The sequence below is a fragment of the Mixophyes fleayi genome, chromosome 1, assembly GCF_038048845.1.
Source record: "Mixophyes fleayi isolate aMixFle1 chromosome 1, aMixFle1.hap1, whole genome shotgun sequence".
Lineage (NCBI taxonomy): Eukaryota > Metazoa > Chordata > Amphibia > Anura > Limnodynastidae > Mixophyes > Mixophyes fleayi.
Window position 1 is genome coordinate 50,716,434 of NC_134402.1, and position 72,089 is coordinate 50,788,522.

The window sequence follows — 72,089 nt, forward strand, 5'->3', positions numbered from 1 at the left end:
TATAGTTTAATGTCCTAGTCTCTACGTGCAATTTTTACTTCACCTGACCTGTTTGACTTTAATTATTTTTGTGGTTTTTCTGTCATTGTTCTATGTAAGTGTATGTTACGCTTCTGGGTTAACTAAAGAAGTCCTGATGGGGGCATTGTACCTGATGGATTCCTTCCCCCAGGATAGTTTTGCAAGCCGCTATTTAGTAATGTTGACAGAGTGACATAGCAAGGAAAAATATGTTGTTTGGCTGCTGCCTGTGTAAGGAAAATGGGATAAGCAGCAGATACAATAACTAGGAGTTAACTGTAGCACTAAAACCAAGGGTTGCATGAGGTACAATTTTCAGAGCTCACTCCTCGTTGACAACCTTTCATCATCAATTTATATAGCGCCACTAATTCCACAGTGATGTACAGAGAACTCACTCACATCAGTTCCTGCCCCATTGGAGCTTACAGTCTAAATTCCCTAGTATACATACACACACAGACTAGGGTCAATTTAATAGCAGCAAATTTATCTACTATTATTTTTTGGGATTGTGGGAGGAAACCCACGCAAACATGGGGAGATTATACCAACTCCACACAGATAAGGCCATGGTCGGGAATTGAACTCATGACTCGAGTGCTGTGAGGCAGAACTGCTAACCACTAAGCCACCATGCTGCAACCTTTGAATGTTACCTGAGGGCTCTACCTGTTTAGCATCTGCAGGGTCCTGCAGCTTCTAAAGCAGGTTGTAAGGTAAGGGGGTCCGAGGGCAGCAATTCACACCAGTGTGTAAATGTGAAAAAAAGTCAGTACAATCCTGACAAAGGAACAGACCTGGGTGATAATACATGATGTTAGCAATCTATTACTTTGCTTATTTTACTCTGGCCATATACGGATTCAGATCCGAACACAACTTACACACAAGTTGCAAATTTGAGCGCAGTCTCCAACAAATCTCAAGATGCGTTTCCATTTGAATCTGGGTGTAAGTGCACCCTGCTTACAGAGTACTTGCTGTATGTTAACAGGCAGAACAGAGGGCAGTATACGCACAAGCATATATGCAATATAAGGGCACATCAGAACGCACACAAAAAATTGGTATTATAAAATAAATGAACAGCTCTAAACAGTATAATCATTAATAAAGCTATGGTTAGCATTTCTCATGAGATTGATTCCCGACTGTGGCCTCATCTGTGTAGAGTTTGTATGTTCTCCCAGTATTTGCGTGGGTTTCCTCCGGGTGCTCCAGTTTCCTCACTCCAAAAAACATACTGGTAAGTTAATCGGATGCTAACAAAATTGACCTTAGTCTGTGTGTGTGTGTGTGTGTGTGTGTGTGTGTGTGTGTGTGTGTGTGTGTGTGTGTGTGTGCGTGCGTGCGCGCATGTGTGTGTTTTAAGCTAGAATGGGGCAAAAACTGATGTGAATGACAAATTTTCTCTGTACAGTGCTGCAGAATTAGTGGTGCTATATAAATAGATGATGATGATGATGGTTGGTTTAAAATTAAAATATTTTTATATCTTTTTCTACAGTAAATACGAAAAGCAATATGCTGTACATACAATATGTGTTTAATAGTTATATGTATACTTTTCCAAACTAAGACTATGCAGTGCCAGTCATCACTCTCAGTCACAGCTTACACCCGCCCTGTAGCTGCTGCACATGATATAGCTGATACAAGCGTAGTTAAGAGCATCCCAGGACTTGAGTCAGCCGCATTTTACTCCCCCCTTACTGTACTTTGCCTACGTCCTTCTGTTCCTTCCTTTCCCTGTTCCCCCCTTCAAGTCGTAGGCAGTGGTAAGTATCATTTGCGCTCGGACATGAATTGCATGCAATTGCGTTCATTGGCGTAAGGTCCAAATCTGAGCATCTGCAGAGATATTTCACGATACGACACGCAAATTTGCGAACATGAATCAGACCTATAATGTTTAACATATACAACTATAGGATCCCTGTTTCCTCTCTAAATGTATACTCCAAACATATTACTAACTGATGGGGCATTATTATATGTTTGAGAACTGCCAAGCTTTACCAGTAGTAGATTTTACACTGTAAGCTGCAACACAGTGTCTACATACTTGCACGGAGCACTGTAATAGTGTAAAGGACAAATGACTAGATGCTCAGGCTTTGACTTTCGAGTTTTGATCTGGTTTATTTATGTTGAAGATAAGAAAATTGCAATTGTTGGCTTGCTGCCCAGGCACAACATGCGGTAGACCAATGTCAATCTATGTGTTATTTCTGGACATAGCTTCTCAATAGGAAATTCAAGCTTGATTTTTTTTTTTGTGCTTTTAAGAATTTTGTGCTATTTGCAATTTACAACAGATCACAAATGGCTCAGTGCTAGTTTGCCTTTGATAATTATTGTGCAATTAAAGTAGTGTATAATTTTGCACCTAGCAATCTTGCATTTCAGTCTCTATTTTATTCTTATCTGTTAATACACTCAAGCTGTAATAAAGGAGACGCGTATGTCATGTTTGTTAATGGACAAGTTTTTGTAACTATTTTTATCTATTTTGTTCCCCATCTTTCCTTCATAGCTTAGGTTTAACCCATGCTGTCCCAGTCTAGAGTGACACAGCTGTCACGGCACCTGGTGCTGATAGGTGATCTGTTCTGGTCTGTGTGTTGTGCTCAGAAATAATAGTTCAGGGCACCAGCAGATTTGAGACATTTTAAATGGTTTACTTGAACAGTAATAAACTCTACTAGACCTTTCTACAACAACAATTCATATATAGGGAGATGCCAGTTGGTGCTGCCAGCAGTGTGATCATATGGGATTCGTAAGTGTTATCAGTCAATGACTACACACAGATCATAATCATAGACTGACCTGAGATTCAGACAGTCCTGACATCGGACCAGTATTGATCTGATGGTTTCGGTTTTGCTGAGGTTTTGTGGCCAACTTATGCAGTCTTTTGTGGCTTGTTTTGTCTTAAATGACTATCAATACACTCTTAGGGGTAGACTTGATAAACCTTCTGAAAAGGAAAAGCTGAGGTGTTGCCTATAGTAACCAATTAGATTCTAGCAATTTGTTTAGTACATTCCGAAAATCATAGCTAGAATCTGATTGGTTGCCATTGGCGACACCTCCACTTTTCCTTTTTAAAAGGTTTAGTAAGTTGATCCATTATAGTCACAAATTGGAAAGGTTAGCCAACGCTGAGCATGCCCGTGAAAAATAATGACTTAATCCTTAACTTCCAGATTGACCAAAATACTAGTTCTCAGAAGGGGCAGGCTGAGCAGGGGGGCAGGGTGGCATCTGCCCCCTGGGCTAATGCCATAGTGGGCTAGCTTGGGCTGGATCACTGGGCCAACTGCATTTTTTTCCCCATTTAAATAGGCTGCTGAGTCAGGTCATGCTCCCCGGACTTAAATTTTCCAGCCCTCCCCTGGCTCTCAGTGTTGAGCAGTGCAGGCATGTGGGCGAGCTATCAGAAGGGAACGGCACAAACGGTTTAAAGAAACATCCATTGTAATCTTTTTTTTGTTTGTTTAACGTTATATCCTGTAATTGACATGTTGATGTTAAAACATTGTTATTATTTTTACCTGCTCTTTTATTGTTGAAAACAATGTTTCAAATGATCAGTTTCACTGGGACATTAAAGGTAAATGGTTTTGCAGACAGTTGCAACATATTGCAGTAAAAAAAACAAAAAAAAATGGCAGCTTGCCAAGTTATGGTGAAGTGAACAGAGAAGGGAGGGGAATGTGAAAGCTCAGACTATTATCTCTGCAAACTGAATGAACACCTGTTGAAATGTCTGGCGCACAACTAGATAGGTGCTCATGTAAATAGATACAGAAAAGTTGAAAACAATAATTTGCAAATCATCTGAATATCAACTGTGGGATGAGCTGAAAAAACATAAGGGGCTAGATTTACTAAGCTGCGGGTTTGAAAAAGTGGGGATGTTGCCTATAGCAACCAATCAGATTCTAGCTGTCATTTTGCAGAAGGTACTAAATAAATGAAAGCTAGAGTCTGATTGGTTGCTATAGGCAACATCCCCAGTTTTTCAAACCCGCAGCTTAGTAACTCTAGCCCAAGGAGTTTCTTTTTGGAGTGAATAAGTAAAAACAAACTATGACAGACTGGATAAGACATTTAACCCAACATTGTAAATTTATGCCAAGAATCAAGATATCAACATCAGCTTTAATGGAAGCTTTTATTGCAAATGTATAATTAGAACATATAAATTAGAAAAATAGCATTTTGAGATTACCTTTTTTCAAACTTTCTGCTTAAAAAATGTGGGTCTTACACCTGACACATCTCTGTTTTGCAAAATTCAAATGAGCCAATTTTAATAGAGGAATTTTATTAAAGGTGGCGAGGTTGTCGCCATACTGAACCTTGGTATAAGCAGTGTACTGTGAGCATTTTTTAATACAAAATCTAGACAATGTATACACAAAAAGCACCACACTGTTAACCACTGAAAGACTATTTGACAGGTAATCAAAAATATAATAGATTTTCCACAATAACCCCGCTAGACTGATTCTGTCCTTCAGAAACCTGTCACCTGACTCATTATGAAGACTTCCTGGAAGAACAAGCTATACAGCCCCTTTAATCTCCCCTTTCATCTATCTGTAATACCTCACACCCACAAATGTGTGATCTCAGTCAAGATAATTTATCTTTTCACTTTCTATTCACAGCTAGCTCACCCATCCTGAACCGTTATTACTCATCTCTTCTCCTACAGTAAGTCATTGGCTTTTCAATTCCATATTTCTATATTTTACTCAACAGAGCAATTGTTTGGCAAGCACAAAATCTTAATGTGGTCATTCACCAATGTGCACTGTAAACCAGAGATCCACTACGTTTGAACCCGATATAAACTACGTAATCCTGGTCCACTACTCTTGACAAAGTGCAAAGTGACGACACAATGAGCAAATTAGCTAATTATTCAGCTGATCAATGGGCAGATAAGGCTATCCCACATGTGTAAATAATATTCATAAGAATGCAGCATTCCAATTCACTATTATTCGGTGACAATATGCCTGATGCCTCTGAGATGTCATTGAAAAAATAGGTAGGAAATTTGCCATGTAAATGGCAGCTCACTATAGACTTTTCTCCTGAATAGGAGTGACTTATTTGCATACTGACATAAGGGGCTAGATTTACTAACCGGTGGGTTTGAAAAAGTGGAGGTGTTGCCTATAGCAACCAATCAGATTCTAGCTGTCATTTATTTAGTGCATTCTACAAAATGAAAGCTAGAATCTGATTGGTTGCTATAGGCAACACCTCCACTTCTTCAAAGCCGCAGTTTAGTAAATCTAGCCCAAGGTGTTGACTCTCTATTACATTTCTCATTAGTTTAGTGAGCTATTGCAATAGCGCAGGTCTGGTCAACCTCTGACTCTCCAGATGTAGTGAAACTACAAGTCCCAGCATGATTTGCCAGTAAATAGCTAGCCGATAGCTGGCAGGGCATGCTGGGACTTGTAGTTTCACAACACCTGAGACTGAGAGCCATTGTGTCTCTGCTGATCAGAAAACCACTTTCTGCCCAGTGGAGCTCTAATGTCAGATCTGCTGTCTATAGATGGATATTGATGATCAGTGTAAACCTCATTCAGTCTCTAAAAAGAGTGGCTTATATGCATATTATAGCTGAAATACTTCCCAAAGTTTTCTCTTTGTTTAAGTGAGGCTGGTCAAACTTAGACATTTTGATGTAATTTAGTACATTAAAATATGACAGAAAATGTATTGTTTGGGGTAATAATTACTTTTCTTCTTTTTTGTCTCTGGTGAGCATCAGTCTTCTACAAATGGGTTTCCAATTTCCCAGTGCACTTGGGTGGACAGATGTAACAATCTGACTCTTAAATTTACTAGCATGCCCGATAATGATTGAATTTCATTCTGCCATTCAGCCATAGGAAATGAATGTGCATAAGTGGACACCCTTTTAATGTTTTACCTGCACCCCTCGGGGAAAACACAGGATTTATAGAGGGGAATTTCCAGGAAAAAAAGCAAGAAAGAATGAAGCATAAAGTAAGCTGTACTATCAAAACCCACATTAATATTAATCTTCTTTAAATAAATCCATCTTGACTATCTTAACATATTAATATAATGTAATACCCTGTAAAGTGATACAACAAAATGAATACAATCCCTCCTCACATCTAATTAAGTTAAAAATAATAGTGCAATTAGGGTTATAGTTTGGATCTGCAGGTATTTCTTTCTGATCATATCCTGAGGAGGGGTCTTTCTCTTGTATATGATCTTGTCCTTTGTATAACCTTTTCTACCTTCTGTCACTGCCTTTACGCTATATTATGCTTTTTCCTCGACCATCAATACTCCATGTGATCCTTTTGCCCTAGCTTATAATTCATATTCATCCATCAATATTACTGCTGATCACCCTGGCTCTATTTCTACTCTCCTCTTCACCTATCAATAGTTCTACTTCTTCTGCCTCTATTTGTCATTATATTCCCACACCACCTATTTCCTTTACCTCTATTATCTCTTTTGCTTCCGCCCAAGTAATGGTCGCTATTAAAATTTTTCTAAAATGGGCAATCCATGTAGGCCAAAGCAGCAAAAGCCTGAGGTGCACACCTTGGATTTGTACCTGTGCTCATCGGTGCCCAGTACCCTACAAGGTGCTCTCCTAACCTCCACTCGAAGTAGGTGTCCCTACAACCTAATAGTTTGCCTAATTGTGCCGAGAGGTGGAAAAAAACGGAAGCAGTGCAATGTGCAAAAGTGTGAACATATCATCAATGTCTAACCTCCTACTACTTTGGAACTAACTCTTTAATTAAATAAACTTTTATATCTTTCACCTAAAATACTGTTCTGCTTAGCCTCACTTATGTTATACATGAGAGTGGGGTGATATGGGATTGCCTTTATTACGAGCAGAAAGTGTGTTGGACTTTTTATTACATGGGAGAGCCAGGGGTTCAGTGGTGATGGGAACAACTAGATCTTAGGACAGGGCCCTTAAGGTCCCACCACACCCACTCAATCTTAAAGGACAAGAATAATATAGAAAATTAAAGTGACACAAAAATTTGTAAAGAAAAACAAATTAGATTTACACATTGGCTCTAAAATATTGGTGTAGAACTCTCATCTTAAGAGCATTGTCCTATTCAATAATGGTCCACATGTATAGAAAAAATGGTGACCTTTTTCAAGAAAAAAACCCAGCACAGATAGTAGCAACTCAGTACTCAGATACAGGCTACATAGGGGTTCCTGGTGGGATTATGGATTGTTAGTGCTCAACTTAATGTCTAGGATGTCTTCAGTTCTGTGTACCGGACTGCATAGTACAGGAAATGCAATTGATACTACCACCTTAAGCTGGGTACACACTACTGAAATTTTCACCAACTTTTTATGCCGATCGATTTTACATGCGATCGATGGTCCGATTGCCCAGTCCATGGACTGCATACACACTAGCCTTGTTTAGGACGATAAAGGGAAGAGCGGACGTCCCTTTAGCGACTTTTTACAGTCATGTTGTCGTGAGCAATGACTGTAATTTCGTACTCACTGTTGTGGATCGGTCGGAAACTTATACACACTACACAGTGGAAACGAGATTAGAACGAAAATATTTAACGGTACGACCAAACAAATGAGGCGACAATGGTCCACTTGGGCAGACTTTCGACCATCGTGTCACAACACACACTGACCCGACTTTTGAACGAGCGGTCGTATGTCGGTTGATTGAGCCGATTATTGGACGAAAACTGTGTAGTGTGTACCTAGCTTAACAGACAAAAGAGATCTAACATTATCTGTGGTTGATAACACTGGTGTCTTAAGCTGGGTTTTCAGACAATTATTTGGCCAATCACCCGATAAACGACCGTTCTGCCAGATATCGCATTAGTGTGTATACTTACAAGATGAGCGATTATCTTTAAAAAAACACATCATATCATTTCATTTGATTTTTAAACCGGAATAAAAATGTCATCCAACGATGGAACAATGTCGTTCCAATTCTGCAGTGTGTGTGCATTCACGACCGGCAGTGTCTATAGATCTCTATGGAGTGTGTAAAGTCACAATCTTTTCAACAGATGGTTATGACAGATGAAGGGCACAAGTCTGAAGGTAAATCATGTAAAACGCGTATAGTTTGTACACAGGAATCGGCATGCTGATCAGGGCTTTTTTTTTTTTTTTCTGTCGTTGGTAAAATCGTTATAGGTGTCGTATCGGGAGAAATTTTCTGTAGCGTTTACCCAGTTTTTCAGAAACAAACAAAAAGCTTTCATGAGCCCAAATTTACTTTTGACTTTTGTCAAACAAATACCGACACGCCCATGCAAATATATAAAAGCTAAATACATATTGCCATTGAAACACTAAATATTAGTAATTAAAAATGTTTTTTTCAAAATACTGTATATGCCATTACAGATTACAAACTGCATATCAAGTGGACGAATGAAAGTTTCATTGCATTTTTCCTTCTAGGCATGATCAATGTTTTAGTGACTATGCTTTTTGTAACGTACCTGACATGTAGGTTTGAAAATGTGACACTGATAATATATCCTGTTTAAACCTTATTTGCATGCATTTTTCAACATAAACCATTCTAGAAAATGTCATCTGCAAAACCGCAGAGATCGTTCTCTAGATTTTGACTCCTGACCTAATGTAAATTAGCTGTTGGTGGGGGACATACTGTGGGATGAAGGACGTGTAACAAATCCTGCACATACTTAGTATGTAACAGAAGAAGAAGTCTTACATCTTGGAAAATTACCAAATATTCACCAAAGGTATCGATCCAACATTGGAAAATTAAAAAAAAACAGTGTATCTTCTAGACTTTTATATCTCACACTTTATTTATGGGAGCCCCGAAGATGGCTTTAAGAACCACAATCCTCACCTAAAATAGGTATTTAAATACAAGAGCTACGTATGGTTTATAATGTTTCCTCTAAGCTGAGTAATATGGAAAAGATAGGGTTAAAACTTAATCTAATGAAAACTCTGCACTAAATATATCAATGCAACTTAGTATATGGAGCACTTAAATGCTTGCACAAACTTGTTTTCCGGAAATGATTACTATCAGTAAGCATCTATAATATAATCTATCTCTTTGCTTATTGCAGTTATCTTTTGCAAGCTTGGATTTAGCTATGAGAATGCAATGTGGTTAATCTCTAGATAAGATGTAAACCTCAAAACTTTATTACGCATATCTTTCATTGTCTTTACTTCTTGTTCTACAGTGACTCATAGCTTTAATGTTCTTTTTTAATGTATCCAGAATTTACATATGGTTTACATGTCTCATTTTATGGTTCCTATCAACCAGGCCACTGCAAGATGTTTGCAATAGGTTACAACGAATTTACTGCAGGCCCTCAGCTTGCAAGGAAAGAATAATGTCACTTGGCAGAACGAAAGCAACAGAATGAATTATTTGTCTAGACAATGGCTCTCCTACACAATGACTTATCACACTTTTATTTGTTCCCACTTCTTAACTCCCCTGCAACACCTTGGTTTTATTATCAAAGCAAAAAGACAAAAAAAATGTGTTGTAGTATGTTGTTTTTAATAGACACTATATGTTCCACTTGAAACAAAAGTAGTTGGGTAGTCATGTAAAATATCTAAATACCATTCTAAGAAAAACATTGGAAGTCATTTACAAAGGGCGAGTGGGGCAAATAATATGAAAATTAATATTGGGGATACATGAATTTATTATTAACTAAACCAAGGAGACACACACAGTTCTGGAATATTTATTACAAGGGGGCACAGTTCTGGAATATTTATTATAAGGGGGCACAGTTCTGGAATATTTATTATAAGGGGGCACAGTTCTGGAATATTTATTATAAGGAGGCACAGTTTTGGAATATTTATTATAAGAGGGCACAGTTCTGGAACATTTATTATAAGAATGTGTAACGCCCCCATTATTACCACAGTAACACTCGTCTACCAGTGACGGCAGACAAAGTCACCAGAAAGGGCAGTGCAGTAGTGAGGTGTGGAACGGGCTTAATTGCGAAAGGGGGCTTGAACAGCGGCGTTGTTCAAAATTGCCTAATGCCGCTGATAGGGCAATGATGTGGGAGCCGCCCCTATAAAAGATTCAGGCTTTCCGTGCTTAGGGAGTAGGTCGACATATTGCAAGCTAGGAACCAGGAGGAAGGAGTATGATCCTGGGTCCCCAATGAGGGGAGTGCACTGTGGTTGCTGCTAGTACACAAGTAATGGACCCCAATAGGGTGGGACAAGAGCCCCTTAAGTAAATATCCACATTAGGAGTTCCCCAATAGCAGACAGCAACTGGCACCAGAGGGAAGAGTCAGTATAAGAGGAAGAAGAGCCCTTTCTATGAAGCACTCCAATCAAGATAGCCCCCATACAAAGTGCCCCCATACAGTGAGGGGAGGGCCGCTGCACTGCATAGAGTCTATATGGGAGAGTTGATGTTGGAGATTGTGAGGCTGAATGTGATAGAGGAAGAGTCCCCATTTGGAGAGCCCCCTGAGAAGTGTTCCTATAGTGAGGTGGAACAGCTGTATAGAGGCAGCGTGGCTAAACTAAGGTGCTGAGAGAGACAAGCCCTTTGACAATTAGGAAGATGCAAACAGAAGCTGAGAAACCTGTGTGGTGTGTGTGCGACTACTGCTCCCAGCAGTAGCACCAGCGGCTGGTATGTAACCTGAGAGTAGTTAAGAATAATTGATATCTAAGAGACTGTGCAGGAGAGTGAGGAGTTTATATAGCAATTTATATCTGCTAGAAGTTTGTCTTGAAGGAGTTGGCGAGTTGTATATCCATGTTCTATTGCAACTGTTAAGCTTATTGTGCTGGAGGAAGAGTAGAATTGATGTTCTATTGCAACTGTTAAGCTTATTGTGCTGGAGGAAGAGTAGAATTGATAAAGTTTTTCTGGTTTGAACTGAAATGGCCCGCCACACATTTGTATGATGACTTAGTGCTGCACTACAATTTTGTACACCACTGTCCACTCCACGCAGCTTGTGTTAAACACCCAAGTATTCGGTGGCAGAGGGACCTCTAGTCTCCACTTGCCTTAACCCAGCCAATATTTTTAACTGTGCTAAGGGGGCCAATTATTGTAGTGACTGCACTTGTGGAATTACAAGTGTCACAAAAATGGCTACTATATTTTTTCATTTTTATGCTGGTACCCACCAGTCATTGGAACCAAGAGGGGCCCAGGGCTACTTGGCATTGGATCGAGCATCTCTAGGTGTGGGGGTATGTATATTATCATTATTATTTATTTATTTACAAGGAGCCACAGATTCCGTAGCGCCGGATACAGAAGCAAGTAACAGATAGATGAGGTAATACATGTCAGCAGCACAGATGAGTGTGAGTAATGCTCTGGGGACTCACACAGAGTGCAGCAAAAGACGTGACGTACGAGGGACAGGAGACAGACGTGGGAAAATAGGTAGAGAGGCAGTGATAGATAGTAGGACCAACTGGGAGAAAAAATTTAGATGGCAGACGAGGAAAAAGAGGTGATGGATATAATGGTTAGAAGGTGGTAGGATAGGCGAGCTTGAAAAGGTGAGTTTTGAGTGAGCTTGTAAAGGACTGGAGTTTGGGGTCGAGTCAGACGGGGTAGGGAGTTCCTAAGATTAGGGGCAGCATGGCAGAAGTCTTGGCGGCAAGCATGGGAGGAGGTAATGAGGGGTGAATTGAGGCGGAAGTCAGAGGCGGAGCAGAGTGGCCTGGTAGGTATGTACCTCGAAACAAGGTCAGACATGTAAGGGGGAGAAGTGTTGGTAAGGGCTTTGTAAGTGAGGGTAAGGAGCTTGAACTGAATTCTGAACCGGATAAGGAGCCAATGAAGGGAATTACGCAGAGGAGAAGTGTAAGAGGTGCGGTGGGAGAGAAAGATGAGCCTAGCAGCAGCATTCTGTATGTATTGGAGGTCAGAAGTGCGAGAGCGAGGAAAACCAATAGTTGAGACGAGAAATGAGTGAATGGACCAGGATTTTGGTTGCTTTCTGAGAGAGGAGGAGACGGATTTTCATAATGTTACGGAGGCAGAAGTGGCAGGATTTGGTGAGGGACTGGATATCAGGGGTAAAGCTGAGGGCTGAATCAAGGGTGACTCCAAGGCAGCGGGCTTGGGTGACAGGAGAAAGAGTGATGTTGTCAATCAAGAGGGAGATATTGGGAGGGATAGCAACATTTGCAGGAGGAAAGATGATGAGCTCGGATTTGGAGATGTTGAGTTTCAGGAAGTGCTTTGACATCCAGGTAGTTACAGCCAAGAGACAGCTAGATACATGGGTTAGGACAACAGGAGAGAGGTCAGGGGAGGAAAGATAGACTTGCGTGTCATCAGCATAGAGGTGGTATTTAAGGCCAAATGGTTGAATGAGTTTACCCTGAGAGGTGGTGTAGAGAGAGAAGAGCAGAGGGCCAAGGACAGAGCCATGTGGGACTCCAATAGAAACGGGAAGAGGGAGGGTGAAAGAGCCAGAAACAGGCACACTAAAAGAGCGGCCAGAGAGGTAGGAGGCAAACCAGGCGAGCGTTGTTTCACGAAGACCTATGGAGTGAAGTGTGGTGAGAAGAAGAGAATGATCAATGGTGTCAAAAGCAGCAGAGAGGTTGTGGAGTACGAGAAGGGAGAAGTGACCATTGGACTTAGCTGAGAGCATGTGATTTGTTACTTTAGTGAGAGCAGTTTCAGTTGAGTGAAGGGGACGGAAGCCAGACTGGAGAGGGTCAAAAAGAGAGTGGGAAGAGAGAAAGTGGGTCAGAGGATTGAAGACAAGTCATTTGAGAATTTTAGAAGCAAAGGGAAGCAGAGATACGGGGAGATAATTGGAGAGAGAGGATGGGTCAAGGGAAGGTTTCTTGAGAATAGGAGAGATAAGAGCATGCTTGAAGGCCGAGGGGAAGATACCAGTGGAGGGGGAAGTTAAAAAGATGAGCAAGTTGACAACAGGCATTGGAAGACAGGGAGCGGAGAACCTTGGAGGGGACAGGATCGAGAGGACAGGTTGTAGAAGAAGAGGTGGAGATAAGAGATAGGATCTCAGGCACATTAGCAGGTGAGTAGGAGCCAATGATGGCAGAATGAGTAATAGAGAGGACAAGTGCGGGGAGACAAGTCTGGTGAGAACAGATATCATTGTGTATAGAGTCAATTTTGTCTTTGAAGTAGGTGTCAAAGTCAAGAGCGGTGGTGGACGAGGTGGCGGAGGATACAGTAAAAAATTAATGGAAGCATAGAGGCATCGGGACTTATTGGACAGGGAGGAGATGAGGGATGTGAAATAGGTTTGTTTGGCAAGAGAGAGGGCAGAATAGTAGTAGGAAAGGATGAATTTATAGTGGGTGAAGTCAGCAATGGAGCGGGATTTCCTCCATTGGTGTTCAGAGGAGTGGAAGCACTTTTGAAGGAGACAAGTAAGTGGGGAGTGCCAGGGTTGGTATTTAGATTGGTTGGGATGAAGGGGCATGGAAAGGGCTGCAGTATCAAGGGCAACAGGGAGTGTGGTGTTGTAAAGAGAGCGTTGGAACAGAATAGGGAAGAAATGGGAGCAAGTAAGTGTTTGAGACAGTGACTTTGGATGGGAGAGGTGGGGCAAGAGGTAAAGAGAATGTAAAGAAAGGGAAATTGTGGTCAGACAGGGGAAGACAGAAATGGAGAAGTTGGAGATTTCACAGAGATAGGAGAACACTAGGTCTAGGGAGTGACAATCACGGTGGGTGGCAGAAGTTGTCCATTGGGAGAGGCCATGGAAGGAAGGGACAGTGAGGAAATTAGAGGCAGCAGTAGTAATAGGAGAGTCGGTATGGATGTTAAAATCCCCAATAATAATAGTAGGAAGATCAGAAGAGAGGAAATGGGAAAGTCAGACGGCAATGTTCTCAAGAAATTGAGAGGATGGGCCAGATGTACGATAGATGCCCACAACACGAAGGTGAAGAGGGTAGAAGCTGCGGGTGGAATGAACTTCAAAGGAGGAGAAGGAGAGGGAGAGTTCAGGAGGTATATTTATTCAACCCCATCCCTAGTGGGCAGGGCCCAATCCTGAGTAACATGAACTAAAGCAGAAAGGAAGGTTTTCTTTTAACATTTCTTTAATTTTTATTTTTTTTAATAATGGCAGGCAAGATAACTCTAACAGCATGCGGTTTGATCTACTTTGCCTCTCACAACTATCTTTTTGTTACAGCGTTTTTTCTGGCAGTTCTTCTAACCACAGTCTCGTAAATCTCATGCTTTGTATTCTTAGCATGTAAACAATCGCAACAGTTATTTGTAATGTGGCACTTTGTACAACAGACAGCAGTTTTGCCTTTAGTAAATCTGGTGATTTTAAAAAAATAAATAAAAAGCAGAAAAATCGTCAGTTTCACTAAATCGCATGTTAGTAAATTTCTGCCTTGGTCTCATTCTATTTTTCAATGGGACCAGTTCTGTACATGCAAGTTGCTCTTCGGAGCAATTAGAGTAATGTAATAACACATATTGCACATAAATGAAATCTGTAGTAAAAACAGTCCCTATGCACAGTGCACCGTTTAAAGAACAAATACATAATTACAACATGGGCAGCCTAAACCCCTCCCAAAAATCTTCAACCGTTCCCAGTGCTAGAGATCCTGGGATTCCACTATAATGAGAGAGGCGAATTTATCAAATTGTTCTGCACTGGACCCAGAAATTTTGCATTTTTCACCAATTAAATTTGGTGGTAAGTGTTCCCAGCTCTACAACAGCCACATCACACAGCAGAATAAATTGTCTGGCACTCTTCCAGCTCTATTCATAAACTAGAAATTCATCACAAATGCAAGACAAAAGCGGAACTTGCAGACTGCGTTGCTAGAACTTTAACACTCTGCAAAATGACCTGTTCTGCTGCTAAACTTTACTTTGCATACATTTTTCACCAGAATCATAGGTGTGGGGTCCCCCTGCCATAGTGAAATCCCTCCCCTGGATAGTCAGCACAGGGCTAATAGCCAGCAAATAGGAAGGAAATAGGCGCTAGATACATGTCATATAAAAAGTTCCGGCAATAGTTCAATAGTCCAAAAAAAATGTGTCACTCTTTGTAGTTCTTTTTCTCTTTTCCCTCTTTATTGTTATGTAATCCTCAAATTGGAGAACCAACCGGGAAAGAAAGATACATATAATAGTGAAGTACATATTGATATATACAACTGATAGTATCCAAAGAAAGATACCTCACCAAGTGGGAGAAGGTCACAAACACCCCAAAGGAATTTTTAAAGTGAAAGAAACAGATATAGACTCAATCACCATAGGTTTCATCAAAGCCCCTATTGGTAGTATGCTTACATCAATCTCAGATAGTATAAATGGATCACATCTCAAGCGGAAGTCGTACACCAGAAGGTCTTGTTTCTTCTCTTATGTCCTTATTTCAGGGCAGATATAGCTCAAAAGAGAAGAACTCAATCTAGGTGCATTGCTTAAAAACACATTTATTAAAATAATAAAAAGCAGTAATTGCCCTTACCATAAGGTGCAAGAAACATAGCGTATATACAGGTCCAAATAGACCATAACACATGTAGATCTCACACTGTTCCAACTGTCAGGGTAGAGAATATTCACAGGGCTGATGTCTATATGCTGAGACAATGTAATGAACACCTTTAAATACCAAAAAATGACACGTAAAAATAACCCTCCTAATGTCCCCTCATTCTCATGATTTAGCCACAATTAAAGGTAAATCACACAGTATTTTAGGAGAAAAAACTGCAAATGTATTTAATTGAATAGGTTGGTACTAGCAGGGTGAGAGCAGGGAGTTTGCTGTGACCTTTACACTTTTATACAGTACACCCAGAAAGATATTTTACTTTGTGGGGGCTGCTCTCCAGTGCAGAGATTTGTGCATCTTGATGTGCGCTAAGTGGACCATGGAGGGGCACAGATACAATACTAAAGTGTTTATGTTGGGTGCAGTATTCCAAGGTCTCTCATACTAACGATGTAGGACCAAATCTTTCATTCACTGCTTGGTTTAGCTTCATTTGTGCTTTAAGTTAATTGTGATAGTGAAGGGACATGGAACTGTCCCCTTTGTGTGTTTGATATTTATATTTTATAAGTTTAAAGGGCATAGAAATTGGCACCTGGAAAGTTCAAATTAGGTTCCATTGGAAGCTTGACTTCCACCACCTACAAGGACGTGTCAGAAAAACAAGTCCTTTTATGTGGAGGAAATTGTTTTCTGCCTCCCACTAGAGATGACATTTCCACGTCTTGAATCTGTGAAATTGAAGCCCCTCTGAAGATATTGGTTTTCCATAACAGGTGGAAATAGAAAGAGAAAATAATAGCAGGCCCGATCCATAAAGTACTCCAACAGAGAAAGGAATAATGCAATTAGAGGGTCAATTGAAGGAAGCACTGCTTGGACAAGTATGATGAGGGCAGTGTCTCGGATGCATAGGGATGGAAGTGTATCAAGAATTATTATTATTATTATCTTTGACTTATAAGGCGCCACAAAGGGTCCGCAGCACCGTACATTACATATAAAGAAAACAGAACCAAGACACAACATGATACAAAAATGTATACAAACACAGGTGACAGGGTAAAGCAAAAAGGGTGGTACTAATTGGGGGAGAGAGCCAGGACAAGGAAGTTAGGAGGAGGACTGATAGACTTGAATAAAGAAATGAGTCTTAAGGGCACGCTTGAAGCCTTTGAGAGTAGATGCTAACCTGATGGAACGTGGAAGATCATTCCACAGCAGGGGAGCAGCCCGGACAAAGTCCTGAAGACGAGAGTGAGAGGAGGTGATCAGTGAAGTAGTGAGGCGGCGGTCAGAGGCAGAGCGGAGGCGGCAGGCAGAGCCTAGGGGGCGGGTAGGAGTGTAGGTAGAGATGAGATTGGAGATGTAGGGAGGGAAAGATTGACTAAGAGCTTTAAAGGTGAGGAGTTTAAATTTAGTTCTGTAGGGTATGGGGAGCCAATGTAGTGACTGTTGGAGGGAGACAGCAGACACAGAGTGGCGGGAGAGAAAAATGAGGCGGGCAGCAGCATTGAGGATAGACTTAAGAGGGTCAAGGCAAGAATCAGGTAGGCCAGAGAGAAGGAGGTTACAGTAGTCAAGGCGAGAGATAACAAGCGAGTTAACAAGGGTTCTCGTGGCTTCAAGCTGTGGTCAGCAATGTTGATACTATAGCAGATGGGAGGTCCAAGTGGAAAAAGATTGGCTGTGAGTAGGTCATTGGCTACATTTGTGACTACATACTCTGTAATGTGTTGGGTGAAAGTCATAAAGCCATAATAACCATATCCATTTGGTAAAGCAGTGAAAGCAGCAAATTACATCATTGCAAGTTTTTAATGGCTTTCACTATGCTATAACTGACTTACATAATACATATATTATGTGATGTCACTCAGCTCAGTTATAAAAAAAATTAGAACCTAGCACAGAGCAGCCAGTTATCATCTATCCGTGAACAAATGTGTACTATATATATTTTCTGCTTATTTCTGTGAGTGCGTCTGCTTGATTTGATGTTATATGCAAAGCTCAGTTATATTGTAAAAAATATATTTATAACAAAGTAACCAAAGTTTTAAAAAAATGTTTGAAAATAATTTTAAAATTAGAAATGAACATCGCTTGCAAATTTCCAATATATATGAAATACAGTTCAATCCAAGGAACCTTAAAGGTATATTCCCAAATTGTGAGGCTTTTTCAGTTCCAATAACAATCATGAACTTTTACAATGTATATGTATATTTCTTGTTTTGCTTCAACATTATTAGCATATGAGTGGAAAAGCAATTCCCTGTGTTGTTCTTTAGAACAATGCATGGTATGCATCATTACCGATATTACGGTAATTGTTGCGCATTATTACCGTTAGTACGGTAATTTCAACGCTGATTTTTGCTCGCAGCTCCCTGAGCCTTGAGCAGAAATCTGTGCTAAAATTACCGTACTAGCCAGGTGTACACGCAGGGGAGGTTTCTGGGCCTCCCCTCCGCTAACGAAGTGCCCCACATAGCGGCACTGTGCTATATAGCAGCCGCGGCGCTGTCAAAGAAGCTGTGTATACAGCACCATCGCGGACGCTTCTTTGACAGCGCTGCGGCTGCTGTATAGTACAGTGCTGCCGAAACGGAGCTGTTGCGCATGCGCAATGCGCAGCAGCTCTCTTGCGTTTTGGTTTTTTTTGGGTGGGGGGGAAACCCCTCCCCCCTAAAAATCCTGCATGCGCCCCTGCTACCCCTTGGAGTGAAAAGACTAAAACCGTTAGGATTTAGGAAAGAGTTTGTGATAACATTAAAGGGACATTATCCTAAAATTGTACAGTTTAAATTTACACAGGTGGCATTGTTTTTAATTGTTGCCATTATTACTGAATCTTCTCCTCCCAGACAGAATATTCAGCCATTTTGTTTTTATGCTGCAAACATAGTACTAAATAGAGTACCATTAAATATGAAATTATTGTTTATTTTTCCCACTACCCATATCAAAAAGTTATTAACCTCCTTCTGTTATACAGGACATGTGATGAAAGCCCTGCTGAGGTAATTCTGTTACCCCATGTAATAAGGAGGCCTTTTTAAGCCCAAGGCAATTGGCACCATAACTGCGGTGCTGCAGGACCTAATTCATGGAGCATACAAAATTAAACCTAAGAAAATTGCTGTCTGCCAAGTGCATCTCAATGTACACGTCTGCTTAGCAGTCTTTGGAAAATCCATTAAAGGAGGTATGCACCTAAAAACACCTTACAAAATGTACCTTCTTCACTCCAGCCAGCTCATTTAAATAATCCCCTGAAATAAAATTTTGTTTCTAGACTTCTGTGTAAAACTGCTTATGAGAAAATAGCATTTGCACTGTGATTTAGCAGTTTCGTAATTTACTGGCAATTTCTTGATTTGGTTAGTTACAATATAATTGACTTTTAATAGTAAAAGTATGAAGCAATATGGCTAAATATAAACTGAGACCATGGGGTAGATTTATCAATCCTTCTTAAAAAGAACATTGGAGGTGTTGCCCATAGCAACCAATCAGGTTATAGATATAATTTTCTAGAACGTACTAAATAAAAGATAGCTAGACACTGACTGGTTGCTATGGGCAGAAGGTTAGAAGGTTTGATAAATCTACTCCTATATCTTCTTAAGATTGTAAGTAGCTAAATGACAAGTTTTGATTACGAAAGTTAGTTAATCTTCTAAATTTTGTATATACGTCATTTACAAGTGATATTTTGAGTGAGGTCTAGCTGTATATTTAGCCTTTTTTTAGATTCTGGTGTTTGTAGCATGTCCCGAAAAATCAATGTACAATTTAGCCCTGTTAAAAATACTATACAATATAGCCATTAAGCTCAAACAATCTTGAAAATGTTTAATTCAGCTTGAACATGTACTTCTAGTTTAGTATTTGTTAGCAATGTAAGGAGTGTCTGTAAGTGCTTATTTATTCCCTGAAAGCTACATTGAATTGGTCCCTTCTTCCTGTTGCACATAAAATACCTCTTGCTCAAAGTACAGAGCATATCCTAACTATTTTGGTAAAAGTTTACAGAACAAATAGCAATAGAAGAAGACTATAGTAGTTCTTGGTGAGTCGTCCATTACATAAGTAAGTGTTATATATGTAAATTAATCCCTAAAAGGTAAGTATTGTATTGTTTAACTGCAGAAGTTATAGGGTATTTATTGTCGAATTATAGATGATGATGATGATGATGATAATAAGAGAGTGTTCCATTTACTGCGGAATCGGTGGCGCTATATAAATAAATGGTGATGATAATGATGATGATGATTTACAGATTTGATGGGTGTCCTTTGACTTGTAGTGCCTCCTTATAGCAGGCAGGTGGCACTATGATACTTTAGCTCTTTGATGCCAACCAAATCATTTGACAGTCTGACGCCATAAAGAGGTACTAATGTGCTTAGAGGAAAGCACAAATAACTTAATAAAATAAATCATTAGAGAAAAATAAGTTATTAAAATTGCTTCTGTTAAAAAAAGAAAGAAAGGTATTTCTCCTTTAATTCAAATACTGTTTTCAGTATCATTGTGACCATTTCATAAAGTATTTACACAAGTTAATGATGTTGCATACAAAAAAGCCACAAGTATAAAAGATGAATATAGTAAAATTGCAAAAACACTTAAGTGGTTTATCGCCTTCATATTAATTTCATCTACTGCCCTGAGCACTCTGTCCAACAATTTTACTCAATGCATTGCTCTATCTTTCTGTATTCTACCTGTATTTACTATATGTATATAGTACAAATGTTATATACAAATGTTTTGAGAGAGCAGCTTTATGTCATATGTCAGGCAAGAAATAAACTCCCATGCCTAAACATATAAAAACATGTCTAAAGAAGCTGTTGGCAGATATGTGGTAGCAGGGGGTGCAGCATGTATGGCGCCCGTGGCTGGGGAGGGCGTGCCTACTACCCTGGCAGACAACTTCTCACCACCTCCAGTTTACTAAAGCTCCCTCTACCCTCTAGTTATCAGCCTGCCTGTGGCTGCTGTCATAGTAACCAATAGTAAGCCAGTGATTGGTTAGCAATGGTTGCTATAACAGCAGCCATGGACAGATCAGTTAAGGGTGCTTTAGTAAGCTGGAGTAGGTAAGAAATTGTCAGCTTCATGTCCATGGGGGCCCATACACAATTTGCTAAGGGGCCCATAAATGTCTAGTTAAGCCCTTGTAAATATGTATACCTTAATATATATATAAAACTGAGTGTATGGATATATGTCCAAAAATATTTCACCCATTTTTTTGGAAGACATAGAAAATTGCAATTCGGCATGTAAATGACAGGGAAATCTAAAACACCATAATTGGAGCAGAGGTTTGAGTATAGTTGGCTACTCTCCTGGAATGTCCAGGTGACCTCCCGGACTAGCAGGAGAGCAGGGCAACCTCCCGGATCCTGGACACAATTAATTAAATGGCGGGGGTGGGGCTTATGACTCAAATCATGTGTCAATGTGGCCCCACCCCCTACCATAATAGGCTTGAACTGATGATGTGTGTTTAGGTGAGAGTCCAAATGATGTGATTCGTCAAGCTCCGCCCTCGCCCCCAAACACTCACCTGCCCCCTCGCATCTCCTGGAGGCAAGCTTGCCATAGTTGGAAAGTATGGGTTGGAGTCTATTGAGCACTGACTGTTTTTCTGCAAAGAAGGACACATCCTTACATTCAGTGGTGAAATGCAGACAGGAGATGTGACAGCTGACAAGGCTGATCATGTGACTGACTTACCTCATAAACAGCCTTTGTGATGTCACTCAGCTTTGGTATAAATATCAGTACTTGGTATAGAACAGTCAGTTATTAGTGTGAGCTTACACATGGTTTATTGCTGTGTCTGTGCTGATGACATGTTACTGACTAAGGTAAGGTTATTTTAACTTAAATATTACATGAAAATAGTGTTATAATTTAACACCTACACCATAAAGGGAAAACTCACAAACTATTAGGCTTAAACAGTTCTATGAATTTTTATTTTTTTTAAAAAAACATGTTTATTTATAAACACAGCAATTATAGTTACAGTATATTGTGATGCTTCAAATAAATAAAATACAATAACATTCCTACTTACCAAGATTTACCACTGTAAGAACAAAAGGAACATCCTTTAGAAATATCTTTAATTATTATGCTGCTTTTACATATTTTCCCCAGAAGTGTGGAGGGAGAGAGTGGGGAAGAACAGAAAGGGAGGGGCTCACCTACTGTATGATAACCCAAGGGGTTAGATAAGTCCTGGTGTTGGGATGTCGGTAAACTGAAACCACGGGTTAAGTGTTAAATGGAATTTAATCAAATTCTTCTGGATGCTGGTTATGTATTCCATGGATGCTGTATAGCCTGTTCTGTTGATAAGTGCATCTCTGGTGGGGGGAATGTTTTTTTCCCCAATGGTTTGCTTTGTCTTAGCTGCGTTACTGATATGTATTACCAGCTTGTCCGATGGTTTGTTCAAGTTTTCTTACTGGACAGTTTAATAAGACGGTCACTGGGTTGCTAGATACTTTCAAGCCAGTAACCTGTTCGATTTGGTTTATGACTCCAGAATAGCTGGATATGTCTACCAGATGTGGAGGAATGTGCCTATGTCTCCTCATTGTCTCCAGCACATATTGGTGGACTGGGGATAGATGAGGTGGAATTTTGCTGGTACTAGGTATCACCATGAGTATATTTTTATGAGGTTTCTCAAATGGCAACGCTGATAGACGCTTTGGCCTATTGACTTCTGATGACAGCCCATCACCTTTTCGTCCAGGAAAGTTCCCAGGTCTCTCTCCCAAGCAGCTTCATGAGGCTTATGCAATTGGGGGTTGGAAGCCAATATAGAGTGATGTATTACCAATATGTTACCTCTTCACCTAACCGAATAGATACGTTTATATATATAAGTTTGCTATTAATCTTATTCCACAAGGTGAGTGTGAATTGAATAGTGGACATCGAGTATGTCAAAGCTGGTCTGTTGATCTGTGTTAACCATGGAAGTGTACTAATCTCATTCTCTAGAAGAAAGGAATTCTCTACATCGACCCACTTCTTATAGCCGGCTTTGGTGTGCCAGGAGATTATGTGATTCATTTGTGTAGAATAATAATAATTTTGTATGATCAGGGGGTAGTTAGAGCCTGGGTCAATGAGGCACATCCAAAAAAGAGATCAATCTTAGCACAGGTGTTGTGAGGGTTAGAATAGAAGGTATAGTCCCTTAAAGTTGGGTTGTGTGCCCTCCAGACATCAAACATACCAGCTTCGGATACGTTTTAATTAAGGGATTTGGATAGAAACTGCTACTAAATTGGCAAGGGTGTTAGTATCAATCTCTACTACAGAGTAGCTTAAAATAATAGCATCAAAGATTGTTTAGAGTAGGTCAGTGTCCGGACCATAGATGGTTGGCTGCAGGGAAGCCAATTCTACATCAGGGCAAGCGTCAAGGAAGACCCATACATGGTTTAAGATAAAGAGTCAATGTTGTGTCTAGCTGCTTGAGAAGAGGTTTGTGTGAAAAGGAGATTAAGCTTTCGAAGAAGATTACGTCCTCCCTCCAAATGTCTTACACTTTGTTGCCTGCCGTTTGATTTCACAGTCAGTTTGAAGGGAAAGCCCCATCTATATTTGTATCCCTGATCTCTAAGTGTGACAGTGATTTCTCTGAAGTCTTTCTATTTGAAAATCGGTGATGGAGCTTGGTCTTGCTATATTTGTATTTTGATCCCTCAAAGAACATGTGGTTAGGATTCCTGCTTGCTATGATGATTTGGTATTTTATCTGAATGACAGGAATTTTAGAATGACATCCCTGGGTGGTTCTGTATCTTTTGGCTTCGGGCGTAAACCTATATCAGCTCTCTCAATTATAATAGACAGAATGTCAATTGGAGGAACCAGCGTGATAAAAAGAGGTTTGAGATAATCCTCGAGTTCAAATGGACAAACTGATTCAGGGATATTTTTTTTATTTAAAAAGTAACCCTTATGTGTATAAAGGTACAAAAAACACACAATGCATTACATTCAAGTATACGCAGTACACCGTAAAACATAATCCTTCATGCATTTCAGTACAATACAAGGAATAAAGTACAAGATATAACATCCTACACTATACATCAATTACTGCACTAACCATACAAACTTAAACAATATAACATTTAAAAAATGGATGTGAGGGGATGGAAGGTGAGAGGGGTAGGGTGGGGAAGTCACAAGCCCGAAGCTTTATTGAGGACAGACACAAATATGGGAAGGGTGCATAAGTAAGGCATGACATTCAATAACACTTCAAACAGTGATAGGGGAATGGGTTGGAGTGTGTACGGGAGGGGAAGCACAAGCCAAAGGTTTTAATGGTAAAAAACACACATATGGGGAGAAGGAGAAGAGGGAGACAGCATCATCTTCCTCTTCCTCAGGACTGTCAAGGGTGTTATAGTCTCTTAGCAAGCTGTGGATCAACCTGCAACAGTCCTGGATGGTCATCTTCTGCTTCAAATTGAGGTGTTTCCCGGGAAGCCACATAGCATCCTTAAAACAGTTCATAAGGTGCCAGGCCTCCTGGATTGCCCCAATGGTGTGGGTCCCAGGAAATAATCCATAAAATACCAATGGCATGCAAGGCAAGTACTGGGCACACTATCCTTATACCTCTGATCACCAGAGGTGCTGCTACTGTGCCTGCTTCATGTCTTTTAGGAGTTAACCTTGCTGCACTAATTATTCCTTGCACCTGGGTGCTGGTTATTGTTGTCACATCCTGTTGTTACTTGTTCCTGCCTTCTGATATGCTTCTGGTTACTTGCTGCTCCTGGCTCCTCGCTGTATTCCTGTATTTAACCGTGACACCCATCCAGAGTGTTTTGCCATCATCATCATCAACAATGCTCTGAGGCAGTCCTTCAAAGTGGCCACGATCCGTGCTTCTGACAAGGACAGTTGTCTGTCGCCTACTCGAGAGCGATCAACAAGAGGAATTTTTATATCTTGACCCAGAGAGGAAGAACCTATTGTTGTTGGGCTTGGTCTTTTTTTGTACGACCCTATCCAAATTCTTATGTACAATTTTGTTTTGTGTAGAAATAGCCTTATTTTAAACTTGGTTGGAAATCTGAATGCCTTAAATTCTTGAAAAATAAATAAAGTTAAGGCAAAATAAATAGAAAGCAGCTGCCTAGTGTTGTAGGCCTATACATATCCTGAATGGTATTCATCATCTTAAAATATTTCTATTTATATCTAATTATAGCAATTATAACCATTGTATGAATACATTGCTTTGCACAATCCAGCAAGTGAACAATCCTTTTCTAACCCAGTAAAAACACAGCATGAATGCCTTTCTACACATGTAATAAAAACACAACAAAGAGGAAGACAGCTGCCTGATCCATCACACTTCTCTCTTTTCATTTTTCTGCCGCTGTCCCTATGTTGTGCAACTGACCCGGCTACAGAATATAGGAAACCCCTCACTCATTTCCTGTATATCATGGGTATGATGTCCCCTTACTGAAACACTGAAGATGATATGGAATGAGAAATAGCAATTTAACCCTTCTGAGTCACTATTGGTGGACATTACAACAAGATAGGAAGCGACAAAGTAGATAGATAAATAGATATGATTTAACAAATATACTTGAAAACGATATGCAGCAACAGGCTTGCTTTAAAATGTGGAAAATTTTAGGTAACTCAAGTAAATTAAGATTAACATACTGGATTTTAGCTATTGGATGTAGCTCCGTAGAAATATAGTAAAGTAGAACATTTGTTCATTAGCTTTTTTCAGATTTAGGATAGCCTTAGGTCTATCCCAAGCATGTTTAAATTCCCCTACCATATTAGTCTCTACCAACACAGTAATTCTACCTCAAATTTCCCTTCTACACTCCAATGTCCTTAGTGTCCGGCCTCTTGTTCTAATACTTCCCTTCCTCTGTAGAATACCTTCTGCCTGTACCTTGTTAAAAACCTTTATATATTTGAAAGTTTCTACCACTCCCTTCTCTGCTACACGCTGTACATATTTAGTTCTTATAGATTTTTATGGCAAATTTTGTAATGTAGTAGCCCTTCTCTGCACAATCTCTAATTTATTGACGGCCTTCTAGAGACCTTCCCCATTGCTTTGCTACATTATCTGATTACCTTTAAAGCACCTTCAATTTAAAGTCAAAATTTCTGAATAAAAATAAAATATGCAACTGTTCAGTTCCTTGTGAAGTGCAGATGGGACCTAAGAAAATGCCCCTATTGGTAGGGAAGGGCTCAGACTACAGACCATTGGTCTTTAGTTAACTACTGCCAGGGCAGTTTATATGCTCTGTCCAAGTGACTGGCCAAAGCACTGTTCAGTAAAGCAAAAAGTATCATAGGACCTGGTAATTGTATTTGTATGTGCGTAAGACCTGGAAATTGTATAATTATGAATTATATGTCTTCATTCCAAATAAAAATAATATAATGTTATTAGGAGCTTCATTAACTAACTAGTTTAAAGCATGTCAAAATGACCGAATTTTTTTGGAATGATCATGCTGTCCTTTCATTAAGTGCTCAATAACAGGGGCAGACCTTATTGCACCCAGTGTGACTTTACCCCTAAGGCAGCAATCTGTTCATAGGACCACAGTTATGAGCATCAATATCTGTTTCATCAAAGCTACCGTCATCAAGAGAGACGGGGCATCGTGTTAGCTGATTTTGTAGGCGTTGACGTGATATTACCTCTTTCCTGTTCGCTCTTCGATTGTTTTCTCTGTGATGAGCAATTTGCTGAGGAGTCAGATTTGCATGATGATCACGTTCGCATTCTCTTTAGTCATCAGTCATAGTTTGTCGTTGGGCTTTATCCCGCTCCGCCCTTCGTCTTTGTGCTGCTTCTTGCTGGGCAGTTACTCCCGCAGCCGACATTGGCCTTTTAGGTGGCCTCGCAGTTACACTTTATTGCTTAAAGTAATTAATTAATTTCTATTAATTTACACTAAGTTGAAATAAAATTAATGGATAGAAAATCAAGTCAATTTGGAATAGCAAATAAAGGGTAACTGCAACACAAAAAAACTAAATAAAACAAACCAAAAACGCACATGAAATGAGGAAAGTCTAGTCAGTAGGAATAGTCAAGTACACAAAAGAGTCATTTGCAAAAATTTGACTAAGTTTGTTTGTGTGTTTTGTGTTTTGTGTATTTATAAAGGTGAGGAGTAGTGTTAGCCTTATATATATATATTATATTGATTGTATGTCATGTGATTTTACTTTGTGATATAACCACACAATTCCTCCATTTAAGATAAACAAAGGTCAGAATGTATAAATAGGACTAGATGTGCTGAGACAGGAGAAGCGTAAAATGAGGAATTGCTCCATCTGTGTCAGAAGTACGCAGCAATGGGGAACTTATTACACTGTAAGTAGCTTCTACCTTCCCTTTGTTTTCCTTCACACTGAAAGAAAGTAAAATATTTGTACATGTATTATGAGGTGAGAATGAGCCTACTGATGGCTGATACATTCCTTGCCTTATTAGTAGTTGTAAATTATTTTAGTATTTGGTGCACTTACTGGGGTGTTTATTGCTTTGTGGGAGATACATCATTTTCCACCCGCCACCGCTGGGGTGCTGGAGATTGGGTCTGATCCCTACATTTTTAATGGGATGCACTTTGGGTGCTAAAAATGAATATAGAGCTCCTTTGTAAAAGAGAAAAGCCATTGAAGCTTCACTGTTTTTTCAGCACATCCCACAGATGATCGATCGGATTGAGGTCTGGGTAATTTGAAGGCCATGTGTTACGCTGACGGTCTGTTCACAAACTCACAGAACTAGTTGGCGGAGGTCTTCACCTTTAGCAGCCGCCTTTCCCATAGAGCTTTATAAGCTCACCGGTACTCAGATGCCTCCAGGACTTAACTCCAGATGTAGTGTAAGTTTGTAATACAAAACCGTAGCGGCAGGCCAGGTGGCAGCGTAGATGGCAGCGGATGGTTAGACGAAAGCAGCGGTCAGAGGTCACTAGCAAGCAGAATAATCAGGTAACACGCCAAAGGTCGGGGTCACAGGCAATACGGCAAGGTCCAAGGTACAGGTAGGGGTCATACACATAAGTTCAATCCAGAAGGTATACACCAAACAGCACAGGAGCAGGTTAGCAGACAGGGAACTGGACGCTATATCTGGTAGTGAGGCTCAGACCTTACTGCCTTAAATAGTACTAAGAGCCAATCAGGACAGAGGAGGACAGGGCTGACAATCAGCCTCAGGAGGCTGCTAATTAATTACTAGCTAGAACTGGCATCTGTAATAACATAAACCAGGAAGCATGTATAAAAATATAATTGAACCAGTTTAAATAATATGAGAGTTCCCCCTAGAGTTGGAGGATGTCCCTACACCCTCCTACATCTATGCCACAAGGATAATCCCAAAGAATAATAACAGAGTATAGAAACTAGAGCACGCGCCCGGCTGCTAGATCACGCCAGGATGCAGCGTACCACCGCGGCTTGTGACACCATGTCAATATCTTGAATTCTTTGTCATATTCCTCAAACCGTTCCTGAACAATTTTTGCAGTGTGGCAGGGCGCATTATCCTGCTGAAAGAGGCCACTGCCATCAGTGAAAAACGTTTCCATGAAGGGGTGTACTTGGTCTGCAACAATGTTTAAGTAGGTGGTACTTGTCAAAGTAACATCCACATGAAAGTCTGGACCCAAGTTTTCACAGCTGAACATTACCCAGAGCATCACACTGCCTCCGCTGGCTTGTCTTCTTCCCATAGTGCATCCTGACACCATCTCCTCCCCAAGTAAACGACTCACACGCACCCGGCCTTACACATGATGTAAAGGAAAACATGATTCATCAGACCAGGCCACCTTCTTCCATGGTCCAGTTTTGGCGTTCATGTGCCCTTGTAGGTGCTTTTGGCAGTGGACAGGGGTCAGCATGGGCACTCTGACGGGTCTGCGGCTACACAGTCCCATATGCAGCAAGATGTGATGCACTGTGTGTTCTGACACCTATCTATCATAGCCAGCATGAACTTTTTCAGCAATTTGTGCTACAATAGCTCTTCTATGGGATTGGACCAGACGGGCTAGCCTTCACTCCCCATGCGCATTAATGAGCCTTGGGTGCCAATGACCCTGTCACCAGTTCAGATCCTTACGCTTGCCCATTTGTCCTGCTTCCAACACATCAACTTCAAGAACTGACTGTTCACTTACTGCCTGATACTGCCATTGTAATGAGAAAATCAATGTTATTCACTTAAATTTTTAGTGGTTGTAATGTTATGGCTGATAGGTGTATGTATGTGTATTATCTCTAGCTATAGATATTTAACTGTACTGTTCATCTTTCTGCCTGTCTATTTACCTGACTGACTCTCTGTATATCTTTCTACTATCATATCTATCTAATCCAGGCTTGGGCACCCTGAGACTCTCCATATGTTGAAGAACTACAGGTTCCAGCATGCATGCTGGGATTTGTCACACAGCAACTGGAAGGCCACAGGTTGCCTAGGTGTGATCTACTCTCTAAATGGTCCACTGGGTTGTGTTTTCCTTTAGTAGTTGAATAAAAACAATAGCAGATATTTTGCTGGAGTGCAGCTCCTGTCAATATGTCAGTCTGTCCTGTACAAGTGTCTGCCTCTCAGTCCTGTCTTTGGTCTGTCCCCCCAGTTATGTCTTCTGTCTGTCTCCCTCCCAGTCTTGTCTTACGTCTGCCCCCCAGTTATGTATTTTGTCTGTCTGCCTCTCCGTCTTGTCTTAGGTCTACCCCCAGTTATGTCTTCGGTCTGCCTCTCCATCCTGTCTTAGGTCTGCCCCCCCCCAGTTATGTCTTCTGTCTGTCTGCCTCTCAGTCCTGTCTTACGTCTGCCCCCCAGTTATGTCTTCTGTCTGTCTCCCTCTCAGTCCTGTCTTACGTCTGCCCCCCAGTTATGTCTTCTGCCTGTCTCCCTCTCAGTCATGTCTTAGGTCTGCCCCACAGTTAGGTCTTCTGTCTGTCTCCCAGTCCTGTCTTACGTCTGCCCCCCAGTTATGTCTTCTGTCTGTCTCCCTCCCAGTCCTGTCTTACGTCTGCCCCCCAGTTATGTCTTCTGTCTGTCTCCCTCCCAGTCCTGTCTTACGTCTGCCCCCCAGTTATGTCTTCTGTCTGTCTGCCTCCCAGTTCTGTCTTAGGTCTGCCCTCCAGTTATGTCTTCTGTCTGTCTCTCTCTCAGTCCTGTCTTACATCTGCCTCCCAGTTATGTCTTCTGTCTGTCTCCCTCTCAGTCCTGTCTTACGTCTGCCCCCCAGTTATGTCTTCTGCCTGTCTCCCTCTCAGTCCTGTCTTAGGTCTGCCCCCAGTTATGTCTTCTGTCTGTCCCCCTTTTAGTCCTGTCTTACATCTGCCTCCCAGGTATGTCTTCTGTCTGTCTCCCTCTCAGTCCTGTCTTAGGTCTGCCCCCCAGTTATGTCTTCTGTCTGTCTCCCTCTCAGTCCTCTCTTACGTCTGCCTCCCAGTTATGTCTTCTGTCTGTCTGCCTCCCAGTCCTGTCTTAGGTCTGCTCTCCAATTATGTCTTCTGTCTGTCTCCCTCCCAGTCCTGTCTTTGGTCTGCCCCCCAGTTATGTCTTCTGTCTGTCTGTCTACTAGTCCTGTCTTATGTCTGCCCCCCAGTTATGTCTTCTGTCTGTCTCCCTCTCAGTTCTGTCTTACGTCTGCCCCCCAGTTATGTCTTCTGTCTGTCTCCCTCTCAGTTCTGTCTTACGTCTGCCCCCCAGTTATGTCTTCTGTCTGTCTCCCTCTCAGTCCTGTCTTACGTCTGCCCCCCAGTTATGTCTTCTGCCTGTCTCCCTCTCAGTCCTGTCTTAGGTCTGCCCCCAGTTATGTCTTCTGTCTGTCCCCCTTTTAGTCCTGTCTTACATCTGCCTCCCAGGTATGTCTTCTGTCTGTCTCCCTCTCAGTCCTGTCTTAGGTCTGCCCCCCAGTTATGTCTTCTGTCTGTCTCCCTCTCAGTCCTCTCTTACGTCTGCCTCCCAGTTATGTCTTCTGTCTGTCTGCCTCCCAGTCCTGTCTTAGGTCTGCTCTCCAATTATGTCTTCTGTCTGTCTCCCTCCCAGTCCTGTATTTGGTCTGCCCCCCAGTTATGTCTTCTGTCTGTCTGTCTACTAGTCCTGTCTTATGTCTGCCCCCCAGTTATGTCTTCTGTCTATCTCCCTCTCAGTTCTGTCTTACGTCTGCCTCCCAGTTATGTCTTCTGTCTGTCTCCCTCTCAGTCCTGTCTTACGTCTGCCCCCCAGTTATGTCTTCTGCCTGTCTCCCTCTCAGTCTTGTCTTAGGTCTGCCCCCAGTTATGTCTTCTGTCTGTCCCCCTTTTAGTCCTGTCTTACATCTGCCTCCCAGGTATGTCTTCTGTCTGTCTCCCTCTCAGTCCTGTCTTAGGTCTGCCCCCCAGTTATGTCTTCTGTCTGTCTCCCTCTCAGTCCTCTCTTACGTCTGCCCCCCAGTTATGTCTTCTGTCTGTCTGCCTCCCAGTCCTGTCTTAGGTCTGCTCTCCAATTATGTCTTCTGTCTGTCTCCCTCCCAGTCCTGTCTTTGGTCTGCCCCCCAGTTATGTCTTCTGTCTGTCTGTCTACTAGTCCTGTCTTATGTCTGCCCCCCAGTTATGTCTTCTGTCTGTCTCCCTCTCAGTTCTGTCTTACGTCTGCCCCCCAGTTATGTCTTCTGTCTGTCTCCCTCTCAGTCCTGTCTTACGTCTGCCTCCCAGTTATGTCTTCTGTCTGTCTGCCTCCCAGTCCTGTCTTAGGTCTGCCCTCCAGTTATGTCTTCTGTCTGTCTCCCTCCCAGTCCTGTCTTACGTCTGCCCCCCAGTTATGTCCTCTGTCTGTCTCCCTTCCAGTCCTGTCTTAGGTCTGCCCCCCAGTTATGTCGTCTGTCTGTCTGTCTGTCTGTCTGTCTGTCTGTCTACTAGTCCTGCTAATCCCCCCTGCACAAGTTATGTTACTTTTATGGTGCCGAGTGGCAGTCCACCATTAAACATGGGTGTTTGAGAATTTTTTTTTTGTTCTGTCAATTAGTTGTAATTTTTAACTAATATTTACTGTGATTTGAAATGTGCTCTGTTGGTTCAAACACATTAGGACATTTTAAAGCAATAGGATTTACCTGCAGTCCAGCCAGTGGCATCAACCACATGGTGGTCGCAGCAAGAACTTCTGCCTCTATGGTGAATTCTATATATTTACTGCAGTACTGAACATAAAAGTGAAACACAAACTGTGTGGCCGATGCAGCTTACTTTACCACAGGTAAAATGCTATTTTATAGTGTGTAAAACTATTTTACACATTTAAATATACTACTAGTACAAATCTTGTTATTAGATAACATGGTGCCTCGGTGGTTAGCACCTCTGCCTCACAGCACTGGGGTCATGAGTTTGATTCCCACCATGGCCTTATATGTGTGGAGTTTGTATTTTCTCCCCGTGTTTGCGTGGGTTTCCTCCAGGTGCTCTGGTTTCCTTCCACACACCAAAAACATACTAGTAGGCTAATTGGCTGCTGACAAAATCAGCCCGTGTGTGTGTGATGGAATTTAGCCTGTAAGCTCTGATGGGGCAGAATTGGTAGAGCTGTATAAATAAATTATGATAGAAATATGTGAATTAGCAACAGTTTGGGACTCAATTGTACTTGTTATTTATGGAAAACATTTTAGCTACAACGAAGTGTCAGTTTCAGGCTTTTTGCAGCAGTTTTTCTTTCATTTTTTCTGAAATCAAGCATTCAGAAACCCCCTGTTTAAATTCTGTGTTTGCAACTGTGTTCAGTAGTTTTCCAGTTGTGAAATGAAGACACATAGTACTTAACTGACTCACAGGTTCAGTGCTTCAGAAAATAACAGATGGTTTCTAGTACTAGGTTGCAAACTGTAATTAAAAGTCTAAATAAGTCAAAATATTTTGAGAAATTTTATTTATGAATCAACCACAAGGAAGATATTACATTGGAATTGAATTAAACCTGATTATCATGTTTCACAAACTAGGTTTGAAAATTAGAGATGTTGCCTATAGCAACCAATCAGATTCTAGTTGTCATTTTGTAGAATGTACTAAATAAATAATAGATAGAGTCTGATTGGTTGTTATCGGAAAAATCTCCACTTTTCAAACCTGCCGGAAACTCACAACTTGATAAATTTACCTCTTGGTATGTTTTCATTTATTAACCTGCGGTTTGATCAAACTGCAGGTTTTCCTTCATGTGCAGTTTGAAAATTGAGCAATTTACTAAAGGCTAAAACGCACGTTAAAAAACATAATTTTAAACCACCAAGTTTAAAACCGGACTCCCAGGTTTTATACATGAAACCACATGGAAAATCTCTGCTTTTTAGGTAACAAAAAGATGTGATTCACACAGACGAGATAGCTCATATACAATGCTATTTAAGCTATCTAGTCTGTCATAATGTAAAAATAAAATAAATAAATAAGCTAAAGAAAACCCCTCTATTATATTTTCAATAAGACTGATCCTCTAAGGGACCTCCTAGAGAGTACCGAACACAGCCTGACTAGGAAGGAGCCCCTTCTGGTACCCTTGGTTGGTCTTTACCAAGGATAAACTGTGAAAATATAGTGCATGCTCTTGTTCCAGCATGCACTGAGCCCATGGTTGAAAAATGGATGCAGATTTGGGTGGAGGCAATCAATCCTCATCCATCCCCCCCAACACTTCATCTGGTCTGGCCAACCTATGGCTCTACGGGTGTTGTGAAACTACAAGCCCCAGCATAGTTTGTTAGTACATAGCCAGCCAATAGTTAGCAGGGCATGCTGGGACTTGTAGTTTCACACCACCCGGAGAGCCACAGGTTGGCCAGGCCTACTCTACATCATATGACGTGTGCTCTTTTGTGAAGTTTCTGGGAGAATTGTAGTAATTGGTATCCGGCTAACTTGCTTGGACAGCAGATAACTTATATTTCCTTGACTCCCATAGAAAGCTCCCAGCAGCACACATGGCATGTGGTAACACTGAATGGGGTGATTGGAGAGGTGCCAACCAGTGCAACTCTCACTGCCACTTGTCACATGTGAGGCGACACTGGCCTCGACATGCATCCAGGTAGCCCAGTCTGTAAGGTGAAATGGATCATTTTAACATAAATTGTAAGGGTAGACTGAAGTGAAGGAACTTGTGCTGACCTTTCCGTTAGTGGCAGTGACACAATGGAAAGACAAAAAGATTTTACTTTGGACTTTTACCCTTCTAGAGAAATCTGGAAGCTCTAACATCCCTTTTCATGTCAGCAAAATATTATATTTAAAGTCTTCCTTTGTGTTTTTTTTGTAAGTGTGTCACATACACCACAAGCAAGTGAGTCATGCAGAGCGTTTCTTAAACCAGCCATCACCCAACTTATCAACCGGCATTTTTAAATACATTTCATTTGAGTAGGGAAATTGTATGTTCGAGACTCTTTACATAAGGAGCTGTTCTCTCCAGCAAGGTGTTTTGACACATGACAAATATACATATATGGAAGCCCAGAAATTGTGTGTTTACGTCAATTCACCTGTATTCAGATGCACATTCATTAATCACTGCGAGTCGTGGTTTATACCATTGGATCACAATTCACCTTGTCCAATTTTCAAAATTTGTGATTTTGAAAGTGGAAATGGCTGTGTGCCCGTTGGTATAACAAGATCGCCCCTAATAGGGCACACTATATGCATCTTTATCTCATTTGAATAATCTCACTCTGTAAAATATAATCTTATTTTTTTACAGTTCTGCAAAACAGTCCACCCTTAGCAATGCACACCCTCACTCTGCCCACCTTCACCCCTTGGGCGGTGCTGGGATATTGATCTACAAACCTCGAGCACTTTGGCACACCAGTGCTAATGGAGGCCTGTGACTTCACCAAAAAGGATGTTGCACTTCACTTCGGCAGTGACTAAGTGTAAAGCCGGCATATGTTAAGATGCTTCTGCAGTAAATGTTAACAAATAGAATCTAGTTTCTTCTTGTCAGGGAATATTTCTTTGTTCTAAAGCAACGTAATTGTAACTTAATGTTCTTGTGAATTTTGCCTGGGGGAACAATTTATGGATTATCCAGTGTTCATTCATTTTGACACTTTTAAAGAATAATTGATTGTGCTTTTCAGTTACAATAACACTGGCAGACCTGAACACACAATCAACAAGAATGTGGGCAGGAAAACATTTTGATGGCAAATTTAGATAATTGTGGCAACTGGTCAATCTTTGTCTTCTAATGATGATATAAAGATCAATTTTCTTGGATTGCTCACAGATGCCCTCCTGCCCCCCAGCCCAGCTTGCCCCTGCCAATACTCTTTGCATCCATGTATATGTCTCTTCTGTCTAATTATAATCATGGTCATGGCTAAATCCATAATGTTTTTTATATAAGAACCATAATGATTGTTATCTTCATTTCTTTATTTTTGAAAATAGTTTGTGAGTCCATAGATCTTCTTATAAGGGTGAATTTCTAGGAATGTCTAAGGATTATAGGGACTGGGTGCATTCACAAATTATCACCTACTAAACCTGATTATGAATTGTTGATAGTTCCTAGTTATTCCCACCTTCTCCTCCAACCTAATGCTTCACCGAGACAGAGCCCAGCGATCCCTATAGTGTACTTTACCTTACAGCCATGATTTTTTAACTTCCTAAAACATATTTGCAAGTACAGTCAGATTTCAACCACATACAGCACTTTTTACTGAACCACTGAACCATTAAAACATGGATGGCTTACCAACTGTGTAATGTAGACTGCAATTCTGACCAATATGAACTGAAGACATCTGTGTTACCTACCTTCTGAGTGCTTTAAATGACCTTAAAAATGAGGGGAAGCCATAAGTATAAAATCTTGTATCTGAAATCGTGTTAACAAGACAGCTTCAAAAGCAAGAAAATAACATGATTTTTTTGCTCAAATCCATGGACGCAGACAAGATTGCAGAGCTCCCTCACTCTGAGGAGCACAGTTAAACATTGGGGATCTCATTTTGAGCTAAGTTTAAATAAAGCTAGGAGTTACAATTTTACACTTTGGCAGAACTATGTTGCACTGCAGGGTGAGACAAATATGAAATGCATTCAATACATGTGCAACGGAGCCATGTTTGGGCATTCAGTTACATTGTAATAAGGGTCCTCCGGAGCAGACAGAAGCTCATTTCTGGGCCCCCAGAGCAGCCACATGGGTTGCTCCATTGGTAGTTATGCCCAGGGTGCCCTCAGCTAATACACTCGTAGCGCCCCCATGCCTTCCACACCAGGCTAATACACAGTAGGTAAAACCGAACTTGTCCTTAATATAAAATCCAGCTTCCTTCACCCTCCCCCCATGTTTTTGTTGCAGTGTTTTTGAAACTCAGCTCCATTTGGCTTTTCAAAAGGGTCACTGACCTCTTAGGGGTATATTTACTAAACTGTGGGTTAGAAAAAGTGGAGATTATTTAAAAAGGCGAATGCCTTTACCAAGGGAATATGTCAAGATTAAAACTTTACTACATTTTTCTTTCATGTTTTCGTATTACTTTGGAGTAACTATTCTGTAATATTTTTAAATGTATTTCAATTTATCCCTCTCCCTGTCACAAATTTGCACCCCCAAATATTTTGCAATAGTTTTTATGAATAAAAATTTACCATTGCATACATCATTATCCAGTTCACTTTATTTTTAAACAAATACATTACAGTACAGAAGCTATGTCAGGAGTATAAAATGGCAAATAAAAATGACAAGACATAGATTTATGAAGGTTATTTCCAGAAACTTGAGATTGTGGAGGAATGCTGTGAAAGTTTACAAATAACAACTGTGCAATTTCATTCAACCCCTTGTGTCAATAGACTAGCTTCACCGACATGTGTATGAGGAAATAACACATGTATGGGGTGCAGTAATTAGTGAAAAATAGTCTAAAATGGGGGCAAATCCATTCATGTTTTTCCTTGTTCTCAATTCTCAGTAAATAATACTAAAACCCAATCTGGGGTTTGCTAGGTATCTGAGAGTTCTGGAACCACACTTATCTCTCATAGTTGTCCTACCATGCATGTGATGTAACTTGTCATAACGATAAAACCATACTTACCTACTTTCTTCAGCTCCCTTCCGGGAGCCAGCCAGTGGAGGGGGGCGTGAAGGGGTGGGGTGGCAGAAATCGCGTCATTTCGGCCCCGCCCCCTGTGACGTCATGACGCAAATTGCGTCATTTGACAGCGGGGGCGGGGCCAAACGCCGCGATTCACCGGGAATCGCGGCGTTTGGGATCTAATTCTGCCCACTTCACTAGGAAGTGGGGCACTTCCTAGTGAAGTGGGCAGAATTCGGGAGATTGCCACACTCGCCCGGGAGTCCGGGAGACTCTCACAAAATGCGGGAGTCTCCCGGACATTCCGGGAGAGTTGGCAAGTATGGATAAAACAAGTTATACCTGTTTATTATAACTATATTGGTGTTGGAGTCACAAAACAGTTAAAGTACATGAAATAAGTTGTTGTTTGACACAGGTTCTGGGCCCATTCTGCTGTGGCCTAGCAAAACAACAGCAGCCGATTGAAGGTCTATTGGTTTTGCAATGCTTTGAATTTTTTTCCAAATTACATTGATTCATTTCTTCAGGATATGAATTATATTCTTGATGTTGGTTTTTGGATCCAATTCATTATTAATAATACTTTGGTAATGTTACGGCTAGCAGCCACAGCTTCCAGAACAGGAGACAGCTTCGCCTATAGCAGCCGCCTTTCCTATAGAGCTTTTTGCGCTCATAGGTATTTGGATGCCCCCACGTCTTAAGCTCTATTGTAGTGGCAGCATATATGCAGTACTGCAGCAGGTGGATAAGAGGCGGTAGCTGAGACAGGAGCGGATGGTCAGGGACAGGCCGAGGTCAGGAGTCCATAGCAGGTTAGGGTGGTCAGGGACAGGCCAGAGAGTCAGGGCTGGCAGCGAACAGGGAGATCCAAGGTACAAGCAAAAGGCTCAGGGCAACCAGAAATACAAGCAAAGGGTCACAACAGAGGTCAAATAGAGAGTATCCACAGGGATAGCTGAGGTGGTCACAAAGCAGGTAAGCAAGATGTGCATGCACAGAACGCTGTAACCGACAGGGATGCTAAACCCTCCCTGCCTTATATACATGGGCCAGCCAATCAGAGGGTAACCAAACAGGAGGAGCTAATCAGCCTCCTAGGCTGAAACTTAAGTAATTACTTGCGCACACACCCGGCTGCTTAACATGCAAAGAACATCCTCGGCCGTTGTCCTGGTAGCGGCCAGGGCAGACGGGAAGTAACATTCTGGTCGTCATGGTGACGGCCGGGATGCAGCTGAGAGAAGGCAGTGAGTCGTGGCTGCTCCGGGCACCGCCACGGCTCATGACAGGTGCTCTATTTTTTCTGAGAGATGAGATACAAATTATATACTATATTTACTAATAGATCATACCTGTATGGGCACTGGGTTAATGACAGTTTCTGGCCCCCTACCTTGTACTTCCCATTAGGAAGGATTTAGAATAATGTCTGCATACACAGTCCACCGTTACATAATGTGACCAGAGGAACAATGAGGATGATAGCTGTTTGGACAGATCACAGCCACTAACTCTTACTTTGGACCCCGGTCACTCAGCATTGCTTATGGCCACAGTGCACATGTACCAACTAAAGTTCAAAATGAATACAATCAAAAGACACAGTACTTACAACTCTACTCAAATTCATACTTAATCAGTAATCAAAACATTTTTAAAAATGGATCACAATGTTAACAAGCAATTTTGGACAACAGCCATTTCACGTGCCGAAAAAGCTATTTTTCAAGCCTCAAGTTAATGAACTTACAGCTGGAAGTGTAATCCTTAAACTCATCCCCAGAAAGGCAAACCTACACCCCATTTAGGAAAATAAACAGAAGTAAGAGAGGCAAAAGGAGGCAGAAAATGCAAATCGTTCTACTGGAAAGACCCAACACAGAAGAAAGAGACACTCACAAATAGTTACCTCTCTCTCTCTGTATGTATTACCTAATTTTGTTTTATTAATATTTGTTCCCAATTGTAAAGCGCTACGGAATTTGCTGACGCTATATAAATAAATGTTGATAATGATGATGATGATGAAATAGTAACTGTAACTGTAATTAATAAGTTTTTATACTTTCAAATGTGGAGCTTTCAGTTGACTGTATATCTTTCTAACAAAAGGGAATCAAGTACAGTTGTTCTGTCCTCCGTACTCTGTGGCCTATGTTGAGTCTGATATGCAGATAAACCTTCCTACCCTCCAATATACCAGATTGGGTTAGAGGTTTGAAGAATATCAATTTATTGAAGCAATTGGGTGGGAATGCTGAGAAAAGCAGATAAGAGGGTATGCAATTACAACATGGAAACTTTATAAGATACAAAAAACGGGTTATGGTAATCTGGACCCGTCAGTGCCCATTGACCCTGTTGACCCTAGACAGCAGCAAAGGTTGCCTAATGGGTTATCTGGATATGGCTGCCAGTCACACATGCTTAATCAGACTTCCGGTATGTTGTGTGATGGCAGAGGGAGAAGAAAGAGGGGAGTATTTTACAGTGAGCTCAGAGGGGCATGCCAAAGCTTCTCTGCTCCCTACATCATGCGCTGTATGACTGTGGTTGCTATGGTAGTCACATGATACTGGGGAAACTGTAGAATTATGAAGAAACAAACAAAGGAAAAATGGTATTTATCACGTTTCTTCTATTTTAAAAAACATGCTTAATTTTTTCATGGGATTGCTGCTTTAATAGCATTCATATTTTATATATAAGTGTATTTCCCACCAACCAGCCCTGACATTAAATAACATTTATGATTAATAAATAGGACTCCTTTCCCCAACAACAATATCAAGTTAACAGCATTTAAATTTTCCCACAATAAATCTTGAAGTTAAAAGAAAAATTAAAACTAAAACTCTTGGATTTAATTTCTTTAATATCAACTACAATATATTAATAACCAATACCAACCCTAGATTAAATTAATAGTCTCCACTACAACGGTTCCATCAGAAGCATGGACAGTGAAATACACTTTGGTAGCAAAAAGTTATGCCAATCTATTATTGGTAAGATGGGAGAAGTCAGATATACACAGATAATAACTATTTCATTAGTAAAATACAATTGTGCACTACGTGCATTGAGGATATGTTTATAATCTGTTTTGGCTCCGAGAAGGAATTTAGTCAATTTATGGAATACGTCAACAAGAATAATGTTAGCAAAGCAGTTCACTTCACACCTGCTGGGGAATTGAGTTGAATTTTTAGAACTGCTAATTGCAGAGGAGGATGAGTGTTCTAGGAAACCCAAAACCGTCCACTCACTCCTATATTTTTGCATTTTTCATCCTTGACATGTTAAGGAGGCCATTCCAGATAGACAATTCCAGTGCCTTAGAACATAATCAAATGGATAAGAATTTTGTATTACATGGGCAGATATCAATACTGGAGGGGCCGGGGGGTGTTGAAAGATAAATATGAGTAAGACGGCCTATCAGAAAGCATTGACTAAAGATAGGAAATTATAGATTTTTTTTCCATCACATAGGACAACAATGTTTTCTGTTAACATTTGATTATTCATCTATGGCTGATAAGAAAAGGGGTAACAACAATAAGCACAATATATAAATTGGCAGAAAAGTATTAGAACAAACAATTAATAAACTATTGATTTGTTTTCCGAGATGTAAAAGCTTACTGTATATTTTGGTCTCAAGTGAGTTTATTAATGAAAAACAAGTGACAGATTCCAACCGAAGGGCAACCAAATATGAGCACAATTAATGTTAGTATAAACCTGGCATAGGACAGACACAGGAGGTAATTAAACATAAAAAAGTGACACATCTTAGGAAGCTATTTGATATTTATAGAAATGTCATTGTTAGATTTTGTATATGATTGACACCTGGGCGGTGATCAGTGCATCAGTTGCTGTTGGAGGGTCTCTCTGAGGTAGGCCATCACCTGATCATATTGCCAGTTATAGTGTTTACACGCCAGCTCCGGTTCCTGTATTATGATGACTTCTGCTTTCTGACCCTCTGACTCTACTTATCACAGCACACCCTCATTCTTCCTGCCAGTATATTCCTATCATTATCCCTGGCCTTCCAATAGATTCCTTGGATTATGCTGCACCAACCATCCTTGGTTATCACCAAGGATTAAGGGAAATGTTGGAGATTTAATACGTAATAAGATGATCTCTTGGGAATGATTTTTGCGGGGGGGGGGGGGGGGGGTGGCGATTTTTGCGGGGGGGGGGGCACCACTTTTTTAAAAATGCCTAGGGCGCCGTGGACCCTAGCACCGGCCCTGGTTAGTGTTGCTGAAGAAGTTGAATACATGATGGGACTTCCTGGGAGAGGTGAGACATCTACCCTTCTCAAAGTAATGGAACTACAGAGATAATCATGGTGGACCTGATTCATTACCAAGCTTATCTCGTGCGGAAGTTGCGATGAGACATGCCCACCTTAAAGCATTTGTGCAATGGAAAATATGATTCAACGGATCTTAATCAGTTAGTTAATCTTAAGATCCGCATCTTAAAATCAACTTCTTATTTAAAGATAAGAAGGTGTTACGTAACGCACATGTGGGAGGTGCGAAGAGTTTGTTTACAATTGTTAAAACACAATCAATCGAGTGTATATTGTATAGAATTCCTGTTACCTTATTATTCGTATTAGCATTTATATAATTCGATTACCTTGGACAAATGATTTTAAAGTGTTACTCAGCGAAATCAACACACCTTTTTAATCACCAACATGAAAGATTGTATAATGTGTTTGTTTGTGATTCAGTTGACCTGAGCGCAAGTGGATGCAAATGCATTTAATTCGCTAGCATAAATAAACATGCATATAAATATTAAAATTAATATATGCTAAAAATTTGTATCCTGACTGTTACAAAACGCATAGCGTACTCTTCCATAATAGATAAACACAAACTCCACACAGAGAAAGGGCATGAGTCAGGAATTGAACTCATGACTCCATTGTTGGAAGATGGATTTTTCTAACCACTAAGGCAGCGCTCATTTAGAAAAATAAATACATTCTATAGATTAGAGCGAAAAGCTCAACAATACAGCATGCGTGCTACAGATGTAAGAGCTAGATAATAGTACTTAAAGAAAAAAAACAACACAACACAGCCACTCTTCCTTGTTACCCAAAAATAAAGGCCAGTTAAGATCTGCCCAGGTAACTTAGTGGTTAGCACTTTTTTCTTATAACACTAGTATCATGAGTTCAAATACCAAACATTGCCTTGGCATCTGTGTTCAGTTTGTGGGCCTGAATCATTAAGGAAAGCAACACAAGGGAAACTTTGGCTAAACTGGCAGATGTTTTTAATTAGCAAGGGGTAGTATTAGTCTACTATTTAGCACATAAGGAATGTAATGTGTTTATTTCATGTAACACACAAACACTTGATAGCTGATTTTTACTCTGACCTTCAAAGTTGATCTTTGACATGCTTTGCCCAAATTATAAATCTGTTCTCATATTTTAAATGTACCTCCCTCTCAAATGCAATTTTGTTAGGCCAATGTTTTTCATGCAAAAATGATTCTGGCCCATAGGACACATTCATTCACATTATCTGCATGCTGCACATCTATTAGTATTAATGGCCTAAGCCTTTGGGGGGGGGGTTGATTTGGAGGGGACATGCTCCTTTGAGGCAAATGCAAGTATTGTCAGTGAATCCTCTTCCTTATCTAATGCTTTTATGTTATGCGTGTCAGCTTCCCTAAAAATCAATGCAGCCAACACTTGACTACCACGGCTTAGTGGCAAGCACTTCTGCCTTAAGTAATCGGCGTCATGAGTTTGATTCCCAAAAATGGACTTATCTGTTACTTCCCGACGCAAGCGCCCTTTTTTAACGTGGTTCTGTCCACATGTCACCACCTCATCATTTTTCTCCATCACCTCATCCTTCATCTTTATCGCCACATCTATCCAGATGTCTATCCAGACACAGGGATCTCTCTCAGCGGTCCTGAGTATCACACTCCTCTCACTCTGTCACCCCCGGCAACCACCAACCACTCCCAACTGTCACCCGCGGCAACCACCAACCACTCCCAACTGTCACCCGCGGCAACCACCAACCATTCCCAACTGTCACTTCTCCATCAAGAAATATATATATATTTTTTAAAAATCTTTATAAACACTTTTAACAATTAACAAATTAAATTAACAAATTAAAAACATCTTAGTATACCAAATTTCAGCCCTTTTTGAGTTTTTTTTTACCCACACACACTAAGAATTTAGTAGGTCAGTGTATAACTCTTGGTTTTTTTTTTTTACACACACACACACACACACACACACACAGACTAACACACGCCACTAGGCTTTTATATTATATTTTATATATATATATATATATATATATATATATATATATATATATATATATATATATAATTACCAACAAAAATATCTGTTTGTGAAAAAACTTACATTCTACCAAAGCCTCCACATGGGCCTCCTCCTCCTCTCTCTCTGGCTCCTCCGTCTCAACCCTGGCCGGCTCCTGCTTTTCCTCCCTGGTCTCTTGTTGGAGACGGCTCTGACAGCCAGTTGGAATAAGTATAACACATTAGTTTATTTTTAAATGTTCTCCCTGTTTCACAGTTACCTACATATAGCAATATAATGTGAGCTGACATTGAGAAACACGCATTTAGCCACAGAGATAATTAAGTGTCTTTAATTTAAAAAATGACTATTTAGAGACACGCACCACTTTCAGATGGCCTGTAACAAATCTTATATCCTGTAATCTTTTAATCTTTTAATTTCAAAATAAGTACTACATTAATATTTTGTTTTTCATGATCAATATTTATAATGTAACTAATGACAGATTAGGGAGACATTTGGGTAAGGCCTTGTAATATGAAAAAATTAGGTTGGCACTAATTTGTACTTTGCCCACCTCCTAGTGTTATCTTATGTTTGAAAATGTTTTATCAGCATGTTGCCTTAGTCATTAGCACTTTGACCTCACAGCACTGGGGTCATGAGTTTGAATCCCAAACAGTTACTTTATAATCTGTGGACAGATTGATATGTTTGGGTAGGCCATGTCCTGGTAAAAGTATTTTTAAAATTAAAACAAGTGTTTGTATGACAGTATTTAATCCGATTAATAGAGAACTCACGGCTAAAAATCTCCTGCCTTGGCTCTTCCAACAATTGTGGCTGATGCCACCACAGGTCCCTCAAGCGCCACTGGAGTTGTACCACGGATCAGCGCCACAGAAATCAGCAAACTATTTGGTAGACCTGCGGTTTCATCTCATTTGAGATGTAGTGCCCTGCGGGCATACTGTCCATTGCCTTGGCCAACACCCGCAGCTCTCTTTGTGCGAATGTACTGGCTCTCATTTTGTAAATGATGTATTTTCCAATAATCTGATCTATGATTGGTAATCAGATAACGTGTGGGCGGGCTCACGTCAGTCGCAGATCTTTTCTACACGTGTGTGCAAAATGTCTGCCTGTCATTCACTCATAGTATCCTAGCAAAGAGGGGGCGGATCGATGGGAAATGTACTCCGCTATTTGCAATTACTGCCACTTTAGAACAGGAACCTGTAATTGCAGGCACCTGATAACAGGCCCTAGCTTTTTAAGTATGATAGTTTTTGTTATAGCTGCATTGTAAATGTAAGCCTATAAATAAAGTGTAAAATTGAAATGTAACTACCAGTAAAAGAAGACAGTAGTTTACTTATGGTTTTAAATATGTGTCTGTAATTTAAAACATAACTTGGTGATATGATTTTGATAAGGTTCAAAGTAACACATTTATTGGGCCATAATTTGCAACATGAATCTGGTCCTCCTATCCTCACAAACTTGATGACAACTTAAATTTTAGGCAACAGAGAGGGTAGAGTGGTGTTATTGACAGTGAGTGAGATTGGAGGCCAGTTGTTGACTCTGGCATGAAGGACAATAATGAGCTCTGTATAGAACATGATTTGCTTTACTATGGCTGTGACATCCATGGGGCGAATGCAGAAAGACAGTGGTTTTAAACAGGTAGTGCTGAAAGAAATAGGTCAGGGAAAGCAACGTACATTTGGGTGTCCTTGGCATCCTCTATGGAGGCCAAATAACCAAATTAGTACCCCAACACAAGAGATGTACAAATATTAAAGCACAACATTTAGAAAAAAAAGGAGCCTTGTGAAACCTCAATAGAGAGTAAAAGTGGAAGGGAGAATGTGCCAGAGGTGGGTACACTGCAGGAGCGGTTAGAGAGGTAGGAAGTGACCCAGGAGAGAACTGTGTCTATATGGACAATGGAGTGAAGGATGTGTAGGAGAAGAAGGTGCTCAAAAGTGTCCAAAGCAGCAGAGAATTACAGGAGAATGACAATTGGAAAAAAAAAGTATTAATATTTATTTATAAACACAATTTCAGTAATCAAATGAAGCACAAACTGAAAATACAAACTCATTTGTAAAAAAAATAATTACAAATACAAACACATGCATGTTGGTTTTATCCCATTGGTTAAAGATGTTGCAAGGCAGGTCATGCTGGAACCCATAATGGCTGTCTTCTTTATCTATTAGAAAAAAATGTGATCAACCTTAGGCCATTTTGAAACAAAATGTTACTGGACTGTGTATACTTTCAAGCTGTAAAATCTACAATTTCTGATGCCTTAACTAACACAGGTCCCCCAATAACCTAAAAGGACTAACATTGTTAACTATAGATACATACTGCAAAAGGCAACTCCTTCATGTGTTGATCTTCCTCCATGAAATGATCCTGGCCGCACCTCCTTTGTGCTCCAGCAGACAGGTGGGTCATAAGGTTTGTTGGAATAAATTAAAAACATTTAGCTATTAACTAAAATGGTGTCTGTTTCTAACTTATCCTCACAATGAAAGAGAATGCAAGGTATCTCCATTATAAAACATTAACAAATCAGTGCCTTAAAATCAATAAAGAAACAACACTTAGTTTATGTACTTTTCCTGGTCAGAAAAGAAAATTCACAGTCAGTCAGATATATGATTATCACAGACTATGCTTAATTGCTGAATATTTTTCAGGTGAGGCAGACATGTCCCAGCTAAGGCCTGGTAGTACATTAATGAAAGCCTTTCGTTTGGTCTATTTTAACCTAAACTCTAGCAATTAAGCTTCATTATTATTTTTCTAAGTGTTATGGCTATAAAAGTCACATCTGATAATCTCAGCAGGGGCAGAGGCAGCCCTTACAGCCTGATTTAAAAATTGCAGATTTCAAAGGTAAACATTTTTTAAAGTCCAAACTGTCTGGTGCATGCATTGGTATATGTTTTGAAAAATGAAACAGGCCTTTACTTTCATCACCAAACAATTGTATTTTTAGGATGTTAGAAAATTTTAAAAGTGTGATATAAACCATATTAGAAAAAGATTTTACCTTGCAAGTTAGTCTGGAACCTGAGGTGACCTGCCTCCATAGTTTCAGAAGGGCTGAGGATCTTTTAGATAAACAATCAACATGGGGAAGTGCCAAAACACATAAGAATCATCTTAATAGATATTAGATTGAAAAGCTTCACAACACCCCCAGCCCCCCCAGCAAAAAAAACAAAAAAAATGGGTTAAAATTTGTAAGACAAACAACACATACAAAAATAGAGATGCACTGTTAAAATTATTATTATTACCATTTATTTATATAGCGCCACTAATTCCGCAGCGCTGTACAGAGAACTCACTCACATCAGTCCTGGCTTATAGTCTAAATTACCTGACAAACACAGACTAGGGTCAATTTTGTTAGCAGCCAATTAACCTACCAGTATGTTTTTGAAGTGTGGGAGGAAACCCACGCAAACACTGTGAGAACATATAAACTTCTCACCGATAAGACCATGGTCAGGGATTGAACTCATGGCCCCAGTGCTGTAAGGCAGAAGTGCTAACTACTTTGCCACCGTACTGCCCTAATGCACATTACATATGAAAATAGAGATGCACTGTTATTTTGGAACATAAAATATCTTACAATCATTTAAAGTATCTATAAAATAGTAAACTAAAATATACCTCTAAAATAAAAGACCACTATACAAAGCCACACCAGAAGACTCCACTATTGAGTCCTAACCAATTTCAAGTGTTGCATGAAGCAGTCTTTTATAGTGGATTGTAATGAGACAAGTATACACAGGTATATGGGGCAGGTACTGATGTGAATGTACAGCGCTGCGGAATCAGTTGCGCTATATAAATAAATGCTGATGATGATGGCCAAGTGTGATATCAGAGGATGAGATCTGATGCTGGGTCTATGCAACGCTGGTTACGGAAATCTGTTGTTTACTTTTATACTGATTAAAAAATGTTTGTGTTTACATCTGATTGCAAATTATTCTAAAAATATGTAAGCATAGGCTTTCATATTTTAATTGTTATTAAACAAAACATGATCCTTTATGTTGTTTACTAAGAAGGTGTGTGCAATTGTTCATTTAATCATGCTCATTAACACTTTAGGTTGCCACTAGTGCCTGTGTTGTGGTACATGTATGTTTCAATCTGTAGTATGCCTTGCTGGTTAGACAAATGAGCTGGCAACAGTAGGGTCATGAGTTCAAATCCAGAATCATGCTTGTATCTGTGTGGATCTGTGTTTTATATCACCATGTTTCTGTGAGTTTACTCCAATGTGTCACTTATAGAAGAGTACGGTAGTGTATGTTTTGGTGTTTGCTCTGTCTATAGCATTGTATCTTGCATGTATATTTAAGTTTGCAAATTAATAGGCGTTAAATTCGCATCCACAGTTATTTACAATTCAAAAATACACATGACACATTTTTCATGTCAGACAAGAGAATGTGTGTGTAATTCTTCTTGTTTAACCTTAAACCTTTATGTAGTATGTAGTAGTGCCTGTGTTGTGTTGTATGTATTTTGGAGCACTATAAGCTTAATTGATTGTTTATTTTTACCTAAGAGCAATTTCAAACAGGGTGCTTGACATTCAAGTCTATATAATGTATGTAATGTACAATCAGCACGTTACCTTAGTGCAGTGGTCAGGGAACAAGGGTAAATTACCCCAAATGGGGTAAAAATGAAATTCCTGGGGTAATGCTGCCCATTCACATGCTGTCAGTTGGATTGTAGACCCCTTTATATGTGAAATTGCTGTTGTACCAGAAGAGCCTCCAGGGTTGGCAGTGGCACTTCTTGAGCTTTGATGCAATAATGAAGCACGTATTGCATTTGAAAACAAAGCAGATCTGTCATATTTTTGGATGTCAACAGCTGCAAAGGCATTCAAAATTGCACACGAGGCGGTAGTCAAAAAGTTGCTGCCTTTTGCAACAACCTACCTTTGCGAACAAGGATTTTCCACTCTAACGAACATAAAAACAAAGCAGAGAAATCGATTGGACGCTGAAGACTGTATCCAAATTGCTCTGACATCAAAATGCCCCAATATTGAAAAAAATTAAGCCACATAATTTCTCCAAAACCTGAAGTTTTGAAGTTGAAGCTTTAAAAGAAATTTTGAATAGATTCAATAAAATTTTGAATTCCAATAATTAATAATATATGATTTCCTTCCTTTCAAATCAAGGGGGTAACGTTGGCGTATCTAAATATATTTTGGGGTAAAAGGTAAAAAAGTTCCCTGACCCCTGCCTTAGTGGTTAGACAATCCACTTTTCAAAAGTGGGGTAATAAATTAGAGTCCTGACCCATTTTGTGGAATATGCCTATATTGCATGCTGATATTTGTGTGGTGTTCAACAACACCTGTTTCAAATAAAGTGAATCTAAACAAATAGATAAAAAACACAGATAAAAGGAAAAAAAACCTAAGTTCAAAAAAAAAAAAACAAGGCAAAAAATGCCAAACAATTTTAAGTCCAATTATTATTATTATTATTATTATTATTATTATTATATTATACATTAATGAATTTCCATAGCAAATTATTTAAACTGTGCATCTACCAAAGATTTAGGGGTATAATATTTCATTGTATAATTATTGACATTAATAAAAATTATAAAAGAAAAAAGTTTGTTATGAGAAAATTTCATGCTCAGCTTTTCGTTCTACTCTATATCATGCACATATTGCTTCCAATTGCATGTTGGTTTAGTGGTTAGACAATCCATGTTTCAACACTAGGAACCTGAGTTGAAATTTCACTCACTCCCTTATCTCTGTGGAGTTTAAATATCCTCCCCATGTTTGTGTGGATTTCCTGTGTCCCTTATGCTAGAGTACGCTTGGTTTAAGTTCGCACAATTTATCCTAGCAAATTAAGCTGTTATGGTTTTCATATTTATTATTAGCCATTTTTTACAAATATCAAAAAGGTATAGGTTAAGTATTAGACACATCAACCACTTTACATTGCAAATTATTATAGCTGTACATCCACCATGGTTATTTTTTAAAAAAAGAGTAAGCATTGTTTAATGTTTGAAATAAATCTAAAATAAAATAAAATAAATAAATAAAATTGAGTGAAGTGTATTAAGATGTATGTTGTGCATATTTAGTTGTTTTTTTTTAACAGTTTAGTGGTGTTATTCAGCGCTGCTGCTATAACTGCTTTGAAATTAAACATGACCCAGAGCTTCCTTAAGTTTAAGCAAAAAGTTAAGAAAAACTCTGAGCATTTCTTCTTATCTAACCGATGGATCCGGAGGTAAATGCCTACTCTTCTTATGTCAGTACGATCTCCATTCAATCTCCGCCCATTTCCTTCCTTTGGGAGAACTTCTTAAGTTCAGTTAAGAAGGATTCTTAACTTACGCGATGGATTTTCCTTCTTATCTCCCTTTTCTGCGCATGCACAGAGAAGATTTTCGTAAGATCTGCAAAAAAACGGCAGATAAGATCAATAATGAATCATGCCCGGTATATGCAAAGACTTGGCAAGAGTATGGTACAGAACATTGCCTGCTGCTCCGCTACCTATAAAGGCAAATGTAAGGTTGGTAGAAGATTTAACTCATTGGTTCCCAAACTGTGTGCCTAGGCTCCCTGGGGTGCCTCGGCGATCTCACAGGGGTGCCTCTGCCAGGGCCATTTGTAAGCAATGTGGGGGACAACTTGGTAATTATTTTTGCTTAGGGATGCCTTGAAAAAATATGGATACCCTAAGGGTGCCTTGAACTAAAAATGTTTGGGATCCACTGATTTAACTATTAAGAGAGCAGGAAGTCTTAGGAGAACTTCTCCCTAGGTTCTGTAGTTTCCCAAATTCTTATTTTTAACAGGACAGGATGGGGCATAACAACCACCAAGAGCATAATAAATACATAAATTCATGGTTCTTTACCGACTCTTCACCAGAAAGACAGGAAACGCCTAGTTGCATGGGTTCACAAAAGTCTGGAACTGAAGAATTGAGAAAAATTGTATGAGAAGATTGCTGTCTCTTCTCTTGGCACCTTTCTCTAAATCTCCGGTCAATCTTAATAAATTAATTCTCAAATTTTCAACTCATCTAAGGTCCCAGAAGGAGTGTACTGCAGATAAGCATCTTTAAAGGCATCTGACAGCCCTATATGGAACTGACTTCATGGTGAAAGGTAAGTCCAGGACGTTTCAGCTGCCCATCTGCAAAATTACGTACAATAATTCTCAGCAGGGCGATTTGATTGCATCAGAACACGTAAAGAGGATTCAGCAGAGGAAATCTTATCTGGACTACATCCTTGTGCTTACATGTTAAAGACATTTTCTCCTACTGAACATAACTATGATGTTGGCAACAGAGAATTGCTGGCTATAAAATTAGCCCTTGAAGAATGGTCGCCATTGGTAAGAAGGTGCATGTCCTGATATTTGAAAGATGAGTAAAGACTTTTCCAGATTACTTTGGAGCCAGGTCAAACAAGATTATTTACTGGACTGCGAAATTTGTTTCCACCATAAAGTTCTTCAAGCCATTCCTTATGGTTTATTGAATCCATTAACTGTTCCTAAACGCCCTTGGACACACATATCCATGGACTTTATTGGGGAATTCCCAGTCTCCAAAGGCTTCACTATTATTTGGATGGTGGTAGACAGATTCAGCAAAATGGCTCATTTCATACCACTCTGTAGACTTGATAGCACTAAAATTTTGGCCTCCTTGTTCATCCGACATATTTTAAAGTTACATATGGTATTCCTAAAAATATTTTTTTAAATGACTACAATTTACAGCTCGCTTCTGGAGAGTCTGTTGTAATTTACTTGACATCAAACTCAGCTTCTCATCAGCATACCACCCACAAACTAATGGTCAGACAGATATAGTAAATCAGACTCTGGAGCAGTATTTGAGATACTATACCTCATACTTTCGAGATGATTGGGCGGAACATCTATCATGGGCAAAATTTGCCTACAACAACTCTTCATATTCTGCCTCTGGAATCTCCACTTTTTAATGCATTTACAGCTTACATCCTAAAGTTCATTCATTATCCACTCCTGTCAAAGCTCATTCATTTCAGCATTTATCTTGTAAAATACACACTTTAAGGTCACATAAGGAAGCTATTAATTAATATAATATTACCATTAGACATAATACTAGTAAGAATAATTATTAATATTCTAACAAAAATACATAATAATAATAATAATAATAATAATAATAATAACCTGTTATATATAAAATAATCACCTTATACTGTACTCTACAGAATAAGGACATAAATTGAAATGGAGTTGTCCAGTTGGTCAATATTCAAAAAGGACATTGTTTGAGACAAATATTTTTAGATACTCAGCTTAGGAACTTAGGTTATATGTGCAGTTCAGGGACAGCAGTCTACATCCATGGTCTAGAAAGAAATGTTTCACAAAAGCTGTATTCTATTCAGTGAGCAATATAATAGTGTTTGAAATTGGAGAAACTCAGACATAAAAGTAAATGGAAAGCCAGCAGCAGGGCAGAAGAACAGGAACAAAGCTTACATTATAAATTCAGTGATGAAGCCCAGCAATGAAGTCTGTGCCAGGACAAACCTGGCCTGGCACTAATTAGGAACTCTAATGCAGTTCAATTTGCATTGCAGTACTATCTTTTTTTATGATATTTAAACTGGGTTTAATTTCACATAACTTTTCTAATATTTTATATGATTTAATGTTTCCTTCAGATTTTACTGCATGAAAAAATAGGGTCTCTGGATTTTCCTAAAATAACAGGGTTATTAGGATAGACATCTAGATATGACAGTTTTATTGCACGTGCCCGGAAAGAAGCATGGTGTGACTTTTATACTTTTACAAAGAGGAAATGTCACGTGATATTCTAATTTTCCATATCTAGAGCCCTACCACTGGCCCAAACTCTAATATGCTAACTTAAAGTTCTCTTATATTGTCAGGTAAGTCTGCTTTGAAACAATGTCTATGGATTGTGCACATGGATTTATGTGTCAAAATGCTGTGAATGCATTTTGCACAGGACAATGGGATGATCTAGGCAAATAAATACATTCTTGTCTACTGCAGGGTAGGTGAAAAGATGTTATGAACATTGTCCAATATCCACATAAATTATATTTTGCTGGACAAGATTCATAAATGAACTTGGTGAGGTGAAGAATGTGTTCCTAATTTTCAGAGGGCTTTTAAGCCAAGCAAAATGGCAAACAACTTACGCCACCTTGGAGGTAGCACATGATCCTTGCTGTATGCTGGTGCAAAAAAGTAGGACACAATGGTCAAAATGTAGTGCACGTAAACTAATTTAAAAAAAAAGGGGAAAAAAAGTGCACAATGTATGATATGTACATTTGGAGCAAGAGTTCCAGGATGCTTCTGTGGTAGATTGTGGACACATTGTCCTTCTAGAAGCTCATGCTAGATATTTGGAGGAACAAAATGCAACACTGAGGGACACTGAAACCTCCTGCTCACTGAGTCGGCAGTTAGTAGGGTTAACATGGCGGATGAAAAGTTACAGGAAGAACAAGTAGTGAGTTGGGGTATGATAGCTGGAGGGTGTGGGAAAGAACCTAACGAAAAACAGTTCTAGACAGGACAACAGATGGAAGAGCCGTCCTTCTAGTAGCAGAAATACCTAGAAAAGTGATGGTAATAATTGATTCTCTTATCAGGTAAGCAGATAGAGACATATGTTGCCAGTATCATGTTCGTCAATGATGATCAAGTAGCTTACAGTAGTTTTGGATCTGTGTGGAACAAACGCTATTTTCTAAAATTAACAGTGTCACTGCAAGGCCCTAGAGATGTAGTACCACTATGAATTATCACCTAGAGTAAACCCACGCAAACACGGGGAGAACATACAAACTCCACACAGATAAAGCCATGGTACCGGGATCGAAGTCATGGTCCCAGTGCTGTACTTTCTCTGAAATTGTGAGCATTGTTCTTTTATAGTACTGATCAGAACTACAGTCATGGACAAAAGTTTTGAGAATGACACAAATATTATTTTTCACAAAGTCTGCTGCCTCAGTTTTTATGATGGCAATTTGCATATACTCCAGAATGTCATGAAGAGTGATCAGATGAATTACAATTAATTTCAAAGTCCCTCTTTGTCAGGAAAAAAGAACTTTATCCCAAAAACAACATTTCCACTGCATTTCAGCCCTGCCACAAAAGGACCAGTAATTCTCTCTCGTTAACACAGGTGAGTGTTGACGAGGACAAGGCTGGAGATCACTCTGTCATGCTGATTGAGTTAGAATAACAGACTGGTAGCTTTAAAAGGAGGGTGGTGCTTGAAATCATTGTTCTTCCTCTGTTAACCATGGTTATCTGCAAGGAAACACGTGCAGTCATCATTGGTTTGCACAAAAAGGGCTTTACAGGCAAGGATATTGCTGCTAGTAAGATTACACCTAAATCAATCATTTATCGGATCATTAAGAACTTTAAGGAGAGAGGTTCAATAGTTATGAAGAAGGCTTTAGGGCGCTCAAGAATGTCCAGCAAGTGCCAGGACTGTCTCCCAAAGTTGAGGCATTGAGGCACCACCAGTGCAGAGCTTTCTCAGTGTGACGAAATGTAGTATATCTAATGACTGATTGTTATTTTCTGTTGAATTCATGTATGACAATGTATATTTTATGTAACCTCTTAAAGTATGCTTTGCTGACTGACCTAGGTGACCTGTGTAATTAACAGTGCATCTGCACGCACAGTGAGGCAAAGACTTTTGGAGGATGGCCTGGTGTCAAGAAGGCCAGCAAAGAAGCCACTTCTCTCCAGGAAAACAGACTGATATTCTGCAAAAGGTACAGGGATTGGACTGCTGAGGACTGGGGTAAAGTCATTCAGATTGTTTGGGGCATCTGGAAAAATGCTTGTCCGGAGAAGGAAAAGTGAGCGCTACCATCAGTCCTGTGTCATGCCAGCAGTAAAGCCTCATAAGACCATTCATACATCACTGAGATCTGTGACGCTGTTATCGGTGCTGTTAAGGGGGTAATGTAAGTATGCGGGCATGGACAATGTACAACGCTTTGTAAAGTACATTGTCCATACCCGCATACTTACATTATCCCCTTAACAGCACTGATAACAGTGTTGCGGGTCTCAGTGACGTCATCAAGTCGCGCCGGCTTCTTCATTCATCATAGTTGCTTCCAGTCGGTTGGCACATCAGTCGTCCTGGAGCCTCGTCGGGAAGGAGCCCTTCACAGTGAAGACGTCGGGGTAAGTGTTGTCAGAATAATCAGCATCATTATTCAGTACCCCACCCGTCTTATTATCGTTTGACACATCTGAAATACAAAATTAAGTAAACATCTCCTTCATGGAAGGTAACGATTTATTCCCAGTAAAGTACCAAAAGAAATTTTACATTTGGGGATTAATTTAGTAATGGAATAACAATTTTGCTAAACACTGGGCAGAATTGTATGAACAGTGCATTATACACAGTAATGAGCTCCTCTAGGGATAAATAAAGGTTTGATCATTAGCCTTCTATTCTGAATTACCTTTGTATGTAACTGTGATGCTTTATGCAGTAGGAACATTTAGCAGTCTATTTTATTATGAATGAAGGTCCACCTCCCATCTATACTCACATGCTGTGCAAATATGTCTTGTAGATTATATTAGCACATAAAATGGTTCAGACCACAATTATACAGAGGTTTTCCTATTTCATCTCAATTTGCCCATAAATTTCCTTTATGTATGCATATCTGGCAAACAGCCCCAAAGCTGAAGCTGTGTGTCTGCAAATATCATTATTGTTTTAATATTTATCAAGCACCAGCATATTCCAGTAGAAAATGCATTAAAGAAACTTCTTGGCTGGTGAGCGCTCATCATATTTTTGCAAAAAAGGAACCTCTCCCCGTCCCATGTTCCAGCTGGCCTTTATATACTTGGACCTACAATTAAATAACAATCATCCAAATTATAATACAGGAATTCCATGTTCTTCCTGTCATGGAGCCAGAATCTGGAAAAAGGAATGTTTCCACATTGAAGAATAGTACAAGTTCTGTGGAATATTTACTTCTAAGTTTTTTCCGATAGTGATAGAGAGATGGGAAATAAACTTTCTTGACTGAGTTCCCAGTGGTCATTGTTATGCGTGTGAAACAAGGCCTTAGACCAATGGTAGAATATATTAAATAGAGTCTTTACAACAGCAAGCAAGGATTTGTCTAGGTCCCAGTGTGTTTAAAATGAAAAAACAGATAAGAACTGTTGTAATGACCTTTGATTATCCAATAGTAGGGAGAGTGTATCAAGGTAGTCTATGTGTAACACCTGCTGCTTCTTGTGCACCTTTTGCATTAGCAGACCTTCCTTGGACAGTTCCCTGCTATTGGCTGCTGGGGAGCAACCACAGCATCTAGAATTGGTGGGACTGACATGAATATATGCCACTGAGGAGCGGCCATCTTGCTCTGAGACAGCATTGAGAGAGCACTAGGAGTGTTTAGCAAGTGGCGAACACTAAAGCAGAATTAGGAGTCCTTCTACACATGGGCGGGCTGGGCCGGGGGGCAGGGGGGCATCGCCCCCCCAGGCCGCTCACAATTACCTATGTCATGGCCCGCCGGCAGGCCGTCCCCAGGATTCAAAATCGGCGATTTTTACCCGCGGTTATACATGTAGTCATCATTGCTTTGCACAAAAAGGCTTCACAGGCCAGGATATTGCTGCTACTAAGATTGCACCTAGATCAAACATTTATTAGATCATCAAGAACTTCAAGGTGAGAGGTTCAATAGTTGTGAAGAAGGCTTCAGGGCGCCCAAGAACGTCCAGCAAGCACCAGGACCGTCTCCTAAAGTTGATTCAACTGCGGCATTGGGGCACCACCAGTGCAGAACGTGCTCATTGTGACGAAATGTGAAATGTAGTATATCTAATGACTGATTGTTATTTTCTGTTGAATGACTATGTATATTTTATGTAAACTCTTAAAATATGCTTTGCTGACTGACCTAGATGACCTGTGTAATTAACAAAGAGTCTTTTGGAACTAGCCAGATAGATAAGGATCTCTGGAGAATTCGAAGCCCCAAAGTTGTAAACCATCTCGCCACTCAAGTAAAGCAGAATTGAGAGATTCTCTGAGGTGCCCAAACAGATATCTTAGTTGTAGATAATTTAATTCGGAAAGCTCTGTCATTTTGGGAATCAATCTGACTTAATTGAATGTGTAAATTCCTAAGGTGGGGGTGAAGAGCCTTTAAGAAGGGTTTAAAAATCTTCTGCCTTACACATCAAATTGTCCATTTCTTTGAGGAGGGTCTACCATAACTGAAATGTGTCATGCTTCTCAATATGTACTCCTCGCACGCCAATTCCTGAACTTGTAAGTAGGGATTCTGATTTTATTTCCTATTTTATTTTCTGAAACTCATTTGTGCAACCTAATGTATGTCTGTTTATTACCTTTTTGTAAATAAGCCTGGGAACCATTTTTCAGATTAAACATATTTTATCTAGTGTACTCTCCGTGATTCTTTGTAAACTTACGAAGCCCAGGGAGGTTCATGCTACATATGTATGTGATTTAAGTGTGCAACATTAAGAAGTGGTTCTGGTGAATGTAAGGACACCATAACAAAACCTTTGTGGTGGCAGAAAAGATGTATTCATTGTTAATTAACTAAGGTAACACCAGTCACGGCCAGCTGTTCAGATTGCTGTATCTGGGACAGGCTGGGCGTTCGTCACTCTCAGGAATGGCAGCAGGCAGGTGTGCATGCATCTGCATGCACAGTGAGGCGAAGACTTTTGGAGGATGGCCTGGTGTCAAGAAGGCCAGCAAAAAAGCCACTTCTCTCCAGGAAAAACATCAGGGACAGACTGATATTCTGCAGAAGATACAGGCATTGGACTGCTGAGGACTGGGGTAAAGTCATTTTCTCTGATGAATGCCCTTTCAGATTGTTTGGGGCATCTGGAAAAACACATATCCCGAGAGGGAAAGGTGAACGCTACCATCAGTCCTGTGTCATGCAAACAGTAAAACATCCTGAGGCCATTCATGTGTGGGGTTTCTTCTCAGCCAAGGGAGTGGGCTCACTCACTATTTTGCCTAAAAGCACAGCCATGACTAAAGAATGTTACCAAAACATCCTCCAAGAGCAACTTCTCCCAACCATCCAAAAACAGTTTGGTGATGAATAATGCCTTTTCCAACATGATGGAGTACTTTGCCTTAAGGCAAAACTGATAACTAAGTGGTTCGGGGATCAAAACATTGACATTTTGGGTCCATGGCCAGGAAACTCCCCAGACCTTAATCCCATTGAGAACTTGTGGTCAATCCTCAAGAGGTGGGTAGACAAACAAAACCCCACAAATTCTGACAAACTCCAAGCATTGATTAGGCAAAAATGGGCGGCCATCAGTCAGTATGTGACCCAGAAGTTGATTGACAGCATGCCAGAGCGAATTGCAGATGTCTTCAAAAAGAAGGATCAACACTGCAAATATTGACTATTTGCATAAACTTAATGTAATTGTCAGTAAAAGCCTTTGACACTTATGAAATGCTTGTAATTTTACTTCAGTATACCATAGCAACATCTGACAAAAAGGTCTAGAACCACTGAAACAGCAAACTTTGTGAACACCAATACTTGTGTCATTCTCAAAACTTTTGGCTATTACTGTATTTATTTGTATTACTATCTTTATTAAAGTTTATTATATGTTTTGCATTATTGAATGAAAAATTATTTATAAAAGAAAAATGCGCAAATTTATTTTTTGAAAGGGGGACGCCGGACATGCTAGCAGCAGCCTTGCTAACACTTCCACATTTTTAACAGATCAAAAGTAGAACTAAGAGAAGATGAAGACTTTATGATCCACTATAAGCATATCGTGCATTAAACCGCTCTGCACATACTCAGAAAGTGAGCATACACATATGCTCATATTCAGACTTTCTGGCATTTTAGCCCTACTGTGGAGGAGAGACCTGGCGTGCAAATGCAGGCAGAATACACTAAAGACGCATTCACACAAATGCGATTCACGCAGACCTGCAGAAACACACATATACGCCTGTTAGGAGGTGAATGTTTTGCACTTGCTATAAACAGGTGCAAACATGCGCTGATGACGATGGCTTATCATAAACCAGCACATGTGCTGATGGTGCAGAGGCGGACGCATCTAGAGATGCACACGGTTCTGCATATGGGCAGAAATATGCTAATTTCCGTGCTCTTTTTTTAAGAGTAAGTTACTCCCGTTTTGCATCCAACTCTGCATCAGTCTCTTAGTGATATATTTACTAAACTGCGTTTTGAAAAGTGGAGATGTTGCCTATAGCAACCAATTAAGTTCAAGTTATCATCTATTTAGTACATGCTACAAAATGACAGCTGGAATCTGATTGGTTGCTAAAGGCAACATCTTCACTCTTTCAAACCCGCAGTTTTGCAAATAGACCCCTTAGTGTTCATTACAATAAAAGCTCCATGCTGAATGTCAGATATGTTGGAGATTAACTTGCGATAAGTCCTGAGCAAGCAATCGTGCTTGTCAAAGGGATCGATTTCTTTGACAATTACATTTTATAAGCAATATTAAGATACTTTTGCCCTGTTAACACTCCTGCCATCAGCACTCAGGTGTAAATGCATCCTAAAAATATGACTGATTTAAGATTACAATAACAACTTTCAGGCAAAATGTATATAGTTAATATAGACTTTTTATCCATGTCTAGCTATTGAGTTTGAACTGTAAGAACTGAAGTGCACTGAGAGTTTTATGAGCAAAACATTTCAGTAAATAACCTGACAAAGGTTTTGCAGTATACTACGATCTTCTGTTTGTCTATGACTTTTCGAGATAAGGTTCATGTGAAACAGGCAAATACATTGTGACTACAGATGAGCGACGGTGCATTAGCAGATGTGGGAGCTAACCTGTAGGTAGGATTCTGTAACAAACTCTGGAACGTCTCTCCAGGCTACACTCCAAGAAAAAGAGCCACATGTTGAGGAACTCGTAATATTTTAACACCACAACCAGCATATTTCTGCATCGAAATTCTGCCAATTACGCCTGCCAAAGCCAATATTGATATAGTTCTTCGTCCAATCAACAAATACCATTGTTTATAGGGTATAATTTTTCTTGGTTTAAGTTCAAAGCTAAGCTCTTAGGATTTGCTTCACACACACAGACGAAAAAAAAAATCTCCCTCCCCCCAAAAATCTGCAGAGATGTTAGTCATGCGAGGAAAAACTCTTTCAGACGGTTTATTTATCCATTTATCAGTAAGAAAATCATGGACGCAGACTTTAGACGACAAACCAAAGGTGATGGATGTGTAGATGTTCAAATGTGATGCAGTGGTATTGTACATACTGTAACTGATGTACATTCAATTAAAGATTAAGGAACATTAGGGTTTAATACATTTGTATCAATATATATTTTATAGACTTAAGGTAAGTAAGTAAGGTACGCTCTGCTCTAACAAATGCTACGCACTGCAGGATACATCCAATACATATGTAGAAAGTCCCAAGAGAACGCACAGAAAACACATATAATGCATTTTACAGTTGCTGCTGATTGCAAATACATGTTCTAACATACGTGACTGTCATCACTAGTAATCGGCACTTAAGCCAGACCTGTAGCTGGTGAAAGGGATAAGACAGAAAGACATGTGCTTTAGAGCTGCCCAAGGCCTGAATAGAACATTGCTGCGTGCATTCGGGCAGGGCACGCCCTTACTGTACATTGGTGGTAGTCTTTTTTTCGAATGTGAAAACACTGAGACCGAAGAATCCTACAAAAAAATCCAGAGGACTTTTACAATGACGGATATAATCAATATTTACCTGCAAAGCGACATCTGATGGTTCCGAAGACAGCGCAATGCTGACAGCTACTGAATCCGAAGACACTTGCACGTCAATGAACAGAGCGACTAAGAGAAATTAGAATTTAAAGCGGCAATGTCCGAACCCCACAAAAACACACTTTACATTAAAGTGTATTTGCGGGATCCCGACATTCTAATTTCTCTAGGTCGCTCTGTTCATTGACGTGCAAGTGAAGTGCCGTCTAGCAGTGTCTTCGTATTCAGTAGCTGTCAGCATTGTGCTGTCTTCGGAAACGTCAGATGTCGCTTTGCAGGTAAGTCTTGATTATATCCCTGTCGTTGTAAAGGTCCCCAGTTTTTTTTTGTAGGATTCTTCGCTAGTTGTGTTTTCACATTTGTGAAAACGTACCCAACCCCTATACATTGACTACGTACATATGCCCAGTCTCCTTCCTCTTCCGCCCATGAAATCGTAGGCTGCAGTAAGGGTTTTTTGCACTCAACAGAATTGTACAGGAGACAAGTTGTCCCTTGTTTTATCTGCCAGGATAAATATTGATTCATTTTAATTGCTGGAAAAATACATTTTCTCATAAAGTTAGGAGATGCTGAAGATACGGGCCAGAGAGCTCTGCAGTAATAGAGGAAGGGAAAAGGTGTAGCAAAAGCCAGTTATCGCTGATTACAGGTAAAAATATAGTCAATTTATCAAGCATGGAAATAGCTTAGCTTTTCATCTCTTTCCTAGTTTTCTCTTGTAGTTAACGCCATCTGTAGATGGAGTTAACCTGCTATCTGGCCACTTTCAGCCCCTCGCAGACTGGAGAATCGTTGAACAGACAGCTCTTCCTGATCTCCCCTGGCTGACTGCTTGTCCCTCCCCTCCTTCCTGTTATCCATAGGGGCTCTATTATGGCATTTTAAGCTTTATACAATACTATTTGGGCTTGACGAGTGCAGAGGGAAATAACTCAGAGCTTTGCTTTAGGGACCTTCCCGCAACTTGCTAGCACTAGGAGTCTGCAGTGCTTCTGAAACGTTTCCCAGAGCCTGGCAACTCTCTCAGAGCATCCTAGAATCAAATCAACAGTCATTTCCGCTCTTGAAAGGCGAAGAGAACGGACAGTGCTAGCCTCATTACCAATTTCCAATTCACTGAGTGCATGCAGAATCCTTAGAATATCCAAAGAGATAAAAACTAGGGGGTTTGATTGCATTGCTTATTTAAACATGGCAAAGGAGACACAAGTTCCACTCTGACATTCCTGTCTTGCGTTAAACTAGTGGCAAAATCACCAACAAAGCATTTTTTGTCGGCACTGTCACAGCTAAACGTATTTGATAACTAGTGGCAAAATTGCATTTTGTATCGCTGTTATAAAGTGGCTATAAAAAATGATACTTAGGCTGGGTACACACTACAGGAAAATTCTAACGGTGTGATAGTTTTAGTGATTTTACCAAGGACAGGAAAAAAAAAGTCCCGATCAGCATGCTGATTCCTGTGTACACACTATACCCGTTGTGCACGATCACCTTCAGATCTGTGCTCTTCATCTGTCATAACCTTCGGCTGAAAGGCCGCCCATCGGCACTTATAACTACTTAAAGACTGATTTAAATAGATACAAATATGTCTTGTTATGATTGATAAATATCCCAGCTGTCCTCCTTTGAAGAAGTGAAAAATGTATTTTATGGGAGGTAATTAACATTTACTAAATGTTATACCCACAGATTGGGGATGTATTGTACATAACACAGTACTGCCACACAGAATGGGTGTTTGGGTTGTGCCCATATTACAAACACCAAAAAGAGAGGGGAAAAGTGGGGATTGTTCATCCTGACACCAGTTTTTCCACGTGTCTGAGACACCCTGCAGGAACAGTGATTGAAAACAAGATAGTTATATTTTATTTATAGCAGAAATAAAATGTCTCAAAAAGGAAATAATAAAATAAATAACAAAAAAAATATATATAACAGGACACTCGAGTGGGGGGAGGTGGGATATTGAATTAGAGCTCCGGGTCGGTAGTTTATAGGAATATCTATAATAATTGGATATATAGTAATATTACCACTTCCTGCCCTTCCCATATACACACCATCACCTCTGTGTTCTGTTGGGTAGAGACAGAGGACATCCACTGTCAAATGAAGTGTGACCCGTTCCGGACAGATCCACCCTCACACAAGCTCACATTCTCTTCCTAAAAACATTAATGCCATGTGTCTTTTTCTTTATTTTTATCTAAAAGGTTTTTTTATGGAGAACATTTAATGGTCCATATACCCCCCCACCCAGACAGAGAGCAGAAGTGTGGGTAGAGAGCGAAAGGGAGACTGACAGGGGGAGACAAAGAGACAGAGAGGGGGGAGAGAGAGAGACGGGAAAAGGGGAGACAGTGTGAGAGAGTGGGGGAGGGCACAGAGAGAGCAGTGAAAATACAGAGACAGACAGTGATTTACTGAAAGTACAACTTGAAAGAGAGGAAACAAGAGAAGAGAGAGAGGTAGATGGAAGGGATTTATCAGAGAGACTCCTAGCGCGCTGGTGCCCCTCCAAAAACTAAGGACACATTGGACCTTTTAAATTAGGAATGAATGTTGTGTGTCTTATTGTGAACCCCCTGCCATGGATTGTTACTACAGCCTGGTTCCACAAGGCAGAGAGCTGCAGAGTTCTCCTTTTAGGGCACTAGGGCACTCCAGCCCACTGATAAGTATAGTCCTGCTTTCCTGGCCAGTAAAGGACAGGGCTTTGAGGACACGTCCAGGGGCTTCTACCAGCCGGAGTGCCAGTCTTTGGATGGCAGCGGCAAGACTCCTTCACCAATTACCAGTCTCACCACTCTCAACCACTGAAACAGCCTCACATCTATATGCCAAACAGCTCCTGGAAGTCTCCATCAGACAGCCTGAAACTGCAAGACAGCCCCGGAGACCCTCTGATACCCTGCTGTATCAGAGACAGCCCCCGAGATCCTCTGATACCCTGCTGTATCAGAGACGTGCCTGGAGACCCTCTGATACCCTGCTGTATCAGAGACAGCCCCGGAGATCCTCTGATACCCTGCTGTATCAGAGACATCCCTGGAGACCCTCTGATACCCTGCTGTATCAGAGACATCCCTGGAGACCCTCTGATACCCTGCTGTATCAGAGACAGCCCCGGAGATCTTCTGATATCCTGCTGTATCAGAGACAGCCCCGGAGATCCTCTGATACCCTGCTGTATCAGAGACAGCCCCGGAGATCCTCTGATACCCTGCTGTATCAGAGACGTGCCCGGAGACCCTCTGATACCCTGCTGTATCAGAGACAGCCCCGGAGATCCTCTGATACCCTGCTGTATCAGAGACGTGCCCGGAGACCCTCTGATACCCTGCTGTATCAGAGACGTGCCCGGAGACCCTCTGATACCCTGCTGTATCAGAGACAGCCCCGGAGATCCTCTGATACCCTGCTGTATCAGAGACGTGCCCGGAGACCCTCTGATACCCTGCTGTATCAGAGACAGCCCCGGAGATCCTCTGATACCCTGCTGTATCAGAGACAGCCCCGGAGATCCTCTGATACCCTGCTGTATCAGAGACAGCCCCGGAGATCCTCTGATACCCTGCTGTATCAGAGACGTGCCCGGAGACCCTCTGATACCCTGCTGTATCAGAGACGTGCCCGGAGACCCTCTGATACCCTGCTGTATCAGAGACAGCCCCGGAGATCCTTTGATACCCTGCTGTATCAGAGACAGCTCCGGAGACCCTCTGATACCCTGCTGTATCAGAGACGTGCCCGGAGACCCTCTGATACCCTGCTGTATCAGAGACGTGCCCGGAGACCCTCTGATACCCTGCTGTATCAGAGACAGCCCCGGAGATCCTTTGATACCCTGCTGTATCAGAGACAGCCCCGGAGATCCTCTGATACCCTGCTGTATCAGAGACGTGCCCGGAGACCCTCTGATACCCTGCTGTATCAGAGACAGCCCCGGAGATCCTCTGATACCCTGCTGTATCAGAGACAGCCCCGGAGATCCTCTGATACCCTGCTGTATCAGAGACGTGCCCGGAGACCCTCTGATACCCTGCTGTATCAGAGACGTGCCCGGAGACCCTCTGATACCCTGCTGTATCAGAGACAGCCCCGGAGATCCTCTGATACCCTGCTGTATCAGAGACAGCTCCGGAGACCCTCTGATACCCTGCTATATCAGAGACAGCCCTGGAGATCTTCTGATACCCTGCTGTATCAGAGACAGCCCTGGAGATCTTCTGATACCCTGCTGTTTTAGAGACAGCCCCGAAAATCCTCTGATACCCTGCTGTATCAGAAACAGCCCCGGAGACCCTCTGATACCCTGCTGTATCAGAGACATGCCCGGAGATCTTCTGATACCCTGCTGTATCAGAGACAGCCCTGGAGACCCTTTGATACCCTGCTACAGTAAGAAGACCACCCCTTTCCCCTGCACCCCTTCTCTGACCATAGCCCACATTCACCCATATAGTATTTAATGACATCATTAGGCTATTTCTTTAAACTTTGTGATAGCTCTACAGGTCTCTCCATAGTGCATAGCATAAGTGCAGAGCAACATTGTTCCATCGTTGAAGAAGATTTTTAGTTTAGTTTAAAAATTTTGTTCAGCGATACGATGGGCTTTGGAACGATAATTGTTCATCTTTGCAGGGTACACACTACTATGATATTGTGCCAACCGATCGTCTGATTGGCCGATAATCACCTGAAAGCACAATAGTGTGTAACTAGCCTTAATGACGACATCGGCCGAGAATTGATAAATAGACCACATAGTCGTGCTATATGGGTGATCACAATATTGTAATGATCGAAACAGTTTGTCACATCTTATAGTGTCTTGTAGAAATATACCCCTAATAACAGGAAATATAAAACTGTTCCACCTATCCCAGCCTCATTTTACAAGGATTATGTTGCAAGAAAAATAAACCACTAAAATGCAACAGAATTACTTTCACTGAATAACTCTAATGCAACATAATTACTCTGGCTGCAACATTACAGAATAATTCTGCTATAGTTCATGGAAGGAAAGATTACCCCATTTGTCGTCTAGACTGTATGTACACAGAGGTATAAACCACACATGATCTTACCTAACTCCTCTCGCCTACGGCAGTCATTGTGGCAAAAATGAGAAAAATTGAAATGTCAACTTAACAGAGTTTTCTTCCTTTTTTTTTCGTTCTTTTGCCAAAATATTTTATCAAGATGGCATAAATGTACGTATGTATGTATGTAATCCCTTCCTTCCACAGGACACTTCACCATTCCCAAGAAGATTGCCTGAAGACGTCTGCAGAGCGTAAGCAGTCTTCTGGATGACTTCCTCCTCATCAGGACTTCCTAAAGAACGCAGTATTTTGGCATCATGGTAGCACACAGCAGGTGCTCACACGGCTGCTAAATTTCATGTAACTCTTCTTCCTTAAATAAAACTTTTGGAGAGTTGACTATTTAAAACTACACTGTGCTAAATAAATTAACTTCCTTCAATAATAAAATGAATAGAGAAATGATTAACTTTGTGATATATTCTCTGCACTTTTAAAACTTATACAAGTATTTTATTACAATTTAATTCTTGAATAAGTCAATACATTTCCTATATAACAGAAGGAAAAATGATTCCAGTGCATTATCAGTATAACTTATCTTTATTTCCCAAGTGGTGCTAGGGATCAAAAATATATATATTTTTTATTAAAAGGTCCTCAATGAAATAATTGTATGAAAGACCTTTGCACACTCGTTATTCTTCAGATATACTGAACTCTTACATGTTTTTTTTACAGAATAGGTTTAAGGCCAAGTGGTGCAGAAAGTTTTTTGGGGCTTTCACCACAGAGACCACCCACATACATTATACAGCAGAGCCCCATACATGACTGTACTATCAGGCACTGCCCATACATTGAACCAGCAGCAGTGCCCGTTTATGGTACTCAGATTATACCTGCAGTACCTCTATACCAGAGGTTCCCAGATTGTGACATTCACTTATTAACCATAGTGTGAGACAGTGGCGGAACTACCATCGGTGCTGCAGGTGCCGCGCATAGGGGCCCATGGAGATAATGTGGCCCTCTGCATTGCAGAGATTCAGTGGCCCCGGTTCCCTCCTCCCCACCTCCCTGCACTGGTACCCACAGCTTGCTAGATCTGCCTCTGGTGTGAGAACTTGGGATTTTGTATCTATGGGGGAACACACCGGAAGATGTATGGATGCGATACAAAGAGATGCTCAGTATTACAACAAAAACAGAAACAGAAATGGCGCTAGTGATCAACCATAACTAATACAAAAATATATAAAATCGTGTATATGCCTTGTAAGTGATCTCTCTAAATTCCTTGCAAGTGATCTCTCTAAAGTCTCAAAATGTACAGTGTTGCAGTAAACAAAAACTATTCTACATGCATAAAAATAGCGTTCGTGATAGACCATCTTATATTTTGTGAATGACTCTACTAGATATCAAAGTTTTTAAATGGCAACAGTAATTGCAGTGAATGATGGTTCTCAGATCTCTATAGTCCTGTACGTGGACTTTCCATCTCGTGATGTTGGTGCCAAAATCCAAAAAGTGCTTGAAAATATTCTCAGATTTTCTCTCCCAGTGTATGTTGAAAAAAAACAAACACATCATAGTGCGATACAGTATGATTAAAACTGCTACTCCTTAAAGTGAAAAGATAAATAAACATATGTGATTCATCAATATGTTGTTGAACCACATTCATGTGATTTAAGTGGTAAATCTATTTCCCGTCAGTGGCATTTGCATCTCACACCACACGGCTTCTGATCAGTTGCACTGTTTCATTTGTGATTTTTGAAGCGATACAAAGAGAGGTTGTCCAACCAGAACACACTGAGGTGTTTGACACAGCATGCAAAATGCTGAGGGTACAGCTGAGTACACAAAGTACACAGAGTTTGTAAGCACCGCATAGGCAGCACTTAACGTATACTAAGGTACCCGAAGATGTTGGCACTGTTTGAACAGTGCATTGTGTGCAATGAGGTACACGGAGGTGTTGGCACTGGTTGAACAGTTCGAGGCGTGTAATGATGTACACAGAGGTGTTGGCACTGGTTGAACAGCACGTAGCATTTAATGAAGTACATGGATGTGTTGGCATTGTTTGAGAAACACATAGTCTGCAATAAGATGCATGGATGTCACAGCACTAATTAAACAGCGCGTAGCGTGTAATGAGGTACACGGATGTGTTGAGACTGTTTGAACAGTGTGTAGCATGCAATAAGGTGTACAGAGGTGTTGGCACTGTTAAGGCAGTAAACAAATAGATACAACAGAACATATCACAGTGACCATGCAGAACAGAGATAGACAGCAATTGTAGCGGAGTACACACGCAGATGACAATCACTAACAGGCAAGATTGGCACAACCAACTATACTGGCACGGCATCTAAGACTCCCACTGGACTTCACCAAGAATGCCCACAAGAAGATATGGACTTTGCTCAGTGAGGACCCAGATCACAACCCAGTGTAGTTGGCAGAGTACTCATCTGGTATGAGGAAAAACACGAAAATACTGCAGATGGAAATGCGGGTATGGGTGTGGTGCTATCGGGGAGACTGGCCCACAGCAGTTGAAAAAACACGAATAGCTGCTATACTACCAAGTAGAGTCCTGGAGCGGGAGTATAGATGTAGGACTCAATTAATACTCATGTACCCCTTCCACAAGGCCCCCTTCACAATAGTATGACTTGAATGTTGTGCTCCTGCTGCTCATGGGTCTCCAGTTCTGTAGAGGTGGCCCTCTGGTGGAGTGGCTGGGGACTGCAGCAGAAAAAAGGAGCAGAGTAAATGATGTGACACTGTAACTTGCAAAACTAACTCTAACCACTATATAAGATAAGATGGTTGCTGCATATGTTGGAACCATTGCTCATTGGCTACAATAAAGCTTCCAGGAAGTATGCTTATGTAATTACACATACATATGCTCACCTCTACCTACATACGGGCCAGCTGCGTACATTAAAAATAAGAAGAATAGACTTGTCATCCAAGACAGGGTTCTATTGAAGAGCATTGGTCTGCAAGTACAAACGTAATATTTACTATATGCATAAAACTACCTCACTGTAACCAGTTGCTGCAGGAAAAGCATATTGCATGCAATTCTGTAAATGGTCAGGTGGAAAAGTTAGATGTTAAAAATTAAATACATTAAATGTGTGACATAAAATTATGATATATGGAAGCCAGAGAAAAGGCATGTACAATAAGCTTATAGCAGGGTTTAGTTATTGTTACAATATTAGACTAATATTACTTAAGTAGTTTGTAAGGCTTGAGTGTGTAGTTTATGCCCAGAGATGCATTTTCCTTTCTATAGTGTAAGTTGTATCATGGTTAAAAAAATGCACATTTATTTCTACTTAAGATGTTACTCCTACTTAGTCCCCCTCTCCAGTAACCACATTGTGATTACAGGTCACCACACGCATCAATATCTGGTTGTTCACCCTGATTGTCGAACTGGCGTATGTATATTCAATTTACCACACACATAGGTGGCTATATAAGACAGGCTTGAGTACCCAGCAGTCACACTTCCCAATACGCAGTTGGTTGATGACAGCACATAGCATTAGAGCTCCTCAGTCATCTGCCTTTTCAGACAAGCCTAATTTAAAATTAGAAGGATTGAAATATGAAAAATATTCAGTCATCTATGGAGCATTTCAAATGCAATGATTTTGGACTAAGTTGGTCTAAATTGGACAAATTGGCCAATAAAACCTCCACATGTGTAGCCACACTTTATCATATACTGGCTGTAAAAAAGGACGTGGTTTAATATAGAATATTAATTTGAAACATTTAACAAATGTTGCTCAGTTGCAAACGAAATTAGAAATATGCTACCGGTGGCGGAGCTACCATTAGTGCAGTAGGCGCAGTGCACCAGCGCCCATAAAGATAAGGGGACCCACTACATGGGGGACTAGCGAGCTGTAGGCCCCGGTTCCCTCCTCCCCGCTTCCCCACGTCCCTGCACGAGGTCCATAGCTTACTAGTTCCGCCTCTGGAAGCTACAATATATATACAATAAATTTTGGAGTTCCACTCTTGATTTGCCTGACCGCATGTACAGTGCTGTGCAATAAAGATAAATAAATAATTTAAAAAGCCAGATGCATTCTCAGATGCTATAAATAATAATGTCTTCCATCTCTATCTCCAATATTGGGTCATTGTAGTGCTGCCAGAAGCATAATGTTTAATTAAATTGCTCTTTCAAAAAAATGTCCACTACATGTGAATTGAAGACATTTTCTTTTTGGTATATTCAGACTGTGGTGAGTTATAGAGTAGTGAAGAGGCGCGAACCTCTGCTGCTAGTCTTTGTCTGCTCTCCTTCTCCACATGGCTAGTGCGATGGAAGCAAGCAGTGCCGTAACTAGACATTTCAGTGCCCTGGGCGAGACAGGGCATTGGCTGCCACTTTACTGAAAGAATTCTGTTACACATATTTGCAAATGCATGATAAGCCAAATGCATGATATACATATATATATATATATATATATATATATATATATATACATATTTATATATAAATGTATATATATATATATATATATATATATATATAAATATATATTGTAACAAAGTGAGGCATATATCTGACAAGATGCAGAGAAAGCATACAAACAGAATAAAACATTGGCGCAGTTATGCACCTAGATTGAGGTTAAACCAGGTAAAGACTTATGTATAGTTTAAAGTTTGGTTAACTTACATGGTTTGAAAGGTTCCTCCGCACAGCAAACAGACAGGGTGTGTCTGTTAGTGCAAACAGAACCAGTGATGGGCGTTTTCTTTTAAAGAGAAGGTGGGCGTGTCACCTGCCCATCAAGCTAAGGCTGGGGGAGGAGTATCATGCATAAAAGCTTGTTTGTGTCATTTGTGCACGGAGACCAACGCTGGGGAAGCTGGCTGATCTTGAGAGAAATTGTCTATGTCTAGCTAGCGTTTAGGGTCTCCATATCTGCTGTGAAATTCATATGGTGTCAAATACATTTTAAACCATCCTGACAATAAATCTGCATAAAAAGAAGAAGTTGTTCGCATGTGCTTCAGCGGTAGCGGGCTCTTGCCACAATATATATATATATATATATATATATATATATATATATATATATATATATATAAAATATATCATTCATTTGGCTTATCATGCATTTGCAAATATGTGTAACTGAGAATTCTTATACACATGCACGCACGCACACACACACAAAACCTAATAAACCCTGTCTCCGTGTAATTATGTGTTATATATCAAAATTTGACTTACTGTTACTATTTTTTGTGTGTTCCAGTGGTGGAAATAGTTGGGTCAATATTTATATCTAACATATGTTCTAGGTTATTATTCGGTGCACAGATGTACAATAATTTTATGAAAATAAATTTAAAAAATATAAATAAAAAATAATATATATATAAATAAAAATATGAATAAAAAAAAAACTGAAATATATACATAAAAATAAAATTATATATATTAGAAAATAGAAATTAATATTAACATAAAATGTAAATTAAAAAGAAAAAGAGAATTAATGAAATAGTGTGAAAATCAAATTAGAATTTATTTAAAGTAAATAGTTGAGAAATAGAGAGAGATGAAATAAAATAAGGTGTAAGTGGTAGCAGAGGTGGATGGGAAGGGAGGTGGTATATAAGTGGGCTGGAATAGGAGTGAGAATGGTAATGATATTGAATTAAGTATTATCCTCTTCTAAGAGCAGTTTGTTGAGGAGATGACTTTTCCTCTCTAGCAGTGGTGGTCAGCGGTGATCGGCGATGTAGCTGCGGCCTAGCGGCTTCCTGCATTGGCATTTGGAACGCCAGCAAATGCCGAACTTCCTGCTTTCGGTGGAACGCACAAGGATTCCACTGCTTCCGGTGCCGAAAATTAGTTGTTTCTTGTAGGTTAAACTGGCGATATCAGACAGGCAGATGGAGGTTAGTGCTGTGTTTCAAGTGATGGAGCCAGGACACAGAGGGAGGTTGCAGGCAGCTGCCAAGCCCCCCTTTGGCTTGCACCCTGGGCGCCGACACCGCCGGCACCTGCCTAGTTACGGCTCTGGAATCGAGTAACCTACTGAGAAAAACACATTGGGCCTGAGTTATTAAGACGAGCAAAGCAAAAAAAAAGGAGTAAGTTTGATCCTGGACAAACGATGTTACAATGCAAGGGGTGCCAATTAGTTTATTATTTTGCACATAAAGAAAATACTGGCTGCTTTTTCATCTAGCACACAAATACCTGATAGCTTTATTTTTACACTGAAATTTAAAGTTGATCTAGGACATGCTCTACCCCAACTATAAATCTGTCCACACATTTTAAATTTACCTCCACCTCCAATGCAACATGGTTTTGCCCACGTGCAAAGTTACTAATTTTTTATGCTTTACTTTGTATACAAACACAGCTGTGCAGATCATAAGTTTCTAAAATCATGTTATATCACTGTATCAGATTCATGTGTCAGAGCAACACTTACCTGTTCCTGGCTCCTGTGTTTCGGATGAAACATGAAAAAATAGACAGTATTTAACTTATGTGCAAAACATAATACTAATATGCACCCCTTGCATTGTAACATGGTTTTGTCTAGGAGACTGAAATAAGAAGTTTCTCAAGTTAAGATCCTTAATGAATCAGGCCCTAGAAGTTCACACAAAATGTTTTTTTAAAAATATACTGTTAGTCTCAATTGTTTTATTAGATAACATCTGACGCTATGTGAATAAGCAGCGCTTTGTGAATGAGCCATCATTGTTACTTGCAGCAAGAAAATTTGACTGCAAAACAAGTGTCTGTTGCAAGCTTTCGTGGCAAGGTTTTTTTT

General features: G+C 40.3%; 1 long non-coding RNA gene across 1 annotated transcript; it reads right to left on the reverse strand.

Annotated features, from left to right (window-relative positions):
• Nucleotides 1–45,200: 45,200 nt before the first annotated feature.
• Nucleotides 45,201–47,767, reverse strand: LOC142104405 (uncharacterized). Its single transcript, XR_012679566.1, has 2 exons — nt 45,555–47,767; nt 45,201–45,393 (listed from the first exon to the last, which is right to left on the reverse strand). It is a non-coding gene; the product is annotated as an uncharacterized LOC142104405 (long non-coding RNA).
• Nucleotides 47,768–72,089: the final 24,322 nt, after the last annotated feature.